The 60,948-nt window shown below is 37.1% G+C and overlaps 3 protein-coding genes across 8 annotated transcripts in view; 1 reads left to right on the forward strand and 2 right to left on the reverse strand.

Moving 5' to 3' along the window:
- cstf3 (cleavage stimulation factor, 3' pre-RNA, subunit 3) overlaps window positions 1-3,118 on the forward strand; it is a 22,954-nt gene extending 19,836 nt beyond the window's left edge. Inside the window, exons 20-21 of the mRNA XM_083552968.1 lie at window positions 961-1,021; window positions 2,402-3,118. Coding sequence (XP_083409094.1) covers window positions 961-1,021; window positions 2,402-2,604 — 264 coding nt within the window. The 3' untranslated portion in view covers window positions 2,605-3,118. The remainder of the gene's footprint in view (window positions 1-960; window positions 1,022-2,401) is intronic.
- A 5,088-nt stretch (window positions 3,119-8,206) lies between these two features.
- On the reverse strand, window positions 8,207-28,865 carry depdc7a (DEP domain containing 7, paralog a). 6 transcript variants are annotated; one of them, XM_083553039.1, is made up of 9 exons: window positions 28,228-28,865; window positions 19,540-19,943; window positions 18,599-18,729; window positions 18,282-18,474; window positions 16,380-16,600; window positions 14,746-14,888; window positions 13,131-13,256; window positions 11,972-12,050; window positions 8,207-8,758 (listed from the first exon to the last, which is right to left on the reverse strand). In XM_083553039.1, the coding sequence occupies exons 2-9, from the start codon at window positions 19,941-19,943 to the stop codon at window positions 8,544-8,546; spliced, it is 1,512 nt and encodes a 503-aa protein (XP_083409165.1). In that variant the 5' UTR covers window positions 28,228-28,865; the 3' UTR covers window positions 8,207-8,543. The 6 variants fall into 6 exon arrangements, with proteins under 6 accessions (XP_083409165.1, XP_083409164.1, XP_083409166.1 ...); XM_083553038.1 differs by lacking the exon at window positions 28,228-28,865 and adding an exon at window positions 23,741-23,803; XM_083553040.1 differs by lacking the exon at window positions 28,228-28,865 and adding an exon at window positions 23,645-23,737.
- A 6,851-nt stretch (window positions 28,866-35,716) lies between these two features.
- On the reverse strand, window positions 35,717-60,305 carry qser1 (glutamine and serine rich 1). Its single transcript, XM_083551525.1, has 13 exons — window positions 59,929-60,305; window positions 50,821-50,924; window positions 50,567-50,719; window positions 46,987-50,457; window positions 46,608-46,897; window positions 45,706-45,822; window positions 42,870-43,003; window positions 42,243-42,460; window positions 40,332-40,469; window positions 39,837-39,934; window positions 38,460-38,606; window positions 36,434-36,529; window positions 35,717-36,338 (listed from the first exon to the last, which is right to left on the reverse strand). Exons 1-13 carry the CDS (start codon window positions 60,015-60,017, stop codon window positions 36,198-36,200), a joined length of 5,196 nt encoding a protein of 1,731 aa, XP_083407651.1. The 5' UTR covers window positions 60,018-60,305; the 3' UTR covers window positions 35,717-36,197.
- Between the last annotated feature and the right edge of the window lie 643 nt (window positions 60,306-60,948).

A 60,948-nucleotide genomic window follows, 5' to 3' on the forward strand; every position in this document is an offset into this window, starting at 1 on the left:
TGAGTTTTTGTGGAACTCTTGAACAACACTGGAAAATTACTGATCAACCATCAGCGCATAGTCCATCAATGGCTCCATCCAACATTCTGGCTTTGCGACGAGTTGCTCAGTAGCTCCTGATTTCATAATCTCAAATAACTTTATATTAGAGCAAAGGACATTACTCATAATCTTACATTCCAGTGCTCACGTTAGTTCTCACTGTCCAGTGTTTTGTATTGTTTAAAGATTTATAATCACACTCTTGATATCACCCAAATGAGAATGGGTTCCTCTTTCGAGTCTGGTTCCTCTCAAGGTTGCTTCCTCATACCATCTAAGGGAGTTTTTCCTAGTCACAGTCGCCATGTTGTGTGTCGGTTGTGAAAAGCTCTATAGAAATAAACTTGACTTGAGAAGTTAATATGGACCATGACGTGCTTTTCAAAGCGACAAGAGAGTGGCAAAAAATGGGAGTCTGATACATGTCCTTTTGTTACAGTGTTAAGTCTTCAAACATTCATTAAAGAACAACTGCATTCTCTGAATCTCTGCACCCAAAGGCTTTCTATACAATTGTGTAGCTCTAAATTCGAGGGTAAAGAACCAAGTATGGCTAGAAATGCTGCATTCAAGTTCATCTGAGCAGACATACAGTTCAATACACCAATTTGCATAAGAATCAAATTGAGCATTCAGGAAATTGGTGGAATTATACTTTAACATCATACTTTAATATCAAATACAACTGTACACATGATGCATAAATTAACACCATTGTCTTTATTAAGGCCTTTACTTTAGTTTTCATGTTGTGTTACAAAGTCCACATGGCCTTTTTAAAGTATATGTGAACGGATCAGTGAAATATTAACTGGAATTATTTGTGTTAAATTTGTGTTGTTTGTGTTGGAGTATAATCTGCTTTTTTTCACTTTATCAAGTAAATTATTTCACTGAAAAGCATCTCTTTCCTCACAGGGTCCATTTGTCCAAGTGGATGAGCTCATGGAGACGTTCAGAAGATGCACACTGCCAGAGAGTACGTTTATCAAACTGTTATCGTTTTTCAAGAAATTATATGTTAGTCAAATGTTTATTTTATTCAGGTTAATTTTTACTGCTTGGTTCGTTCATGGGACACGAAGGTGCTTTATGATAAATGTACAATAGATTTTTTTTGTGGGGTTTTTGTTTTGGAAAATGTGGTGAGTGTTTATTTCATTGGTGGATATTAGAAGAATTCTGTTTGTAAGTAGTGAAGTGTAGTGTTTATTGTAGGGAGTGAATTCAGTGTCCAATATTGAATGATGATGATGCGTAGTGATTGTGGGATCAGTAGAACGTGGTGTTTGATAGGAATTGCATATGTTAGATTTGATAGGAATTGCATATGTTAGATTGTGGTGTGGTTGGAATTGTGGTGCATTTGTGTGTTGATTAACCTGATCACCTGGTGAATATTGGGTCCTAATATTTTCTTCCATAGATTTCTTATGAGAAATATTGTTTCACTGGTTTATTTAGCTGCTTGGTTTATAGATTTGTTGAATTTCAAATGCACAGTGGAATTGGTCTCGGGATGTTGCGTTCATTCCTTTTTTGTCTTGAAAAAAAAAATTATAAACACATTAAATATTTCAACAACGCCTCATTTGTGTTAGTTAGTTTTGTGGTGCTCTTGAACAACATTGGAAAAATAACTGATCAACTATCAATGGCTTCATCCAACATTCTGGCTTTGCTCTTGTCCTTTTCTTACAGTGTTAAACTGTGCACTAAGTCTTTAAACACTCATTGAAGAACAACCCTGCATTCTCTGAATCTGTTTTTTCAGCTTGTATCATATTGCGCAAATGACTCCAGAATGGACATTTCGTCCTGAGAAAAGGCTGCTAATGAAATGTTTTTACTTCCAGGTCAGGATTGTTAGATTGGAAATATTGTGCACTTTAGGACATTGATCATATTTGGCATTGTGAGCTGTTTTCTCACTTGCCTGCGAGTCATAAAAGTATTGACGCCAGTATTGACGTAATTCATGGGTTTTTTTTTTTATTGTGACTCAAAAAGTGAATGAACACAACTACATGGACCCAGTAGATGATTGAAGGTTAGAAGAGTGCTGTTTGTAGTTGAATTTGGGTAGTGAATTTGACACTCACCATAAACTGATCACCATTGTACTGCTACAAACGAGTGAAATATCTGCTTAGATGAAACTTGCTCTGCTTAATTCTTTGCTGCGCTTCTCTTTTTTTTCTCTCTCTCTCTCTCTCTCTCTCTCTCTGTGTGTGTGTGTGTGTGTGTGTGTGTGTGTGTGTGTGTGTGTGTGTGTGTGTGTGTGTGTGTGTGTGTGTGTGTGTGTGTGTGTGTGTGTGTGTGTGTGTGTGTGTGTGTGTGTGTGTGTGTGTGTGTGTAGCTGTAGAAGCTGCGGTGGAGTTGATCACAGGCAGCCGTGGTGATGTTCCCGGAGAAGGAAACGGACCCATCGAGAACCATGCGCTAAGCAACAAATCACTGAAGAGGTCCAACCCTGATTCGGATGAGGAAGAGGAAAAAGGTGCTATCGCTCCACCGGTCAACGACATCTACCGTGCCAGGCAGCAGAAACGTATCCGATGAGTCCCAAACAAAAAATGGTGCTTATTATGGACTAACTGTTCCTCCAGTGGGGGTTTGGGGGGATGTCTTAGCTTTCCCCTTTATGGATGTTTTTTATTGTTGTGAACACAAACAACCACATGCACACCCACACACACACAGTGTGTTGTGAACTGGAAAGTTTCACCTACAGTTGACCTCTCCCCCCCAAAAAAACCGGAGGCGTGTGACTCATTGTGTTTGACTCGACTTTTCAGCTCATTCGAGTTTCATCTTAATTTTTTTTTGGTCTGGTTTTTTTTCTGAAGGGTTTTTTTTTTCTTAGTGTGTTTTTTTTTTTTTTTTTTTTTTTTTTTTTTTTTAAAACAGTTTTATTTTTAAAACTGAGTGGCTCCTATTGTACAAAGTTTTATTCTGGATGTTTATTGATACATAGTACAGAGCTTGCCATGTGTAGTCCAGTGAAAACACCACAAACATCATTTTGTAGTTGAATGGAAATTTCACTTCACTTCCAATAAAACAAACTAAAGAAGTTTGTCCACTTTCTTTTACATTAAGATCATATGGATCCAGGTGCATTATATTTTGCATAACTTTAAGAGGGCAACATTTAAGATGGCTTAAAACTGAACTATTTGCCTTAAGTAGGCTTACATTTAATAACATTTGTAATGAATGCCAAAAAAGGGTCTTTTGTTTTGCTTTAGTTATATGAATGTTGAGATTTAAAATCCCCGTTTGGCCTGAAAGTCACTATTGGTGCATAATTTTTCCTTTTTTTAACATGGGGTCAGGTCGGTCTGTAACAGGAAAATTACATGAGTCAGAGTGACTACCAGTAGTATTGTGGAGATTTTATGATTTTTAAAAGTTTTTTTTTTTATGCCTCCTAAACTGCTAGAGCAGTTTATTATTGCGTTATGCACCATACAGGCAAATAAACATTACTTTTCAAGTGATACCTATTGAAAGAGCATTATTACTATCATAATGACATTTTTTTTCATATTCATTGCTATTGAAATCTGAACATGTCCTTACTTATGCATATGCATATGGTTGGTGGGTGAATCTAACAAATAATTCGGCTTTGTTAATAAACAGAAGTTGACCGATAGTGGATTTTACTGATACTGATCTCTAAATTGGATCATATTTGCTGATGACCGATTAATCAAACGATTTTTCAAATAGATACTGGATAAATAACAGACTCTCCATGTAAAATAGGACTGAACTAAATACAAAAATAACAATAAAAAAAGTTTCTGAATCATGACGATGTGCTAAAGGAAATAAATATGATTGTCAATAAATACAATTGTATAATTAATACATTATAAATATAATATAGCGCTCTCTGTGCAGCATGCATCTAACGTAAAAAAAAAACAGCACCGGTGATTCGCCTCTAGAGGCCGCTCTTGTCATGACAGTAGACTGGAAGCCGGAAAAACTATTGGTGTATATTTTTCAGATAGCTGATAGTTTCAGCAATCAACTACCAATGCCTGACCGCTATTAATAACTAATGGAAATTTTAGTTAGAAGGCGTATATTTATTATCGACTACAGATATATGAGTAAAAGATATTTTAACATTAAAATTTCTAAATGTCTCTGGCATCGTTCAGAGGGCCGTACCAAATGTGGGGACAGGCAGTAGTTTTTGTACCCCTGCTCTAGAACTTGACCCTTAATCTTTAGATGCAAGCTTTTATTGGACTCTACTTTTCTGGGGTGAAGAAAACCCATGTAAACATGAGATAAATGTGTGTAACTGCACATAGACAGCAACCTGGGATTGACCCTGCAGCTGTGGGGTAGCAATAGTACTTTCATACGCTTTCATACCATTGCTTGGATAAATTGTTGATATGCTAAATGTTTTAAATAGTTTTATAAGCAAATTTAATAATGTTTAAAAATGTTTGCATATTTTGGTGTAGTTGTCACAATGTACAGATGTTTTTCACCAAAATGGTGACCAAATTGTTTCACCAAAACGTCACTGCAAAGCAACAGTCTCATAACTCAGCCTGATATTTCACATTATGCCCGTGTCTAATTTGTAAATATGACCACAAGGCAGTTTTCGAAGTCTAATGCTCACATTCCGAACCTCATCCCCATTACGCATTAACAAAGAATACATTCTTCCCCAGCAGGACATGGAGAACCCGGACAAGATCAACACTGACCTTTTCTTAACTGGCCCTTTACAGATGGCTTTTTCTCATGTTAGAACACCAAGTGCATTTTGGAGATGTTCACGTTTTTTTTTTTTTTTTATTCTGGAGCCAGACCTATTTGGTGGCGTTTCAATAGAGGAGATCTGTGATGGAACGGCTATATCTCCTATGGTTGTGTTGTCATTCTCTGGATTGTGTATGTTAGAGACACTTTGTTTACCAGTTTTGTTAATCACAACATTTGAATCAGAAATCCACTCGATGCCTGATATCCTGCTCCTATGGATTACAGCAACTGAAGATTGAAAATCTTCATTTAATAGTTCTGCCATGAAGATATATTTAGCTGATATTTGTATGTACATGTATTTAAGTAGGAGTCCTATACAGTGGGTACGGAAAGTATTCAGACCCCCTTAAATTTTTCACTCTTTGTTATATTGCAGCCATTTGCTAAAATCATTTAAGTTCATTCTTCTTCCTCATGAATGTACACACAGATCCCCATATTGACAGAAAAACACAGAATTGTTGACATTGTTGCAGATTTATTAAAAAAGAAAAACTGAAATATCACATGGTCCTAAGTATTCAGACCCTTTGCTGTGACACTCATATATTTAACTCAGGTGCTTCCCATTTCTTCTGATCATCCTTGAGATGGTTCTACACCTTCATTTGAGTCCAGTTGTGTTTTATTATACTGATTGGACTTGATTAGGAAAGCCACACACCTGTCTATATAAGACCTTCCAGATTACAATGCATTTTAGAGCAAATGAGAATCATGAGGTCAAAGGAACTGCCTGAAGAGCTCAGAGACACAATTGTGGCAAGGCACAGATCTGGCCAAGGTTACAAAAGAGGTTCCTAAGAGCACAGTGGCCTCCATAATCCTCAAATGGAAGACGTTTGGGACGACCAGAACCCTTCCTAGAGCTGGCCATCCAGCCAAACTAAGCTATCGGGGGAGAAGAGCCTTGGTGAGAGAGGTAAAGAAGAACCCAAAGATCACTGTGGCTGAGCTCCAGAGATGCAGTCAGGAGATGGGAGAAAGTTGTAGAAAGTCAACCATCACTGCAGCCCTCCACCAGTCGGGGCTTTATGGCAGAGTGGCCCGACGGAAGCCTCTCCTCAGTGTAAGACACATGAAAGCCCGCATGGAGTTTGCTAAAAAACACCTGAAGGACTCCAAGATGGTGAGAAATAAGATTCTCTGGTCTGATGAGACCAAAATAGAACTTTTTGGCCTTAATTCTAAGCGGTATGTGTGGAGAAAACCAGGCAATACAGTCCCAACAGTGAAGCATGGTGGTGGCAGCATCATGCTGTGGGGGTGTTTTTCAGCTGCAGGGACAGGACGACTGGTTGCAATCGAGGGAAAGATGAATGCGGCCAAGCACAGGGATATCCTGGACAAAAACCTTCTCCAGAGTGCTCTGGACCTCAGACTGGTCCGAAGGTTTACCTTCCAACAAGACAATGACTCTAAGCACACAGCTAAAATAACGAAGGAGTGGCTTTACAACAACTCCGTGACTGTTCTTGAATGGCCCAGCCAGAGCCCTGACTTAAACTCAATTGAGCATCTCTGGAGAGACCTAAAAATGGCTGTCCACCAACGTTTACCATCCAACCTGACAGAACTGGAGAGGATCTGCAAGGAGGAATGGCAGAGGATCCCCAAATCCAGGTGTGAAAGACTTGTTGCATCTTTCCCAAAAAGACTCATGGCTGTATTAGATCAAAAGGGGGCTTCTACTAAATACTGAGCAAAGGGTCTGAATATTTAGGACCATGTGATATTTCAGTTTTTCTTTTTTAATAAATCTGCAACAATGTCAACAATTCTGTGTTTTTCTGTCAGTATGGGGTGCTATGTGTACATTCATGAGGAAGAACAATGAACCTAAATGATTTTAGCAAATGGCTGCAATATAACAAAGAGTGAAAAATTTAAGGGGGTCTGAATACTTTCCGTACCCACTGTATACACCGATCAGGCATAACATTATGACTGGTGAAGTGAATATCACTGCTTATCGCTTCAGCATGGCACCTGTTAGTGGGTGGGATTTATTAGGCAGCAAGTGAACATTTTCTCCTCAAGATTAATGTGTTAGAAGCAGGAAAAATGGGCAAGTGTAAGGATTTGAGCAAGTTTAACAAGGGCCAAATTGTGATTTCTAGACGACTGGGTCAGAGCATTTCCAAAACTGTAGCTCTTGTGGGCTGTTTCTGGTCTGCAGTGGTCAGTATCTATCAAAAGTGGTCCAAGGAAAGGACAGTGGTAAACCAGTGACAGGATCATGTGTGGCCAAGGCTCATTGATGCATGTGAGGAGCGAAGGCTGGTCCGTGCTGGTCATCCAACAGATGAGCTTCTATAGCTCAAATTGCTAAAGAAGTTGTTAATGCTTTACAGGTCAGGACTGTTTTGGCAGCAAAAGGGGGACCAACACAAGATTAGGCAGGTGCCCATAATGTTATGGCTGATCTGTATTATATATAATTGCTTCCTGTTTATGACACAAATTTAAAAGCACTACCAAGCTGCCACTTTTGGGCTTTTGACCAAGGCACACACTTAGGTGCTTTAACCCCAGCTTCCTGACAAGCTGGGCAGTGGTAGATCAGTAGCTAAGCCTTCGGTGTACTGTTCAGAATATAGGGGGTTCAGGACACGATTTAAGCTGCCACTCTTGGGTCCCTTGAGCAAGGCCCTTAAACCGTCTGTAACATGTACTCTAAACTTTCTTACATCGCTGGAATATGCAGAAAAAGAATTTCACTGTGCTGTTACATAAATGTGACAAGTATAAAGCTTTCTTTCTTTTTCTTTCTTTACATTTTTTCCTTTCTGAAATGATTCCACCATTACGTATAAAGCCACAAAATTGCTAATGGTGTAATTGTTTGATTCTATTGTTTGAAATGTAGCCTTTATATGTTTGATGCCTAATAATGTTTATTACTCACTAATAGTGATTTGGAGAGTCAGAAATCTAGCTTATAACTAGTTAGTCTAGTTTTAACAAACCATGAATTCTAGACTTACAGTTTACTAAAACATTACTAACTACTCATTAGTTCTACTGCTTAAGTCTTAGAATGATTGGCAAATTAGACAATGTTTCTGATGAAGCCACAATGACATGAAAAAACCCTAACGGTTTTTGGACACAACCAAATAACTAGATTTCCAGCAAGTACACTTATAAGTTCTACTGTTTGGGACAGAGCTATTGATATGACAAATATATTAATAAGAACTGGTCATAAATTCTTCTATATCACATTTCTTCTACTTTTGAATACAAACTGAGACACAATGAGGAACAACAAAGGCTAGTAATTTGGAGTAGAGTCTACAGCACTGGTACTAAACATTCAGGTGGGAGAGGATAATCACAAGGCTGCGATCATAGATCAGTATGAAAGCCTATTTATTAAAAAAAAAAAAAAAAAAAAAAGACTCTACAAATGCCTATGAGAGTCACATAATCTGAGAACAGTTACATCAGGACACAACCGTTTATCATTACAGGCATTACAAAGCCTGATTAATATAACTGACCATTTTAATACAGGCATTATGTATGCATGATGTCACACTCTGACCTTAGTTTACTCATGCATTAAAAAAGTAAATAACATTTACATATATACATATATATATATATACTTTTTTACAATATTCACAACACATTGTACAGAATTTACATATCCGTTTATACAATCCTGTGCATTCCAGTAAAGCGATGTGTTACAGATTAGCACTGGAAAGCTGGTTGCCGAAGTATTGCAGAAATATCTCGGGATGTCCTCTGTAGAACTGTCCGAGCAGTCGCCGCTTTTCTTTTACAGAAAGTTTGGGGTTCTCATGAATGGTTCGAAGTAAAGAGTAAAGCTCCTCTTTAGTGGTTTTCTGTACTGTTTGCGTGTAACTGACCCTTGAAAGACGTCTACAGTAAGATGGACCTGAAAGAAACAGAAAAAAACAGAACTGCTGTTAATTTTTAGTACAGTATATGAACAAACGTTTTGTGGACACCTGACCATAAGATTAGATTAGGAAACCATATCTTATTGGGGCGTGTATTTATGCACAGGGGCATTGTCACGCTGGAAAACGTTCAATTCAATTTAATTTATTTTTATTTGTATAGCGCTTTTAACAATGAACATTGTCTCAAAGCAGCTTTACACAGATAATGTGGTGATAAATTTATATGTTCTTCTTAAGTGTAAGTTTGACCCTGATGAGCGAGCAGGTGGCGACTGTGGCAAGGAAAAACTCCCCGAGATGGCATAAGAAAGAAACCTTGAGAGGAACCAGACTCAATAGGGAAACCCGTCCTCATCTGGGTTGCACCAAATGTTCATTTATTACAGATATACGATGTTGCGGGGTACAGTGATAGTGATTAGAACCAAACTGTAGTCCTGAGTCAGTTTGGGCCTCCTAGTTCAAGTGAAGAAAAGATTTCATGCTACCACATCCTATACAATTGGTGTGCCTCCAATTTTGTGGTAAAAATTTGAGGAAAAAAACACATGGCTGGAAAAATTTGGTGTCCAACTGCACATCTATGCATGAATGACATAATGGCTAATAATCATTAGGAAGATAGTGTGATGTATTTATACAACAGCAATTTACCAAAGCTATGCATTTGTTTTTGATTTGACATTTCATCCACTTACAGTTAAAGGTAATGTTGCATGTTTGCATTATGTCCCACATTATAGCACCTAAAATCATTGTTCGCAGATATATAACTTTGTAAGCAGTTCTCAATCACCAAGCTTTATGTTTAAAAAAAAAAAATCAGGTTACTGCAAACTATCAAGCTCTATAAATGGTGGGAAAATGTACCATATTCATTACACCGGCAGACTGGATATTGACTTTATCATGACATTTTCATTCACTGTAAACAAATAAATTATTACCGCAAGTCTGTTATAAGATTAGAAAAGAACACTGTGGAGTTCCTGTCTGTAGAGTATTTGTGACTCTGTGTTTCAGGGAAAGGTGAAAGTACCCTGCTGGGCAAATAATTCACAGCTTTCCACAATAATGTTGGTGCAGAAATAAAATATATGGTACACAACTAAAGCTTTTTTGATTGTAGAACATAGTAAACACCTGCCAAATAATTGTACAATATTTAAACCTAGTAGGCTGAATAAAAAAATAAGCCCTGAGTGTCTACATTCATATGAGCCATTAACTAGTAAAAAAAAAAGCAGAAAGTGCAATGTTCGAAAAAACAAAACAAAGAAAAATTGAAAAAATTCAACCATGGAATAACTGCTAGGAAATTTATTTTAACCCATTCAAAATGTATTTTTTAGCTTGTATGTTTAATTTTTCTGCCATCTGCTTAAACGGCAGTCATCTTTAAAATCCCTTAATTGAATGTTAAAACTCAACAATAGATTAAAAAGACGAAATCATGCCAAAATAGTATGTCTGAATCTACATACGATGCCACGTACTACATTAATGTGACATTATGCAGGGGCCGGAAAACACTCTTTCCTCTGACACACTGTAGTAAGACTTTGCTTCACATTTCCAGCTGACTTGTGTTTTCCTCACACTTTCGAACAAAGTATCCTAAATTATTAACCATTAATTATTAACAAAAACATATAGAAGTGACCGGAAAAATCTAGCATCATGTAAACCTGTCCAAAATGCACTTGTATTAACCGGTTAATGACTCTCCATTTTCACATGACTGCTCTCAACCACAGAAGGTGAAGACTAACTTGTGACACATGAAGCAGGATACCATATATTTTCAAACTGCTGCTTATACAGCATTATGAGCTCTAAGGGGAAAAAAAAATGCAACCCTTTTTCCTCAGAGAGCACAGCCATGTTTACTCTCATTTTCAGGGTATGGGTTTGTAAGGCGAATACTTTTAATGGCTAGGAAATTGTATATTCCCAGTCCATCTTTTAATTCCTGTCTTATTAAAAACTTCCTATGAGCAAAAACTACACGTCTAAGCAGACAGACATCTTTCTATCCCAAGACTTATGTACTCTACTTCAAATGTCATGTCAAATGATTATCTCAGAGCTTTGCTATACATTGGGGTGATTTATTGTTGTTTTTTTATTACTGAAACCTGCATTGGGAATATTTAATTATTTTCATCTGCCCTAAAGTTGACCCCCCTTTTGCTGCCAAAACAGTCCTGACCTGTCGAGCATCAACAGCATTAACTTCTTCACCAATTTGAAATACAGAAGCTCGTCTGTTGGATCGGAGCACGTGGACCAGCCTTCGCTCTCCACGTGCATCAACGAGCATCGGCCGCCCATGATCCTGTCGCCGGTTCACCACTGTTCCTTCCTTGGACCACTTTTGTTCGATACTGACCACTGACCACACCCCACAAAAGCTGCAGTTTTGGAGATGCTCTGACTCAATGGTCTAGACATCACAATTTGGCCCCCGTCAAATCCTTGCCTATTTTTCATTCTTTGAACACATCCTCTTTGAGGACAAAAATGTTCACTTGCTGCCTGATAAATCCCACCCACTAAATATCAGTGTAATTCATTTCACAAGGTTATAATATTATGGCTGATCGGTGTATGATTGAGAAGGCACACATGAACTACAATAGCAGTTGTAATGAACATGAACAACGAACACCACCCTTACAATCAGTGTTTTTCAAAAACCTTTGGATGAGTAACTGAGTAGGAAGACAAATGAAGCATACAATCAAATCAAAGTACAAATGAAAAAAAATGGGAGAAACTACAGAACTGTAAGATGTGTGTCGTCTTTGACCTGAAAAGCTATATATTGAAGATTGAAATGATCTGACCTGTTAATCTTTTAAGGGCGGCGTGTGTGTGTGTGTGTGTGTGTGTGTGTGTGTGTGTGTGTGTGTGTGAAAGTAATAGCAAGTTACTGTTTTTTAATAGCCCTCCCATTTTATATACCGCTCAGATTAGATGCAGAATCGTTCATTTTAACATTATTGGTTATTTGTAGCAGCCCTGATAAGCGTTACAATAATCTCTTCACCACCTGGGTGTGAGCAGAGGTTCACTTTCTAGTGTGGAACTCTAAAAAAGCACTCTGATTTATCTTTTATTTGTCATTGTTGTGACATCGGCACATATACCTAGAAAAACGATGCAAGTTATCATGCACTTACCTGTAACAACATCAGGATCTTTGCCCCTGATGATGCTTGCTAGTTTATCACTAACAAGCTTGTGTAACGATACAGGAATCTGGGGAAACATTAATAGAGATATGCCGTCAATATTCTTGCATTCATTCATGAAAATGCAAAAGTCTAAAGTAAATTTAAATAAAGAGCAGACGTTCAGAATTTATTTCTTTTTTTGCCATTTTTGTGCACAATCAAAGGGCGATAAACTGATCCGGCTCAATTCCATCTATTACAGTATGTAGCGGTACAGTATAATAATAAATAAAAGGGCTAAGCATAGATAATCTTAATGCATCATAATGTTCTCAATGTACAACTTACTCATATCTAGTACAACACGAGTGTACAGTTAGACTATTCAACTGCATGAACTCTTATTTTATACACAGATTTTTTCAAAACATTTTCTAAATAAAAATATAACATTTTAACACTGCTGCATACTGTGTACTTTTTTAAATTCTTATACTTTCTCTAGTTTTCTTATCATGAGTCAGATTATCTTTTACACGAGTCATAAAAGTGGCGTGTATCATATCGTCTATCTGCAATCTTTTCTTTTTCTTTTTTTAAGTATTTCTTGTAAGAACACTGTGCATGTTCTACTACCACTCCTGCACCTTTATCAACATTTTTTAGATGTAGATCATAGTAGGTCTCACTGCTATTACACGTGTCACTGTATATTTGGAATTAATCATTACATAAACCTATGCTATTATCCAAATATTTTCATTATAGGCAAAACAAATGTATAGTATTATTATATTTTCCCTTCACTTGAACTAGAAGACCCAAACCTGCTCAGCATGACAATGGTCATGTGCACAAAGCCAGCTCCATGAACATATGGTTTACTTGGGTCTTGAGTGAGTTGCTACAGAGCTACCCTACTGAACACCTTTAGGATGAATTAGAATGCTTACCGCACCCCAGGCCTCCTCACCGTACATCAGTACCTGCCTTTACTAACACTCTTGTGTCTAAATGAGCACAGATCCCTCACCAAAATCTAGTGAAACATCCTCCCTGCTGACATTGGACTTTTTTGTCCATATAGTGAATTCATGTGTCCCAAATAAAATAACATCTTGGGTTTTAATAAGAAAAATGTAATCTATAAGTTTTAATGCATCACCTTGAAAAGATCCAAGTGATTGTCTATCATAAAAAGCACCAGAAGATCCACTTTTCCTTTGGCAAGCCTGGTGCTGTAAACAATAGCAGTGGAGAAAGCTCTCTTCACGGCCATCCTGTTCTCTATCTGAGGAACAAACAACAACCATGGCATGCAGTCAAGATTTATACCTTGATTAACATTATCACTTCCACTTTAGTGTATTTGTATAGTATGCACATGCAAGCTTGCATGTTTTCTCAGTTTATAATAGTGTGGGCCACTTCCTATGTTGTGGTGTAGTAACAAGCTGAATAAACTCTTTACTATGCTGAGTCATTGTGACTGGCTTTGGAGCCCAATCGTTTGAATGAAAAGATGGCTTGACTAAATCAATTTCAGTAGGCCTTTGGATAAGGGGTAGCTCAAAATTTAAGATGTTACACTTCTGATCAGAAGGTCTTGAGCTCAAATCCCAGCACCACTAAGCTGCCACTGCTGGGCCCTTGAACAAGGCCCTTAACCTTAAATCCTCAACCCTGAAATCTTTTGCACCTTCAAATGTAAAGCATATACAATATACAGTAGTACAAAACCAAACTGAGTAGGTGTTGATTCCAAATTGTAATGCATACATTATTAATTTATGTAAATACAGACAAAGTTCAATGGGAAACTGACATCAATCCTTTTCAACCTGTGCGTCTGAATTTTGGCAATATCAATGGATTTGTGGCTAATGAGCAACAGATGGTCATTGAATGCAGTGTACTATGGAAGGTAAAGCCCTTGATTCTGCGTAACACATGCTTCTGTTGGATTCATCAAATGCCCCCGTTTTGTTTTCTCATATTTTTTACATAGCAGTCACAAAGCAGCTTTCCAGAAATAAACAGATTCTCAACAGCAGCTGAGGGTCCAACAGTGGCAGCTTGGTGGTGTGGGATTTGAACTCATGACCTTCTGATCAGTAGTTCAATGTCCTAACCACTGCTTTTCACTGATTCCATTCAGGAGCAGTGGTGCGTCTGACTCCTTTCTAAAGTGTCTTTTGGTTGTTATGTATGTTTTTTCCCATGCCTACTCATAATACTCCTTTTGTTGATGTGTCACAGCTCACATCCTGCTTTACAACTACTTTTACCAAATGGCAAAAGAAGCCATTTTACTATTTAGAGCCTGATTTAGATTATGAATAATGAGAGCACTTTTCTATTTGACAGGCGTTGCTTAGCAGCGGGTATAAACGTCTGTCTCAGTCACAACTGTCTCGTACATTAAAGTTCACGTTAATGCAATAAAACAAGTAAAAAATGACTGCATGACAGCAACATACAGTAACTAATATCAATACAGAGTGATGACTTTATATATTATCATCATTGCCTAATATTTTATTCTCTTGATCTATATTCCATGAATAGGCATATAATATACATGTACAAATGTAATGCCACACGAAACCTTTATGACCTTTCACCTACTTCACTGATATCTTTGAGGACTTATTGTTTGACAAGTGTGTCGCAGATTTATTGGTACATAAACACACCTGTTTTATATATAATAGTGGTCCATAGCGCACTGTTTTCATGATATTACACTCATTAAAACACCAAGAAGTGCTCTGTCTAACCTCTTTGTGTAATTTGATGTCGTTTGGTTGTGCTGCAAAAGCCATGAAGCGGAGAAGTCTGCGGAGTTCCTCTCTACTCCGGGAGTCCTGGAGTTTTAGACAGAGCTGCAGGGCCTCCAGAGCTTGCTCCTGCTTTCCATTAACTACAAACACGCATACGCAGATACACAAATACACACATGTTAAGGAAAGAACGCACTGTGGATACAGTAGCTCTAGATAACACAAACAGACTAAATGGGTTCTTTAAATCACCCAACAATCTCACTTACAACGTACAAGCGTTTTAGCAATTAAACACAAGCTTTTAGCTTTGGTAAATAGAATGAAAAAAAAAGAAACTGGCCATTATATGATTAGCTAAAGGGGGTGTTCTGGACTGGACTCTGGACATATGTGGCTAGGTTGAAAATCTGTATAAACGGTCTTGTCTATTTAACTTCCTGAGGAAAATAAATATACTTTTATTGTTATTTACAATATTTAGATTTAGGTTACTGGTAAATAAATATAGAAAAAGCCGCAGCAAAGAAAAAGAAATGTGCAAAAATATATAAAAAAGTAGAGACATAATACAAGTATATAAATATACAAAATATATACAAAAAAGTTGTCTGTTTTATGAGAGATGTGCAATACGTTTAGACTGGCAAGAATAAGTGTGTGTAAGCATATCTAATGAAGTGCTGGAGAACGAGAATTTATATAAAGATAAATGCTAATGAGTGATTAAGACAAGGGGCTGATGGAAAGTGTAATTTATTGTCAATCTGGCACTGCCATGTTGATGATGATAATGATGACGATGATATAAGCGAGAATTGTATCATGCTGACCAAAGCCTTCCCACTTGAAAGGGTCATTTTACTGGTCATGATTTTTGTATTTGGAGTTAAGTAGAGTTTTGTGAAGTCTCTTTTTTTCTCTTTTCATTCCTGCTGTCTACCCTGCTTTCTCTTTCTCGGGTATAACGGTACACGTATTCATACCGAAAGTATTCGGTACAGGGCTTTTGGTTCGGTGCACATGTGTACCGATTGGAATCCTTTCAGCATGCGGAACATGGATAAAAAATAGAGTTTCCTCAGGAACTTATAAAGTGGCGGACCGCAGGTTTGTTTAATCTCCCTAAAAAAATTTTTATTTGTCAAAAACAGTCACATGCAGGATACAACTTGCAGTGAAATGAAAAGTTAAAAAAAAATCTCATTTATTTTAAATTGTTTTAAAAATGTAAACAGTACAAATGTTGATCACAAATAATAATAATAATAAACTGCGTTAATAAAAAAATTCTTCCCTCTAACCGTGCCTAAAATTAAACTCAACCATGACTTAAAAACCGAGGTACATACCAAACCATAAATTATGTGTATTGTTACGCCGCTACTCTCTATATATCTTTCCCTTTCTACTACATTTATTCACTTTCCTTTTACAAACCACTTTATCTCATTCAGGAACACTGGGCATGAATGAGGAATACACCTTGTATAAAACCCTTGTTTATCACAGAGCACTGTGAACTCAGATATTAATGCAGAGGGGTCATTTATCTTATCTTAGCGAATGGTTTTGAGGGGTTGGACGAACCCAGAAAGCTCCCAACCAAAGCTTTCTTCCATCTGTCTCACCTAAAAGCTCAGAGATGCCGCTGTGTATGTCGAACATGTGGTTGCTAAACAGCGGAGGATAGTCCGTCTGGCCATAGTGTTGGATCAGAACGCTATACAGTAGACGTTTGTATTGTGCCGTATCCTCCGGACACTTTGCAAGTCCTCGGCTCACCTCGACTACCAGCTGATCAGGAAGAAACTCCAGACAGTCCACAGCTGCTGAAAGCCATGCGTCGGCACTGCAGAATGGAAAAAAAGAGCAACGAGGGTTAAAGAAGAGGACAAAAGAAAAGAAGATTCAGTTAACACTTGACCATCAGACTGTCAGCCATGTGGCAGTAGAAATCGCAGCCTCGGGGCTCGAGGATTTTAAACAGAGCTCTTTATTTAATGGCCAGGCTCTATTTGTCTGGACACAATATCTGAGCGGTTCACACGCGACGAGTGGTGTGTTTTGCATTCTGCGTTTGATGCGAGCCCAGATATCCCTGATTCATCGTGGAAAAAAAACATTCAGTCCGTAACCTCCAAGTTTTAAGTAGGCCTGGGTTGTTACATGTAAAGAAAGTGGCTAAAACGTTTAGCTTTTATCATTCCTCATAATATTATATTAATATATGTTTATCAGTAATATTAAAATCTATGTAAACAATAAAACCCAACAGAATGTGTTGTTATAACAAATGAATCAACCATGGTGTGATGTGAGACGGCCCGTGTGAAATAAAGTTATAGTTACTGCTGCAAAGATGATTTCTCATTTTCTATTACAATACATCCTGAAGTATTTTACTCCCTGTATACAGTATCAGCATTTTGCTGACACTGAAATCGGTTTTTGCAGCATCTGTTATCACTTACTAGCCTCCCTTTTTCCTCTCTGAATGTTAACAAGACCAAAAAAACAGACAAACCGGAAAGCACTCTGTCCTGAAGATTTTTTTTTTCATTCCAGAAAACCTTTTTTGATTGTTACATAGCACTGTTAACACTCTCTCCACTGGCAATCCAGTAACAGAAAACTTCACCACATCAACAGTTCCTCATGTTGTAATATGTTTATGTGCAGGTGAACCAATATCATTTGAGAAAGTAGCACTTAACTATAATCAGTGCACTGTGACCAGTCGGATTTGAGAATTTCACAGTATTGTGATTTTAATGAATAAAAAATTTGCAATAAAATATTCTAACCAATATTTAATTGTAGTTGCTCAATAGTAATAACAAATGTAATACATGTAGTCCCCAAATTACGATGGATATGCGTTCCGATGACCTCATCATAACTTGAAAATATTGTTTATTCAAATATTGAAAATTTAAGTTGAGACATGGAGTCTTAAAGAATGCTAATGTGTGGGGTTGTATACTGTTATTTGTAAGTAATTTAACAAATTCCAGTACATACTTTAGCTAAACAGAGCAGTACTGTAATGTATAAACTATAGAGTATATTTGTATGGTGCGGGTGAGTGAGTGGGGGTGGAGCCAATAAAAAAGAGATCGTCAAGATCTAAACTAGGGCTTCAAAACACCAAAAACAGAAAAACAGAAAGAATTGCGCTCTAACACTAGACACTAGAGTAAGGCATCATATAATATGTGTGTGTGTGTGTGTGTGTGTGTGTGTGTGTGTGTGTGTGTGTGTGTGTGTGTGTGTGTGTGTGTGTATTTAAATATATATATATATATATATATATATATATATATATATATATATATATATATATATATATATATATATATATATATCACGTTTTTTTTTTTTATTAATAAATGTTTTGGTTACTTTTATTTCCGTACATAAAAACAAAAGAAGTGCAAAATGAGGAAGGAGAAGAAGGAGGTGAAAATGGTGGCATGAAGATGAAGAAAAACTTGTTTAGATTAGATTAGGAGATGAAGAAGTACACATACTGAGCTTCACTGAAGGCTTTGAGGATTTCTCGGTCCACATAGTTGCTGGTGTAGAGAAGGTCTGGGTCGCTGTCCATACCGTGCAGAGGAGGGCGGGGACTTTCCTTTCCTTCCAAAAGGCTCTCCAGTAAAGGCAACTCGATCAGCTGTAGTAATCTAAGTGTTGCCTGCTGCTGCCAAACCTCATCCACCACTGTACGGGAGAAAACGTGGGTTTCAAAAAACATATACATCATTTTAGGATTTTTTTTTAACCACTGGAAAAGAATAAACATCACAATGAAGATAAATGTGTAGTTCGTTTTGAAGTGACTTACGCTCCTGTGACAGACCCAGATTCATCAGCTGGGGCGTGATGGTTGTGTTTGAGTTCAGGTTCCCTAAAACGTCCTCCAGAGATTTATCTGTTTTGACTGGTGAGGTGTTTGAATACTCATGTTCCTCGTCCCTGAGTGGAAAGGTTGAATTAGATTAGAATTTGGACAGAATGTTGCCTAAGAGATCCTGAATCGAGTTTAATACACACTACATAAAATGACACACTATACATGTGTGCTGTATTCTGGGATTAGTGGGTATGGTTCAAAATTAATCAAAACTATATTGGATGTATTCGATTCTGGATAATGTCCTTTTATCTCTAAAAGTGTTCTCCAGTCACTTGGTCGGGGTCACACTAGGCATGAGGATGGAATAAACCTTGAATGAGATGCCAGTGCATCATATCACACTCACAATCAAACTTCTAAAGGTATTTAACAGTCATTACATAGAATAATATAGATTAGAAGAAAAGAATTCAATTCATTCAGTTCTACTCTTCCAAATCTCACTTAATAATTCTTTTTCCATTAATCGATGTCTAAACTCGGATTCTGTATTGCATACAAGTTAATAGCTGCCATTTTCTCCAAAAGGCAGGTCTATCTGATTGTTGGCAAAGATGTTTCTTCCAGCGTCGAAAGCTTCGTAACACTTTGTTTGCAGTGTGTCTTTTCTTACTTTTCAGTATACTTTATTGAGCCCACAGAGAAATTGTTATTTCTTCAAATATCCCAGCAATGTAAGAAGCTGGGGTCAGAGGGCAGGGTTACAGCACCCTGGAGCATAAAGAGTTGAGGGCCTTGTTTAAGGTCCCCAAGATTGGCAGCTTGGCAATACCAGGGCTTAAACACCCAACTTTTCCAGATCAGCGACCCAGAGCCTTAACCACTAAGCTACCACTTCCCCCTCCTCATTCCACTGAAAAAACAAGTACCTTTTCTGTGGCACAGTCGTTTTAATGCAGGCAGATTCATAGGTGTGTTCAATTATATCCTTGCTAGCACTTGTATTCAGGAACCTGTACAAACTGCAGCTGCTGTCCTCAAATTTGGCCGCCCTTTTCTCTTTACTGAACACCTTGGTGTCCACTGCTTCGAACACCCGCGAGTCCATGAGCGCCTGACAGAGACGCACTGCCTTGAAACGTGGCACATCATCGTCACCACAGAACTTGTTCTGGATGATGTGAGCCAACACCACATCCACGGCCTCAGATCCCAGGAAGCAGTCGTGGTAAGACTTCAGGTTATGGCGTCGTCTCTTGACCTCCACCTGCTTCTGCAGGTTGTTAATGATGCTGCTCCAGATGAAGGTGGCACGGAACGGCTTCCCGGCCATCTGACGTAAAAGGAATAGAAACAACAACATGGCAAATTATTCATTTGTATGACTAATGACTCCCTTTCTTAGAAGATTTTAGAAGTTCATTTGAAAATTAGTGTAGAAATAGTAGTAGTAATAATAATATAAAATCAAAATGATCTAACATTTGCTAACACTGGACCTATCGAGCTAGCTAACTGTAATACTTATTACTAGGCAAGTGTTCATCACATCAGAATTAGCTCATTAAGATCCATGTCCTAGCACAATTTGTGTATTTGTCAGATAAATTAAAGCCCAATAGGGACCAATAGGTTTCTGTTGTTGCAGACGTTTTACCCAGCAACTTTGTCAAAGACTAATTTGTCATAACTTGACTGCAAGAGATGAAGCAGGAAAATTTTTCCCATGATTTACATCCAATAGTGCAGCCCTGGAGTACTTAAGAATTTAAGTTCCAATATAAAGACCATTTGCAGCCAAAGTCAATATTGAGAAAGCCATACAAATCATAGCAGAGCAGCTAATCATTTCTCACAAGCTACATTTCCTCTCTGGATTCGAAACATGGAGCCTGGAAGGTGTGTACAGTCCCTCAGAGATCTCCTGCCCCATCTAAGTGGAGAACCCAGAGTCTCACAATCTCTTTACACATGCAGATTTGATTCTCTTTCAGCGTCCCTCCCTCCTAACACCCACTCATTAAAAGAAGCTTCAGACAAACTGGGCTACAAGACAAAGAAGGTTCTAAAGATCAATACCACATGTGGGGGGAAAAAAGTTAAACCGTGTTGCTGAAGCAAAGAGATTGAACATTCTGCCATTGTTTAAGCATAAATTACTAATATGAAGACATTGGTTTATTTCAGTTGGATTCTGATTGTGAAGTGAACTATAATGTCAAACCCTGTAATGTTTAGAAAAGGGAGGTCACACATGGATAAAAATCAAGTTGTCCAGTACTGAGGTCTAAACGGACAGTGATAGTTGGGAGATTACTTTCTTTCCTTCCTTCTAAATTGCTTCCTGCTCTGTAAAGTAAAATGCTGAGACTGTCCGCATATCGCTGAAAGTTCACTTGCGCAACAGTGACAGGTTTTAAAAAAACAGAAATCTAAAGCTGCAGAGTGAACGTTTGGATTTATTTAACTTCCGGCTTTCATACAATATGATTTCAACGTATATGCATTCGGAATTTCGGAAAGGGGTTAACTGTTAATATTGCAAATTATAATGATGTACAGAAAGCCTATTTCAAAAGTATTATAGAGAATTAAAGTAATTAAAATATTAATAAAAACAATATTATTACTATTTATAATATTATTCTATTTCTTTTTTCTTTTTTCAAACCAGTTTAAAGAAATTCCAATTAGAGCTCATCAGAAACATCCCAAACATTTCCGCTACTACACTGGCTCCAGAGACCAAAGATAACCGAGAGCCACCCAACCGGAGATAGGTCAGCTTCACTTTTTTACTTTCCTTTTCTTTTCTTTTCTTTTCTTTTCTTTTCTTTTCTTTTCTTTTCTTTTCTTTACTTTTCTTTTCTTTTCTTTTCCTATCTTTTCTTTTCTTTTATTTACTTTTCCTTTTTTCTTTTCTTTTTAAACCATCAGTATTAACCCACATCTATAATCCATGTGATATTTGTATCTGAAAGAAATGATCATTTGATTTAAATTTTTTTATCTGAAACATGTAAACACTACCTGTAAAAAAGTACCTTTTTTTGAAACATTCCAAGAAATTGTTGCTTTCAAACAAAAATGATCCACAATGCAAATACAATCCAGTTTTCTCCTACTAAGAAATACAGAATAATTTTGTCAAAATGTATGTAGTCATTTAAAGTTCCAAAAATATCCTTCCGATTGGATTGGATGCAAGATCTCCGACATCCGAACTCCGAAAGATACCAGTCCAACTAACAGCATCTGTATTAACAACACCTTATATAAGGTGTCTGGAGGGTTACCCCCGGGTCACCTTCAGGTGGGAATGCTACTCCTCATTCGCAGGCAGCATACACTGCTGTGTTTGTCCAACACAAGACTAAATAATCGCTGAGGGGTTTGCTCCCATGATGACTCTGTCAAGACAGTGCAACGGGACAACAAAACTTTTCCACAACAAAACCCCTAACAGCAATACCCAAGCGGCGATGACAAGGAGAGAGATGTAGCCATGATGAAATACAGAATATCTGGCATCAATTCAAGCAGAGACAGGTCTTGCTGATATATCCTTAGGGGGGGATGCTAAATAAGAGTCTGTTTGAATTTACACGTCACATGCATGCACAAATACACACACACAAACCCTCTCACGCTATCCTTGTAAGGACCGTTGACACAATCATCAATGCAGCTAATTAATGCAATGCTTCCTCCTAACTCTAACTTCAGTAAACAAACATGAAACCTTTCAACTCTTTTACTTCCTTCAGTTTTTTATTTAAAAGAAAAAATACTAATGCAGGATCCACATGGTAACCAGCCACATGTTCTTGCAAATTCTGTTTGGTATTTTGGAGAAATTTGGTTCCTTCCAAGATATAAAAACATGCTCACACACACACACACACACACACACACACACACACACACACACACACACACACACTTGAGTGCATGTTGTAAATCTTACAAACCTGTCACCAGTTACAGCAACCGATTTCAATTTCCATACAGCATTGTACTAATAAAGAGTGAAACATCTCAAATTACAATATTTTGCAACACATCAATATACAGGTGTTTACACACTCAAATACACACACTTACTTTCCTTAAGCCATACTACTACATCTACTTAGCCGTATAACACTCATTCTTGCAAACTCAAGCACATATAAAACGAATATAGATAAATGTAGCAATGTGCTTTCTTGTATATTTATTTCTTCACACTCTTGCTTTCCTTAAGCCATTTTACATCTACATAATCATATAATACTAATTCTTATAGATTTAGGCAAATATTAAAGTAATATAAATACATGTAGCACTGCAGGTGTATATCTATATATACACACACACACACACACACACACACACACGCATGCACACATACATACACAAACACGTTCCTTTCTTTAGGCTATATCACATCTATATAATATAATACTAATTCTTCAAAATGAATGCAAATATAAAATGAATATATAAGTGTAGGACGTATAGGTATATCTATATCTTCACACACACACACACACACTTGCATTCTATAAGACTTTTCTTTTTCTAAACACTTTAACACTCATTCTTTGTAAACTCAAGCAAGTATTAAATGTATATAGAACAAACTGTAGCACTTGTATATCTCTAACTTCACACACACACACACACACACACACACACACACACACACACACACACACACACTTGCTTTCCTTAAGCCATTACATATGCATAACCATATAATATATATATATTTTTTAATCCATGCAAATAAAACGATTATAGAAAACATTTCAAAAGCACTTGTATATCTATATCTTCACACACATACATACACACACACACACACACACACACACACACACACACACACACACACACACACACACACACATATCCTTTCCTAAAATCACATTACATCTACTTAACCACATAGAAAAAAATTGTACGGCTTGCATATTTATATCTTCACACACACACACACACACACACACACACACACACACACACACACACACACACACACACACATACCTGCAAAGCCTCGAAATTCTAAAATAACACACTGAAGTCCTAAACAATAACTGTTTGATGTGTATAATCAGGTTATTATGGTTGAGGTTGTGTTACCTGAAGCTCAGTGCATGACACTCGCCTGTAAACGCGATCTGATTCCCTCCCAGAAAGCAGCGTGCGCTCACACACACAGACCCCTCCCACTTTCACTGTGGACACGCCCACACGCCACGATTGGTCAGCTAATTTGTATAATAATAGAACAGTCGAAACTTTCTGTCTATGATGTGGTCAAACAAAAAGTTTCACTTCATTTCAGTTAGTTGATTGAAAAAAAAAGTTTCAGTCAATTTTTAACAAAAGTAAGATATAAATATCAAAGGATAAAAAGGGGCCTGGGGTTTGAGGAAAATATAATTTGTGTGTTCCATAGTTTCTATATGCAATAAAAGTACAATCTAAAATACAGAAAAGAGAAGAGAAAAAAAAAAACCCTTCCAACCTCAGCTACTAAACTTATAATGAACAAATCTGATTACGGTATTGTACAAATCCCATATTAGAAACTTTTATATCCCACATTCTCTACACATACAGTGGGTACGGAAAGTATTCAGACCCTCTTAAATTTTTCACTCTTTGTTATATCGCAGCCATTTGCTAAAATCATTTGGTCATTTTTCTTTCTCATTAATGTACACACAGCTCCCCATATTGACAGAAAAACACAGAATTGTTGACATTGTTGCAGATTTATTAAAAAAGAAAACCACATGGTCCTAAGTTTTCAGACCCTTTTCTGTGACACTCATATACTTAACTCAGGTGCGATCCATTTCTTCTGATCATCCTTGAGATGGTTCTACACCTTCATTTGAGTCCAGCTGTGTTTGATTATACTGACTGGACTTGATTAGGAAAGCCCAACCTGCCTATATAAGACCTTCCAGATCACAATGCATGTCAGAGCAAATTTATTGAAGGGGGTCGGAATACTTTCCGTACCCACTGTATATATTCTTATTGTACTTGCCATTAAGATTTATTTGCTGTACATTTAATGGCATCATTAACTGCACTTGTCAATTTGCACAAATGCAACTAACTGCACTTCTGGTAGATGCTAAACTGCATTTCGTTGCTGTGTACCTGTGCAATTTTTATAGGATTAAATCTGCAATAAATTGGGTTCAAAAAGCCCATTGTGTGATTAGTCAGGTGTCCAAATAACTTTGCCATATTGTATATTATTGTAGACTTTTTAAATAATGTGTAGTGTATTAAATAACTGTATGCTTATAGATGTTCGAACCCTTTTCTTATTGTCTCTAAAGTGTCAGCTCCTGTTCAGAAAAGGTTCTTTCCCAAACTTCTCAGCTGGAAGCACCCAAGTGTAACGAAATGTCTTTGCATTAGCTGTGGCATTACATTTTCTCTTCCCAGGAACCAAAAGGCCTTGTCCTAACAAGTTTAAATATGACACTGCCCCTGTGCACAAAGCAAGATCCATGAAGACATGCTACACCAAGGTAACTAGAATGACCTGCAAAGAGCCCTGATCTTAACTCTAAATACCAGGCCTCTTTACTCAACATCAGCACCTGACCTTACTAATGTTTTTAGGGGTGGATGAACAAATAGCACTACAGCTGTAACCTTGAATCCTTGAAAAAAGAGTGGTGTTTGTTTTATAGATATAAATTTGCAAGGGAATGTTCAAAATGCTGTGTGATGGGGTGATTTGTCTGGTGTCCACACACGTATTTGGCCATTTTGTTTATTATTGTAGACTTTTTTAAATAATGTGTAATATATGAAATATGTATATTTTTACATGTTTCACTCCCTCTTCTGAAATAGAATTCCTCTTCTAAAACACAATGAATTTCCACAGGCATGCTGAGCAAAAGGAAAGCACTTGGAGAAGATTATAAATTAATAATGACCATGCTATGGAGTATTTGCATAGGTAGAACTGCTGAGTTTTTTTTCATTGATAATAGTATTTAAGTCATTAAATGCATGTTATGTTGTTTAAAAGAAAATGATAGATAGAAGTATCACTTCTAGTCCTCTCATAGCAGCACTGAAAGGTTATGCTTGCAATCCATCATTGTCCTGGAGTCATATAAGGGTGGTTTTTATAATAAGGCTATTGGTTGTAAGTCTGTGAAGGCATTCAACAGTATTCCATTAAGCATTTGGAGGATTGTTGTGTCAATATCAAACCATTTGCTACTTGGTGAGTCAGTACCTCATGTTTAACAAATGAAGCACTGCCTCAATATATTGACCTGATTTTAAAAAGCCATTGTATAACATTTGCAGATATTACAGAAATGTCACTATGTGAATATTACAAATGAGAAGATCCTGAATCAGATCTTTTGATATAAAAGGCTTAATAGCAGTTTTAAAGGCAACACAGCACACATGCAAAGCTTTCTATTACGTCTACAAATGTATATTTTGTACACTGTAGATGTTAATTTACATACATTTCGAAAGCTCAACATTTTTAATCTTTTACTTCCTTTATCCTGAATGCTTTCGCATGTTTCTTTGGAATGCCCTTGATGATGGTTTTTAATGACTTAGGGTTAGGGTTTATTTTCCCTGATTTTCAGGCAAATAAAAAGATGCCATGTTATTCCAATTCTCATTCACTTCCAGCCTTTTCTAGTGAGCCCCTTAGACCGCAGAAACAACATGTTGTGCTATTACCACTTCTACAGGAAGCACTGTAGCTGTAAGATTTACAAGAGCATTCACACCTCTTGAGTGCATAAAACAAAAAACACAAGTAAGAGTGCTAACAAGCCTCAACGTACCATCTCAACACTGCTGGCACAATTTCCTTTGAAAATACCCAGGTTGTGTATTAGAGCACTGTAAGAACTCTCTTGATTGTCCACAGACATACTTTTAGCAGTAAACTAAATATCACCTGTTTAGCTCTACTTTGTTTTCAATGCTAGTCTATTTCCCTAAAACCTGTTCTTTTTTCTTTTTTCTGTTTTCACTGGAATGGAATGTCGTTTCTTCTGAAACACAGGATGACATAACATGTATATACAGGACAATGTCAAGTGCAAAACACATACAGACTCTATATTTGTATATATAAATACTGGATGTTGTGTGCTAACTAGGTACAACAATAGATCAGTACAGAATAGATTAAATAATAGACTATATAATGTATCATTTATTGCAATTTGGGTAACGAAATGTAGATGGAAAGAAGTACAGTGGCAAGCATAGCAGAACATGTCCCATAGTGGTAGTAATAATAATAATATAGATGATTTACAAATTTAAATTAATGGTAACTTCCAATTTTCCAATGAGGGGTATGGGAGGTGAATTTGCACACAAAAATCCAAAAGTCTGATTTTTCAAGATGGCTGCCGCTCTAACATTGTAACATACATAAGGAAATTAAATATTGTTTATATCCCACCCATATTAATTTCAGTATGCAAATGTTCCTCCTTTTAGTAAACAGAAATTCTGCACTCATGTAACAGAGTGATAACATACAGCAGGAATATTTAGTTTTGTTTTGTTGTAAATAAAGTGGGTAATCACGAATAAAAGACTTGCAATAAGAAAACGTTGCCCAAAAAAAACACAAACGCATTTTCCCATTTACAGTAAGTTCCCTGAAGATGACATGCAGTCTATGAAGACAGATGTGTCAAACAAGATCCCATACAACATTGTAAACAGTGTGAAAGCGTGTGTGTTCTGGACAATAGAGCAAAGTTGTAGAGAAACAAACTAGACGGGGGAGGGACGTGATGATTTTTCACTTCTTTCTTCTAAACAAGGTGCTTTGTTGAGGTTTTCGAGGAAAGAAGACAGAGCAAATTTGCCTTTCAATGCAGCTGGGTTGTTTCCCATCAAGGGTTTCCATTTATCAGCACACCGCTGAGCTTAAAGCTCTTCCCTATATCCAGCATAGAGAGAGATTAAGCATTTAACTGCACACCACTGTGCTTAATAGGATCATTTTTAGAAACGTTTTAGAACATAAATCACTTCAGATCCTAAGATTTTACAGTCCTTAAAAACGAATTGTCCCTCAGCATTCTTATGCACATGTATACTGCATACACAACACAGCAAACCTGTTATGCCGGCAGATAAAAGGCTAAAAGACAGTAAAGTGTAAATAGGTGTAAAGTATAAATAAGTAGTGTGGTTAGTAAGTGCCTAATACAACTGAGCATTTCATATAATATAAGATCTATATGATTTTAATAAAATGTAAATGCTTGCATTTCTTAATCCTTTAAACATATAATAATAGACATTTCTTGACATATTTCTTAAATGTTTATCATTTCAATATATATATTGTCAATATTCTAAAGAATTCTAAAGAATTTAAACAAAACTGTTTAAAAAGTATTTAAAGGTCTACATGTAGAATAATATACAGTACACTGCAAATGTCTATTACAGCTTTAATTCATTATCATTACTTTTCATTGACATACTAGATCATGAAGAGTTAGAAAGACAGGTTTGGCTGTATATTTAACATTAGAATGCTACAAAGCTCTACATGTGTTATTTGGGTTATTAAGACTTACCTTTATGTTCAGATTAAAGCAGCATTTGGTGAGTGGAGGATTAATCCTTCCTTAAACGTAATGTAATTCACAGAAAGTAAAAAGAAAAACAAGAACAGGAAAAAAAGCCCTTCTATTAGGACAACCTGCCCATGTGACTAAGAACTGGTTCTACAGCTCTCCTTCTTTTCTCTGAAGGAATGAGTGCAATGGCATTGTAATGCAAAGCAGCTTTCTGTGTTTAGAATTTAAGTCATATCACTCATCAGTGGCACTTATCAAAGTTTCAGCTGAAACGTCATCAAAATAGCTGCCAGTTTGTTCCCTACAGACCTGAAATCAGTATCAGAACTGGTTTGACATCATTATTTTGGATTTCTTATCAGAAATGCTAGCACACGTACGTCCTTTAACCTTTACACTCCTTTTCCTGAGACGTTTATCAGCTCAAAAGTAGGAGGTCTAGTTAAGTAATGTGAGATGTGATATGGCATTACAAGGAGAAGAGTGACAGGGGTGATGATAATAAAGAATAAATGTTTTTTAGTTGTTACAGTAAAATTAACCTCTTTTAATTGGGTACAATATTGATTGAATTGAAACATTAAATCAAATGTGTCTGCCATGTAGAGCATCACCTGATGAATTCAGCACAAAAAATTATCCCAACTGTTGGATTTTATAGGCAGCCTCAGAACAGGCCCAGTGCTGACAGTACAGAGCTGAGGCCAGGGAGCAGACAAGCAGGCTAATTGACCATCAGCTAGATCCACAAAGTGATCAATTGGGTTTCCAAATATTACAACTGTCTGTTCCACTAGCTAAAGAATGTAGAAATATTCATTCTTGGTTTCCTTATATACTGAACATAATACCCCTGATTTACTATTAAAGAGGACATTGGTTCTAAAACTAGGACTACTATCACTTATTGTGAATAGAACTATTACTGATCATAGATTTAATCTTAATATGAATTCAATCCATTTGATATTTAATATTCTGACATAAGCATCAACATTGGTTTACTTATTTGCAGGTGTCCAGCCCGTAATCTGTTTGTGAATTTGCAGGTTAATTTTGAACCTGGTTGTTTCTGTAGCAGTAATTGATAGAGATTTTAATATTTATCCTGGTAATTCACAAGAACCTCAGAGAACAGGTTATTATGATTATTGTGTCTATTTTATATTCCTCAGTAGGATCTAATAATATAATGTTTAACACACCCTTCATTTAATGCTGACATTTAAATCAACTCAAATTATTAATTGGTCTTCTGTAGTCATAATATACAAATTTCATCATGCCAATGCAACAAGTGCAACAAGAAAAAATAAAGCCTGACCTGACCTGGCCTTGATTAGTTCATATCAGTTGTGACAAAAATCAATCAGGTGACTTAATGCTTAGATCGAATATTCTGTGCTACGTGCTATATAATGTAGCACCAATCTGGCACAACCTAGCACTTGTATAGCAATCAAACATGCAGCTTACAACAGACCACATGGAAGTTAGAATGTAAATGTTTCAAAACTAAATTGATGTTAACATAAATCATAATTAGGAATTAAGAACCAGAATAACATAAAAGCACGTATGTAGTATTTATGGCTTTATCAGTTTTCCAAATAACTAAATTAAAAAAAGGACAGCTATTGGACAACTAACTAACTATGTATGAAACAATACAACTAAATCCTTAGAGTTATTAGAAATGTTTACCATTCCTCCCATGCCATGAGGCGCTTTGTGTGACATGATGGCTTACTTGCTGTTTCCATAGCAGTTTTGTTACGGAGTCAGGTTGCTAGCCCAATGCCCACCCTCCTCCTTTTGTGCCTGGGTTGGTACAATCCATGGTTTAGTACTTTATCCCAATTCCCTCAACTGCGCACCCATGAATGGTTAAGGGCCTTGCTCAAGGGCCCAAGAGTGGCAGCCTGGTATGGCAGGGACTCTAACCCACTTTTTTCTCTGCTTAAACAAAATAAAACTAATTTAAATTATTTCTTGTTTTAAAATCATCAACTTGTATAATTCCCTTCATATTAAGTCATAGAGACACTTTAAGAAGCAGTAGATTTAGTATTTAGAATGATAATTTCCTTCTTTGTCATCTACACAACTTTATTTTCTAGTTGAAAATCCTTATCAGTTACATTTATAGCATTTAGCAAATGCCCTTATCCAGAGCGACTTTATCTAATTTATCTCATTTATACAACTGAGCTGTTGAGGATTACAGTCCTTGCCAAAAAGTTCAATTGTAATTTAAAATGCATGACCTTTTCCAATCAGAAATCTAATGTCATGATCATTAATATAGTGTGTCCTTCTGGAAAGGCTTTCTGCTAGATTTTGGAATCTGGCAATTCAGCCAAAAGGGCATTAGTGATGGTCGAGAAGGCCTGGTAAACAACCCATAGGTGTTAATTAGGGTTAAGTTCAGGGTTCTGTGCAGGCCACTATGTTTTCTCCACTCCACCCTTGGCAAACCATATCTTCATGTGCTCGAGAACATTGTCTGGAACAGGCCTCTTAGTTCTAGTGATGCGGAATCTTAAATCTCAGCATACAAAGACATCCTGTACAATCACACAGACACATCTGGTATCAGCCAGAAAAGGATGGGTTCAATTTTGAGTCTGGTTCTTCTCAGGGCTTTGACTCAAGTAGTTATTCGTTTCCACTGTCACCACTGGCTTGCCTATTAGGGATAACTCTAAAACCATATTTGATTTCTATAAGATGTGCTGTGACAATTCCCACTGTTAAAAACTTTTTATACATAAATAAAATTAAGATGTTTTTTTTTTACATTTTGTGGAATGTAGGGAGTGAGCCAATAATTTAAGGCAAAAATTTACATTATTTGGTTCAGTAATACCATTTAACAGTTTCATATAATACCAAAAATACCATGTAAATATATATGTATACAAATCAGATTGCAACTACAGTTTATTGCCACCTGGATCACAAATGCACAATGTGTGGAGGAGGAAAGCATTTCTTGCTCTCTGGTGTCTTTGATACAGGTATATCTATCAGACATGTATTGTCAAATTTTGAGAACCTCCTTCCCTCAGCCAGGGCATTAAAAAACAGGCCGTGAATGGGTATTCCAGCATGACAATGACCAAAAACACACGTCAAGGCAACAAAGGAGTGGCTAAAGAAGAAACACATTAAGGTCCTGGAGTGGCCTAGCCAGTCTCCAGACCATAATCCCATAGAAAATCTTTGGAGAGAGCTAAAGGTTTGAGTTGCCAAAGCTCAGCCTTGATCCTTAATGACTTGGAGAGGATCTGCAAAAAGAAATGGGACAAAATCCCTCCTGAGATGTGTGCAAACCTGGTGGACAACTGCAAGAAACGTCTAACCTCTGTGAAGGGTTTCGTCACCAAGTACTAAATCATGTTTTGCAAAGGGGTCAAATATATATTTTACTCATTAAAATGCAAATCAATTTATAACTTTTTTCAAATGCGTTTTTCTGGATTTTCTGTTGTTATTCTGACTCTCGCTGTTCGAATAAACCTACCATTAAAATTATAGACTGCTATTGCAAAATTTACAAAATCAGTAGGGGATTAAATAATTTTTCCCTCACGGTAAATGTTAATAGGATTAGCCTTTTTGCTTCAGAAACTAATTGTTGTTGGTGCAAACTCGTGCAAAGATTTTTGGACCAATTATTCTTTAAACAAATGCATTCAAAAAGTGTCAGAGTGTTAACTGATGCATGTGATAATACAATATGTAAGTCGTGTCAATATGGCATATTCAAACCACTGATGTCACACTCAAACTTTCTGTGGGTTCAAGCTGTTCCACTCAAAACCACCAGCTTTGCACTGACAATAGGAGCGACTGTATCGACTGTCAGCACAAACAAAATTCCTCCCTGGGTGAAAAAAGAACACAGCGCTAACGATCCTCAAAGCAGCCTCTCAGCTTCGTTCCCACAGATGAGCATGCACTTATCAATATTCATACATTTCTAAGCTCTAGGGCAGACGTTGGTGCGTGGTGAAACAAACATCGGCTTCTTCCAGACATGTGCTCTATGGAATCCCATACGCCCCTCATCGAAACTTGCCGGACACTGGGCTTCTTTACCAGGCATCGGCGCTGGACATTGCCGCCTTTGTTTTAACGCTTACAGAGCCTTTCTGACAATCATATTTTGTTCAACAGAGGATATTGTCAGACACTGAACAGTTTTTCCATGAGATTGGAAAGTACCCGCGTAGGACACAATACTGTAAGGTCATGGCCAAGACTTGTCAAATTATATTAGAATGCAAATGTAATGTTACAGTATGCATGTTAATATAAGGATTTCCTAATACCATAAAATGTTTTTGCCCAAGTTTGGCTTAGACAATAAGTATGAATTTTAAAGGTCAAGGACGTAGGCCAGTTACTGGTTATGTCTGTACAATTCGCATTAACTTGAAGATAAACACATCGTTGGCTCCCCCCTCACACATATACACACACACACACCGTGATTTAATTTAGCACAATGTATAATTTGTGTACACAAGATGTTAAGCATTAACCAGCCACTCCCAGTAGTGGCATGAGTGAAAGTACAAGGTGACCCATAATTCCTCAGAATCACCATACTGTACCTGCTCACAGGTAAACATGAGAAAATGTGGAAAGAAATGACCCAAAACTGCACTTCCTGTCCAAGTTTTTCCCCCAGTGCACACTAAGAATAAGAACTGGGGTTCTAGATAGTGACCAAAGCAGTGCCACATTTATTTATTCAGCAGAATCCAAACCAATCAGGGTTTTGCTCAAGGATTTCATAGTGGCTTTCTGTCAGGACTGGGATCTGAAATCATTGTGTCCCAGTCAATAGAAAAAGATGAACAAGATACAAGGACTGATGTATTTGACTGAAAAAAAAAGCATAATGTGCCATCATTTGACACAAGTGTGGCTGCATTTTACTTACATCTTTTGTATTTTATTTTTAATTATCATTGCTGGAAATATTATAGGTTTTTAACTTTGAATATGTATTATAATATTGATTTAAAATACTTGATATAAATCATTAATTGTACACATATGATTATGCCAAATTTGTATATACTGAATATATTTTTTTACTGATGAATACATGAATGTTGAAATATACTTGAAATATGAAGTCACTTTTAAAGTAGTTAAATAATTTTTTTTAATATATATATATATATATAGTCATGAACTAGATTTGCTACACCTGCAAATGCGGCAGAGAAATTGAATATTAATCGACTATAAATTCTTTAGTAATAATTAAGCAAATTAACGTAGGAGTTTATAGGATGACAAAACGTATTTTCACATATCAGATTATAGTGGAAATCATATAGTGAATATAGTAAAACATTTTAATTTCAAATAAGCAAATACAATGCTGGATACATAAAAAAAAAAAAAATAATAATATATATATATATATAATTTTTTTTTTCTTGACCTTACACTATATGATAACACTATAAAAGTTTTAGCATAAGATCTGTATGTGCTTTTTTAACATCCCATCCCACAGTTAGTCACCATTTGCTGTTATAATAACCTCCACTATTCTAGGTAGATGTTCCACCAGAATTTGGAGTGTGCTTGTTGAGATTTGGTTCTCACAGGACAAGGAAGCCTGGGGGTGCAGCCAGCGTTCCATCCCAGAGGTGTTCAGTTATCCTGAGCTCAGAGCTCTATAACAGACGACTCAAGATCTTCCACTGCAAACCATATAAATCGTATCTTCATGGAGGTTGTTTTCTGTACAGGAGCATTTTCATACTGGAACAGATTTGGGTCTCCTAGGTCGAGTAAAGGGAATCTTTAATGTAACTGAATCCAAAAACATCCTATACAATTGTGTGCTTTCAAGTTTGTGCTAAAAAGTTAGGGAAGAAACACATGTCTGGAAAAGTCAGGTATCCAAAAGTTTTGTCTTTGACAGCCTGAATATATAAAATGTACTACAAAAATATAATTACTATTATTATGTCATTTATTTATAAATGTCTAGCAACAAGAACACAGTTATATATAAGGAGATAATACTTCAATAACACAAAAACAAAACGAAAAGAATACGGTTTAGTATTCGCTGCTAATGTAGGTACATTCTTATAAATCTAAATCGTTATAAGATTTGTTGAAACAATGATCTTAAGCAATGTTGCTGCAGTTTTGAATTAATAACTTTGTAAAAAAGCCAGAAAATTCATTAAAAATGAAACTATATTCCTTGAAACATTATTAGAAACTGCTATGCAAAAGTTATGGCCTGTAAATGCAGTCCATGCTAATAGATTACAGAGTACTGCAGTCTGAATATGGCTAATAATGATTTCCCAATGAGAAGATGTGTATGGGGAACAATTTATAAAACAGATTGTTAGTTGTTTTGCAGTAAACCATGTGGCTGAATAATACAGCATGTATGTGGCATGAATGGAATTGCATATTGAAGCTTTCACTGCCTTTTTTTCATTAAAGTTCAGACTCAGTGGGTTCAATGGTAGGAAATTTATTTTTCGTATATCAAAAAACAAAACAAAAAACCCCCCCAACATACTCGCAGGTTGTATCACAGCTACAGTCAAAAAAAGCAAAAGCATCATAATCTGTGCAAAACTGCAGCAAATTTGTAATACTCTACAGTAAAGAAGTGATCTCAAGACACGCTGTCAGAGATACAAAATTTGTCATAGAAACACACTGGGCATCTCTTTTGTAAAAACAGAGTGTACCACAAAGATGATCAGGAAACAAGAATATTTCCTTATGTGAAAAAATACATTTTCAATAAGATAAAAGTTATTTTTTCGCGAGACTATAAAATATAGTTTCCTGCAAGAAAATAGTTCCGATGCTGTTTATTACAACATAATCACAAAAAGAATGTGTTAGAATTGCAACAATTTTAGAATCTCTGTATCTCATATAAAAAGCACATTAAAGAGTCCAATCCATACAAAGAGCTCTCTTTACACAATGTACACTATCATATAGAAAGTTTCTTTTCTTTTTTTTAACATATAAATCTATGTATTTATATATTTATACAATCATTAGCACCCAGCTTTTTTTTCCCCAATCTCTAATGTTGCTCTTTTTTTATTTATTTTTTTATTAGTGTTCCAAATACTCAAGGTAAAATCACCCTGTAACCAGACATTCATTAACCATCAACGAATGATCATCAGCCAATATATAACAATATATAACAATTTTATATATATATATATATATATATATATATATATATATATATATATATATAAAATTGTTATACTTAAAACTAATAAAAATAAAGAAAATGAGTCAAATCTATTTTTTCTCTGTGGTTCTGTTCCAAGAACAGACACTCAGGTTCTGCTGATGTTCTTTGTGTAAATTCTTTATAAAATAAAGAACACCTGCTTTTGTTCTTCTGATCTTCCCATCTATTAAAATGTTTTTTTTTTTTTATTTCCATTTAATGTGTTTCTCCAGCTTCTTATCTTCAGTTCATGTTCTTACAGTCTTCTGATAATATATATTTTTCATTTTCACATTTTTTTTCATATTCTAATGGCATGAAATCTTCTTGCTTAATGCTTTTCCATTTAATGAATCGTCACTTCTTTTTATGGCTCTCCATCATCTTGTGATTCTCCACCTTCTCCATCATCTATTAGCTTTCATCGTGGTTCCTGATCCTCTCAGGCTTTTTCATGGTTCTTCTGAAAAAATCTTGATTAATCTAATCTAATTTAATCTAATCATCTAATATCTGGGCATAACCTTGAATGCTTCATGTCCAGACACTTCTCCAGTTTCATCTTTCCTCATGATGGATCTTTTTCTCTGTGTTTTCAGATGATTCTCAGGTTTCTGGTTCTTCTCCATAACCATCTGGTTAGTTAGTGCTTTGGAAAGGGCCCATGAACTGCACCCATTTGTTCTCCTGGGCTACCGTCTGATTAAAGGCAGACCTGTTGCACCTGTGTCAGAAGATCTCCGAAGCGATCAAACAGGCTCTCCACCCACACTTGGTTCCCCAAACACGTCTGCACAGTCTGCTCCTGTCCCAGATCCACGCCGCGGGAGCGCAACAGTGAAATCTAAACCACAAAAACACACACACACATCAGAGAAACTAAACGGAAACATTCATTAAAGGAGTTTAATGGAGGAAACAAGACGCAGAACCTCTAACCTCTTCCATACACATCACATATGTGTGATATTTGTAGTGCTGCAGTGAATGATAAAGAGAAAACCAATGAGTCTTCTGCTGCTCCACTGTGTACTCCTAAAAGAGAGAGAGGAAAATACACATCAATAAAAACAAGGCCATCTAGTGGCTACAAAAAAGTACTACAAGCCATTCGTACTGCAGCTTGTATAGCAGTACAGATTTACTGTCTGAAAATTGTAGCTGCGATCCTCTTCCACTCCTCTATAATAACATCATGAAGCTGCTAGATGTTAGACACGGTGCTTCTTCACGTTCAGCTTGAGGAGCCCCACAGGTGCTCAATAGGATTCAGGGCTGGAGACATCACCTTCAGCCTTCTCAGCAAGGCAGCCATTATTTAGACAATTTAATTGCTGTATGTTGAGTAATTTTCAGAGGACAGTAAATCTATACTGCTATAAAAGCTGCACACTGACGACTCCAAAACATATCCAAGTTTTTATAGTATTGTCCCTTGAGATGATACTTAAGTGGTTGCTGAATTGTGAGGGGTGTACTCACTTTTGTCAGATACTGTATATAGAATAAGTGGTGTAACGGTACACGTATTTGTGCAGAAATGTTTTCAATGCTTTCAATACGGTGCACATGTATACCGCATGCGTGCGGAACGTAGTTCAAATAGGAGTTCCCTCACGAACATATTAAGTGGCAGATCACAAGATTGTTTAGTCTCTGCCTCGGACTTTAAGCACAGCGTCAATGTTTGTGTAGGGGTTCAAGCATGTAGTGGGGCCTACAGACTTCAAATTTGGCCAGATGTTAGAGCTCAATTTGGGGAGAGGTTAACCAAGTATCAACCAAATTTGGCCAAAGGGGGGCGCTACAGTCTGAAAAAAAAAATGTATAATTTCACACATTTTTGGCCATAGCTCATACACCGTTGGTCGTTGATTTAAAGGGTCGCCAAAAGGAAGAAAAAAACATTAAAATGGCTATAACTATGCAACCGCTAGTCCAATCAACCTGAACATTGCCCTGCAGTGTCTATGTCCAATATGCCACAATGGTTTATGAGGACATTTGAGTATCATAAAAAAAAACATGGCCACCATTTTTAAGCACATATTACTCAAGGTCAACGGAGGCCAATTGGAACGAAACTCGGTGGGCATGTTCCTAGTTTTATTTTCTTATGAGCTAACGTGCTTGAACCTAATTGCTGCTGTCCTCTTTTTTTCTTTTTTTAATTTTAATTAAACTTGAAAAGATACCAAAAAATGGCAGGGGTATGAGAAAAACCCTGTACAGGAAAAACTATTTGTAATGCACTGTAAAACTAGGATTTTGTTATGCGCATGCGATATGGATTCTTTAGTGTTTTATGTCCAGCATCAAGAATTTTTCTTGAAAGGAGAAAATCCTGACAATTCCACATATCGAGAGAGCGAATGAATGAAGGATGGAGGGAATGAAGACATTTGTTAAAGAGATAAGTAGAACTGTTCAATATATTAATAGAAAATTAAATATTACATATAAACCCAACCCCCCCCACACACACACACACTTATATACACATCTGTATTACCTTAATGGAGTCTAACAATTTTATAATGTAACTATTTGGTTTTATTTTATTTAATCAATAATTTGTGCCAATTTAATTGATTAATCAATTATATATATCATAATCAATATATAATAAAAAGGTGAAATGTATTAATTTGATTTATTTTATTTTTCATATAGTTTATTTGTATAAAACAAGCAGTCATTTAATTTAAAATAGTTTTAAAATTGTAAACTAATAATAATTGCTGCATTAATAACAAAAAACGACAAGAATTTCACTATACCAGAATTCAACTGAACTGTGACTTAAAAAATGAGTTATATCAAATCATGAATTTTGTGTACCGTTACATCCATTTAATATATATATATATATATATATATATATATATATATATATATATATATATATATATATATATATATTCTTTTATTATACAAAATTAGCCTTATTTATTGCCCAACTCACCAAGGGAAGTTTAACAGCAGATTTAGAAGGTTTCATGGTCTTCCTGTTGTATGTCTTCCCACTCAATCTGACTTTAAAAGTGGGAGTTTCCCCATCCGTTTTCAGCTCTGTCACCACTGACAACTCAGGAAAGCTGTCTAAAGCGTTCTAGAGTGGATGAAGAAAAATAGTCAAACCAATCAAGCATAGCAGAGAAATGAGTCCAATTAATAAATACATTTTATTGTAAATGTAGCTTATGGCCATTACTGAAAGAAAACAGGCATTGATATAAAATTCTCTGATCACGAGAATAACCAGCCACAGCGGTATGCTTTGTTTATTTTTCAGTTTTAATATCCTGTAAACTATATTATGTGATGGATTTCTCTATGTCTTATGCTGCATTTGAAATGGGCACAAATATAGTGAAAATGGATTTAATGATAAACAAAATTGAAATTGGGCACAATATGATTGTGGAGTTTCGATATTACAGCCTTTATCACAAACACAGTAATACAGCACTCCCAGCATTCCTGGCACTTCTGGAATATGTCCTGGAAGTCTTCTATTTAAAGCATGTCAAGCACCTTTCGTGAATTTTCGGTCGTAGAGATGATGGGCTGTTCCACAGTGAAGACTTTCGATTCATTTCAGGGTTGTACCCCTACACCCAAGTTTCGTCACAGGTAATAATCCTTTGTTCTAACTTGCTATCCATGATAAAATAGCAGACGTGGTGGTGCATGTAGTCAGAGTAGCACCTGTGCACAGCTCCCGATGTACACAGGACGATGTCTTTTGGCACACTGACGATCAGTGCTTCCTGTGACTGTGCGTGCAGTCTTGTGCTGCCATCTGTTGGTGTGTAACAAAACTAGTCTTTTTGATACCACCTCGTATAGGCACACAGGAATGGTTCAATCCACCATTACAGTGCTGTTACTTACCAGGAAGCCAAAATGTTCCCTTGCATCAGACCTTAAATATTTGCAGACGTTTTCTTTATTTGATGAGTTTCTGATTCATTATTGTTTTCCCCCAAAGAAATAGACTAATACAAAACAGAGTGTAGGTTTGAGTAAGATGAATGTTTATTACACCTCATGTAATATAATTTGTATTTTATAATGAAATATATTTCTGAATGAATGCAGAATATATTGTTTGGCACCTCATAGAGGGCGACTCGATATCGTTACATCTTTACGTCTGAAGCGTGTGCTAAATATCGCAGTAAAATTGTTAAACTGATTACGGGCACAGGACCACAAGGCACCTGACGGATACATGAAGGAGTTTAGAGCCTTGACAAATGCATTTACAGTGGAATGTATATTGACAGGAACATATGGTCTATGTACATTAACAAGACGTTTGCAGAAGTTTGCTCACTTTGAACACCTGACCCACTCGGAGTTTGGGCAGCAGCCTCCTCCTGTTGTCCGTAATCATGCCATCCACTCTCTTCATATGAGGCAGCAGAAGTTCATCTGAATAGATCAAACCACCAAGGTCAAACACCTGACGTACTATACGGAGACATGAAACCTCTCATTATGTGCAAACACATCCATAAGTTAGATTTCAGAATTTCCTAATATTGCGATAAATAATCATTAAAACAAACAAATTTAGTATCAGCATTAATATTCATAATGAAACTTGAAATGAAAAATCAAAGTCAGACTGCATCGCTAGATGAAGCATCACATTGCGACATCGCTAAAATATGACACAATCTTCTATTTTTAAACATTCCACTGCTCCTGTCCCATTTTTTGGTGATCTGATGTGCAGAACGGATCTTTTTTACAGAATAATCATCTGAACTGGACAGATCAGAGTCTAGGTCTATAAATCAAACTGCGTGCCCCCTTTTGTCCTTACCGTTCTCTCTCTCCAGTGTGATCATGAGGTCTGCATCTAGAGCAACGCTGATCAGGAGCTCCACAAAACTCTTGAAGGTTTCCTTCATCGTCCTGGTGTTGAGGAAACGGGAGGTAAACGGGACTGGAGGTGTAAACTCTGAGATTAAAAGAGTATAGAGGATACAGAGGGACGCTTAAACACAGATAAGGAATGCTATAAGACGCAATAGGGAACGCTATAAGACAAGTTGAGACAACATTCAAAACAAGGCTACAGCTTGCTAAAGGTTCTGTGAACTTTTTCAAGATAGAGTTACACCATTGGTGGTGTTCTCGACAGTTTCCTGAGCAAAAAGTTGAAAAAACAAAACAAATAACAAATACATTATATGCCCAAAGGTTTGTGTACAACTGACCATGAGGTTTTTTTGGGCATTCAGTATGCATTTAAATTTCATTCCCAAGGTTCAATAGGGTTGAGGTCAGAGCTCTATAGCAGGACACTCAAGATCTTCCACTACAACCCATGTAAAGCATATCATCATAGATGTGGCTTTGTCCATGGGGGGCATTGTCATGCTGGAAGGTTTGGGCTTTTTCCTAGCTCAAGTGAAGGGAAAAATGTAATGCTACCGCATCCACAGACCTCCTGTAGATCCTCTTTGCAGTAACAGTTTGCTAAAGAACCATCAGGTGTCCCAGTTCTGTCGTATTTCTGAAGGCGTTTTAAGGTTACATTTTACATGATCAACTAACACTACTTACTGTTTACTTACTCAACGTTAACATTAATAATGTAAAGTACAGGGAGTTAAACGATGCATTATGTGGTGTTTAAATGTTAATAAAACATACTTACATCAACTAATCTGTATTTTGTGACTAAAAATAAATCCACTTAAATCAGCAGAAATAATAATAAAAAAAACACTGTTGTAAACAACAATGCTGATTATTGTCCTGTGTTTTATTCCCTTTATAACACAGCAATTTGCCAATTTTTTGCCAATTTTTAGGTATTAAACTTCAAAAACCATGAAGTTCCTTACGTTTCTGTAACCACTTATTTTATAACAACAAACAGTTGTTTACTCACTCATTTACTTAATAAGACAAAAAGAGCTTTTTGGTACCCTAACCCTACCCCAAAGCAAACATTTCAGTCAGGAATCATGCAAACTTTCCTGTGGCAAAAAAATTTCACTCTAACAAACAAAGTTCTGGCAATGGAGACTTCTTCTGTAAACGTTATTAACTTTATGCTTTTTTTTAAATCGCTTCACCATATCAATGATTGTATGTTTTTCATTGTTAAATCTGACATACAAAACCAACTTCCAAATTAGCCTTAGATTATGTAGTCCACCATACAAGTCATTGTAAATAATATAGAAATAATAAATAAGAACAAGCAACCCAGCCATTAGGGTTGCACAAGCCAGTGCACTCTTAGTGCCGGTCCCAAGTCCGGATAAATGGGGAGGGTTGCGTTAGGAAGGGTATCCAGCGTAAAAACGTGTGCCAAATCAAATATGCGGATCACGAAAGAAAAGGATGATCCGCTGTGGCGACCCCTAGTGGGAGAAGTCGAAAGAAGAAGAACTAATAGGAACAAGCGCATTAATATAAACTGACTGTTAAAGCTGCTAATATATCAAATAAATCAATTGTTTCTGAACAATCAGAATCGAGAATTTAACAGTGCTGTGGTATAAGGTATAGTAATGCAGAAGATCATGGAGTGTTGTTAATTAACGTGTTCAAATATCAGCTTGTCAGTATAAATTGTTAGAATAAAATCCATTCTCAAAGCCTTGACATCCTCATGTGGATTAATAAAGCACCGGTTTCTTGCAACCGAATGGTTCGATGGCTGATAAAAGTGGACTAATGCAGGTTCTTAGGTTCTTTCTTCAGCAAAATTACTCACCGTCATCTTCACCTACAGCTTCTGGAGAAGCCAACTGTGTTGAGTCTGTGAACTCTTCCTTCCATTTCTTCCTCTTTTTCGGTGGAGGTTCGGCCTTGGCTTTTGGCTGCTTTGGCCTGGGTTTGGACAAGCTTTGCTTTGTGCTGGATTTCAGAGCGGAGGAGTCGGACGCGACTGGCACAGCAGCTCTCTGGGCCAGCAGAGCCTTCTGAGAGCCTCTACGCAAACACGAACAAAATGCAAATAAAGTGAGAACCCTTATGTAACATTTTAAACTTTAAATTATTAGCTATAAGACAGGTCCATACAGACTGACAAATCTTTAAGTACAGTTCAGCCATGACTTAATACTTCCTAATATTCAATGTGAGCTGCATGACAAAAAGCCTTCATAGATAATCTGCTGAGTTGCTCTTTGTGAAGTCTGATGAGTGGGCTCGACTTGCTCATGTAGAGTTCAAATCTGACAGCTGACTGAGAAAGAAATGTGCTGCCATGAGAACTTGTATGAATGTGTGGGGGATTCAAGTGTATGCAACGTAACTTAATTTTGCTTTTCACATGAGATTTTGGCTTTGTTTCTGAAAGAACATGCATCTAAATACACAGAAAGTAGGGAATTGGTACCTCATGGAATGCATGGGCTTACACCTTGGTTTTCTGTTGCACACTCGCACATACTCCCGCTTGTTCACAGTGTCTAGGAACTTGACGTATACTCTCCGGTACATGGTCTTAGCGTCTCCAAAGTAACCCAGATACTGTACAAGAGAGGACATAATAAAACCCAAACTTAACTCGTTAAAGCAAGTGCCCGCATGTTATCACAATATCACTGCATGTTCACCTGTAAATGTTAGAATGACTAGTAAAATTGGACCAAACTAATTAACCAGATGAACATACATATACATACATACACATACATACATACAAACACACACACACACAGAGTAACAGTATGTTACAAAAGTGAGTACACCCCTCACATTTCAGCAACCATTTTAGTATCTTCTAAAGGGAAAATACTATAGAAATGAAACTTAGATATTTATTTTTGAGTCAATGTGCAGCTTGTATAGCAGTACAGATTTACTGCCCTCTGAAAATAACTCAACATACAGCCATTACTGTCTTAATAACTGGCAACAAAAGTGAGTACACCCTAAGTGAACATGTCAAAACTGTCTAAATTGTCAGTATTTAGTGAGCACCATTGTTATCCTGCACTGACTTAATATTCCTAGGCATGAAATTCACCAGAGCTGCACAGGTTGTTGTTAGGATCCTCTTCCTCTCCTCCATAATTACATGACAGAGCTGCTGGATGTTAGACACATAGCGCTTCTCCACCTTCCGCTTGAGGATGCCCCACAGGCGCTCAATAGGGTTCAGGTCTGGATACATACACCTTCACCTTTAGCTTCCTCAGCAAGACAGTTGTCAACTTGGCAGTGTGTTTGTGGTCGTTATTATGTTTGAAAATTGTCATTTGATCCAGTTTCTGAAAGGAGGCATCATGTTCTGCTTCAGAATGTCACGTACATGTTGGAATCAATGTTTCCCTCAATGAACCGCAGCTCCACAGTATTTAAAAAATATTGACACTTTGGACACAGTTCTGACATGTTCACTTATTAGACAATAATGGCTGTATGTTGAGTCCTTTTTAGAGGACAGTAAATCTGTACTGCTATACAAGCTGCACAGTGACTACTCTAAAAGTATATCCACTTTTTAATTCTATAGTATTGTCCCTTGAGAACAAATAATGAAATGGTTGCTGAAATGTGAGGGGTGTACTCACTCTTGTGAGACACTGTGTATATATATGATGGTCAGTGTAATACCAAATAAAAAAATCTTTTTTGAAAATTACGTTTTGTAAAAGTGAAGTTTTTTGTGTTTGTATAATATTAATGAAAGATGTCTTTTGCATTAGTTTGTTTTTTAATAAGGAAAAGATTTTAATATGCCTCAATGTATATACACAATCTAAAATCAGGACAAGCATTGATACATATTGAAATCTTTCCCTTATTAAAAAACTAACTGTTACAAAGCACTGATGCCAAAGACTTCTTCCATTAATATTACTGTAATGTCTGGACTATAAAGCGCCCCCATATATAAGCCGCACCCACTGAGTTTTACAAATACAGTGGTACCCCGCTTATGGACCTTAATCCGTTCCTTAATACTGGTCGAAATGCGAAAAGGTCGAAGAGCGAATGTACACGCAATATACAAAATACACGCACTAAATTGTTACATTGACCGCTAAATAACGCTTTATTGTTAACAAACCGAAGTTTAATTTACAATAGATGCTCTCTCCACGAAGGCTGAGGCGAGACTTGGAAGATCCTTTCCCTCGAAAAGGTCGATGTCCGAGCCGGTCAATAAGCGGGGTACCACTGTATTTTTATTTTTAACATAAATAAGCCGCACCTGTCTATAAGCCGCAGGTGTCTACACACTGTACTTTACACAGGCTTTAACGAAACACACATTACACACGGAGTAACGGGTGAAATACATTGCGCTTCCTTTAGGAACATAACGGTATTTTGGGAAAAAACCGGCACAGCATTTTTCCGGTATTACTGCATGTGTGTGAGACTGAGGAATATGTCCTTATTATTTTCTGCTGCTCATTTCTAAGTTTCTTTGACTAACCCTTAACGCTGTTGCCAAGAAAAATAAAAAAGCACAAGTTTTGGAAACCTGTCTGTGCTTATATGATTTGTGTTGCAAATGGAGTTAGCGAGCTCTCCCTTCACCCAGACTCAACGCGCTACAACGGCTTGTATCTAAACAGTAGCCGACCAAGAAAGTCATTGTTCACTGTCTTCCTCCTTCCTTTCACATCTATTTCTCTCTGGAGTTTATCTTTTGGCATCGGCGTGCGTAAAAAAAAAATAAGTTTTTTCTCCTGATGCCCTGCAGCTCAGAACACAGGTGAGGTGCGTTTTTTTGTTTCCGTTCGGAAATTTAATTGGTCTAATGTTATGTCGCTCATTTTTTTGGCTTGAAGTTTGTGAAACCGGGAAAAAAATTCATAAATTCATATATTAGCCGCTTCTTTGTTTAAGCCGCAGGGTTCAGAACGTAGGAAAAAAGTAGCGGCTTATAGTCCGGAAAATACGGTAAATAAACACAAAAAACTTCACCATTAACAAACATACATACATTTTTACATTTGGTATAACACTGACCATCACAGTCCTTGTTAATAAGCTGTTACTATATAAACCTGTGATATGCCTGGCCCTTTTAACATATTAGATTCAGGAATTTATAGGCACTTGTGGTATAAATAACAGTATATATCTGTCCACTGTGATTTTTTAAGTCATAAATCTCTACTCCAAACATTAGGGGAATCATTTTAGACCAGAAAGGATACCAAAATGCAACATAATAAAGAACTACTCATGCCAGGAATGACTGATTCACTTACGCTATTAGTCGCCGAAAACACACGTTTCCCATCTCTCAGCTCAGGTATGAATTTCTGCAGCAAAGCCTTTTGCACTTTCCAAATGGCTGGAGGTTCTATTCCTGCCTTCAGTGTGACCTACATTCAATATAATGCAAACAGACCACAGTGCACAAATGAAAATGAATGAAAATCAAAAGGGCTTCATGCTGTGTCATAACAGGAATTCTAACCATACTTCGAAGACCAAAAAATGCTACCGTAACTCAATACTAAGGATTATAATGACTTCGAGTATCAGAGTGTAGTCTAAGGTTAAAAACATTTTGGTCCATGTGGTTCTTTCCCAAAATGTTTCCTCAAAGATGGAAGCACATGTTTGTAAATGATGTCTATGTATGCTGTAGTATTACAATTTCCCTTCAGTGGGTACTTTACCATGACGATGCCTCCTGTGCACAATGCAATGCTTTTTCATGGTTGGATTGGAGGAAATCGTGTGGCCTGTATGAGGCTCTGGGCACAACCCCACTGAACCTCTTTCCACGGAATGGACCCACTTCAGACTTCATCTGAATCAGTGCCTGACCTTACTAACGCTCTTGTGGCTTAATGAGCAAAAAGTCCTACAGCTACATTATAAATCTGGAATTGGATGTTCAGCAATATTGGGGTGACGGTTAAATGTTCAAAACATTTGGAAACATCATTCCAATAGATTTATTTGTGCAATTTATTTTGATTGTCTTCTTGACTGTTACATTTTCCAAGAATCTACATGAATATCACAGGAACATCGCTATGAGAAATTTAATCCAAAAATGCACAATTGTTTAAGATAAGCTTTGTGCTATATATCTATTGTCCTGCGACATGCTACAACACACTTCTCTGACAAACTAAAACATTAACCAGTCACATACCTGAAGAGATTCTATGTCCTCATTTTTCACCACAAACTCATCACGTTCTCGGTACATGCCCTCCTCCCCACTGTCGGACAGTTCCTCATCAGTGAGGCCTTCGATAGCTACCGTGGCCAGGCACACCGCAAGTTTGTTGGGAGGTATGTTCTTCACCAGTTCCTCCACTGGCACTTCATTTAGCCCAGGCTTTTGCTGCTGCTTCAGCTTTGTATCTGAAGACTGTGTGTTGACTAGCTCAGCATCAGCAGACTGCTCTTGACTTGTGCTGTCATGTGAACCTTTGCTTTCTAGAGACATGACACCATTTTATATAATCATGGATCAGTTGTTGTATAAACAGAAAAATAACTAATGTAAAAGCATTTAAAGTGAATACCTGACTGTTGCTTGTCTGAGGGCTCGTCTAGCGAGGAAAGTGCAGAACTAATGCTCTTTTGAAGGTCTTGGTTTTTACCAACCGATTCGTCCTCGTCTGAAGAGAAAGATGGAAGCGTCTCCAAGTTCTTCTGAAGCTCCTCATCCAGTCTCTTAGTAGAGTTCACAGTATTGATATCTGGTGAAACCATTGGAGTTGTTGGGGCTAAAGGTTTAGGAGGCACCGACTGATTGAAAGGTCTTTTGGGAACTGAAGGCTTTCGTGTGCGGTTGGGTGACCGTATAGGTGAAGAGGAGAATTGCTGTTTGGGTCCAGATTTAAGAAAGTCCAGGAAAGATCCTATGAAGCCAGTTTTAACTTCTGGCTGTTTCTCTTCCACCTCTCTTATTTTTTGCCGAATTCTTTCCTGTTGTTGGTAGCTATCAAGACATCCTTCAGATGTAGAAGACGAACTTGTCTCACTTCCTTTGGAATTCTGACGCTTTACTTGGCCGCTTCTTTTTTGAGCTTTAGGTTGACCATTTTCTTCGTTTGTAGTTTGCTTGGAAGAACCTTTTGACCGGCCTCGCTTTTTAGAAAGACCATCAGAGGAGCATTCTGCAAACTTTTCCTCTATCTTAACACTCTTTACCACTTTGGGTTGATCCTTATTTTTGTCTGTTTCCCCAAACCCAGTGGAGTTATATTCCTGAGAGGTTAGGTGAAAGTCTGTGTGGTTGTTTGCGAATGTGTTTATAGTACCTTCGTTAGAATTCAGAGAAAAATCGTTGTTAGTATGTTCCTTGAGTGATACCTCATTTTTCCCCCGGTGATTTGTGACTTTCTGAGATATTTCATGCTTGGAGTTATTTTGCTGTGTGTGAGAGTTCGGTGATGTAAATGCCTGGTGTTCATCAACTTCTTTGTGAATGTCTGTAATCAGCTGACCACCATTTATAGATAAAGTAATTGTCTGTGTGTTTGAGATCATGTGCTGTAAAGAGAAGCTATTAGCTTCATGCTTGTTATTAACTAGCTCATAGTGGCACTTGGTTTCTGACGGGCTGGATATCGATGCTAATTCCACTTCAGAGGATGAGGTTTTGAAGTCCTGTGGTGTAACTCCACAGGCGGCTGCTGTGGCAGCTAGGATGTCATCTACATTGGATAAAATGTTCCTTTCATCTGCCATCAGCATGGAATCAGGAAAGCAGACAGAGCTTAAGGTAAAGTGCTGCTTGGCATCATGCTGATTTGTTGTAGTGATGAAAGTGTCTTTCTGGTGTTGCTTCGTGGCATCCACAACTTGGTGGGTTATTTGTGGATTCTCAATTGCACTGACTGCAGAATTCAGGAGTTCGTTATTCATTTGCAAGAACTGAACAGAAACTGGCTGCATTTGAACATGCTTAGACTGATTTAGTCCTGCATGGAGCAAAGGCTGTTGAAGAAGGATCATCTGTGAGGGCTCCAGCAGGACTTGGGCACTGGGTAGATGAACAAACTGGGCTTGTTCTTGTAACAACTGCCTCTGATCTCCTCTGTTACTTTGAGTTTGGTGGTCTTCTTGATGAGCAGTGGGAATTTTGAGAAGCACAGGGTGTTCTTTCAACTGGTCAGTGTTCAAGGACACGTGGGAGGACTGTAATAATGTAGAGTTGTTTTTTGTGCAAGAGGTTACATGAGGAGTGGCATTGCTTACCAACTGCCCAATTGAAGTACTCATTCTCTCATCCTTTACAGAGGATATTGGTGTAAAACCTATTAACTGTTCCTCAGACCGAGAGTTGCTTCGGATCACGCTATAGGCGTGTCTGTCATCCATTTTTGAAACGACATAAACAACATTGCTCTGTACATCAATGTTTGTAAGAGTCTGGGTAGAACTGCTACTTATTGAAGTCTGTTGTAATGCTTGCATATTTGCATTGGTGAGCTCGACACAGTTTTCTTTGGTAGTGAGAAACAGACCCTCGTTTTCCTTCCTTTTACTATTGGCCGGGGATTGTTCCATTGAGGACTGGTTGTTCTGGGTAGCTTGTGTATAAGTAGCAGGGGAGGATGTTGACTGGTCAGACAGCAAGTATTTCTGGGTCTGCTGCAACAGCATACCATCGGTCTTGCTTGGAGAAGGCTGCATTAGGGTGTAATCCTGGGTGGAATTGCTCGATGGTAAGCTGTGGGCATAGGAAGAAGAGAAAGGAGGACTTGGTGTGACAGACTGACCCGATGCATAGCTCTGAGAGGGACTAACAGATTCGGCTCCCTGGGCATAATAACTGACAGTAGACAAACTCTGACTGGAAGAATAATTGTTAGAGGCATTGGCCATACAAAGTCTTTGTGCCGGTTCATCATACTCTTCTCTGTTTGATGCTTGAGACATTATGGACTTCTGGCCGGAAGAGTAAAGAAGTGAGTGGCTAACAGGTGTCTCATTTTCTGACTGAGCTGCCAGCGATGGCAACGTTTTATATATGGAAGGTAGCTTCTCGGACTGGTTTGAAGAAAAGGCATGGGATTCGTTGAGGTTGCTCATGAGGCTCTGCGACGTAATGTAGGTCTGGGAAGGACTGATGGACATCAAACTGGAAAGCTGTGGTGATGTGTATGTTTGTGACTGGCTGGCAATCACAGAGCTGTGTTTCTGAGCTGTGGAAGAATACCTATGCTGCTGCATGGGTGATGAGACTGCCTGATCGTGCAACTCTGAGCCTTCACCAAGATGCTCTGTTGATTTGTTAGAATCATCCTTGGCTTTTACTCCACATGTGGAGGAAAATCTTGAAGAGGGCACAGATGCGGAATGTGTCTGTGTTTGCTGCAACTGCACTGTGGCTGTTTTCTGCTGAGTGGCGCTATTAATGGCCTGTCTGGGAATTCCACTGGGGCTGTTTAAAACAGGTGAATGTCGAGAAGGATCCTGGTAGGAGACATCTGCACCATCAGGTAGGTAATCTGGCAAAGAATGTTGCGCACTGACAGACAGCTGCTGCTGTACTGGCTGGGTGCTTGAAGGCCGCTGGTGGTGCTTGATGACACTACATTCACGCTGAAGTGCTCGTTCGATGGAGCTGGAGAAAACTGGGGCACCATAAGGTGGGATTGTCTGCTGAGAGTTACTCAAAGAAGAGGGTAAAAGGCTGAACTGTGGTTGTAGAAGATGCGGTGCAGATTCCTGGGCTGAACGATATGTGGATGACTGGACTGGAAGGCTAGTACCCAGAGAAGCACCAGCCAGGCGTTCAAATGCAAATGCTGTTGGCACAGTGGTTTGGGAGGGTTTGATCTGAAGTAAAGGGTCATTAGATGAAAGCAAGCCATTTGATGGGGTAAATGTAGTGTGTTGAACAGTTAATGCAGACGTGGTGGCAAAACTGCGAGTAGGAAAAGGGCTGGGGTGCTGGTAGGAAGAAAGAGCTGACAGGGTAGGAAATGTTCCAGAAGAGGGTAATGCTCCAGTAAGAAAGAGCTCTGTTGAAGAATTTGTGCCTATCATAGAGAAAAGAAACCATCAAACCATCATATTTGTCACTATTTACCAGCCGATTCATTTAGTAGATACATCACTTTCAAAGAGATATAAGAAGTTGTTCATTACCAGTCTGCCATGGCGAAGTTCTGAACTGGGGAAGTAGAGATGTGGCTACAGGTCCAGCCTGAAGGCCTCTGGATTCGATGGAAGAGAGGAAATTCATGACTGATGATTCAGTAGTGCTGATTCCGGTGGTGTGCAGACTGGAATCAAAGACACCTAACAAGCAGAAGGACACCAAAGAATGGGAATAAAATAAGGATTCACAGACAAAATTAAGTTTGTGCTTCGTAATTGTTGTTTCATGACTGAAACCTCACCTGTGGGGTGATGAGAGGTGGTGTAGGTGGTGAGTGTTTGACTTGAGGCGTAGGATTGCTGTTGGGGATGCTCTGTCTCTATGTGAGTCACACCATAGCTGGAGCTAAGAGCAACACCATTGCAGAACAAAAAATTACCAAGGAAATTCAAAGACTGGTGTATCAACAATGACATGATTCTGCAAGTGAATATTATGTTAGTGTATTAGCATTATAGGTCGACCGATTCATTGGTTTTGCCGATTAATCAGCACCGATAGTTGTCTGTTGGAGCTATCAGCAGAAATCCATACAGATAGTTTTTCCAGGTTGCTTGAGCAGCTGAGAAGGTCCACTGTCATTATACAGTACGAGTGCAGCCTCTAGTGGTGAATCACTGATGCCACATGATGTTTGTTGAAGTGTCTTTTTTATTAATTTTAGATGTAACTGTTTTTATTTGTTAAATATCCCTTTTAATTGCCCGTAATCACAACCATTATGGACTTACAAGGTGTCCAATTCAAAACAAAAGCGTTTAGTAACACATCTAACAACATACCATTAAAAAAGTTGCCATTTTGTTCCTACAACCAAGATGACTTATTGGTGAGACACATCATCTGGCCTCTATGGATAACATTTTAGGTAACGCTAGTCTGATTCCTAAAAACAAACTGATATATTCATCAGAAGGATTAAACAAATCTTTGCGCAGTTATTTTTAATCAGAATTAGAATACTTTATTGATCCCACAGACAAATTGTTGAAACACCTAAATGCATATGTCCAAATTTAGATTTGTGTGCAAAGATTAAAACTAATGACCAATTTCTTCAGTCAGGTCTTTATGTCATTTAAGGAAACTGTAGCATTTAACTCAGAGGTATACTGTAGTATATGTATATTATGAGCATTTACACAAACCAGCATGTTCTAACAAGCTATAATGTACATCATGCTAGGGATCTCTAAGTATTTCTTGCATGACATCATTCTTTACCTTAAGATTAAAGTTGGGTTTGAAGATATTACTTCAGTCTTAACTTTTTAGATCTTTTAAATACTCAGCAAAGTTATTTGAATTTTTCAGCATTTGAAAAATGAGTCTCCCCAAAAAAAACATGCTGTGTCATATTATAATATTGTTAATTAATATGGACCATAATATGTAAAATTTATATCTTACTTTTGCATATTTGTCTGCACTTCTCCCATTGAGGTTATCATTAAAACTGGTTCACTGAGCTGAAGATTTTGCATTCAAAGAGACATTTTTGCAAGTCAATACAAGTTATAATAGCATATCTAAAATGCTGGAATTGCCTGTTTTAAGGCAATATGAATAAACTGCTGACTTGGTTGAAAATAATATATTACTACATACTGTATAAAGGTTTGTTATTTGGCTTTATAGCACAACACTACTGAATTATTAAATCTGACTGGTCAGAAGATACGGCAGACCATGCAGTTATAAAGAATCACTTCATACCAGGGTGGTGTGATATGGCCTGACACGGACCCCTGAATAATTGGCTCCAAATAGTATTATTTTTATTAAACAGTACAATTTGGAGTATATTAATCCACTTATACCAATGCACAGTTTCTGGTCATATTTAATGTATAAAAAAAATTTGCAAGACAATATTTTGTTATTACTTGTAGCAGTTATAAAGAGTAATTTCCTCGAGTCTCTGTTTATTCTCTCCTGAAATTAAAAGGACAAAAAAAAGAGGATAGACACTTAAAAAAAAAAAATTCACAAAAATACTCCTGCCACTAAAACTCCTATGTCAGGGAAACATTTGTACGATTATAAAGTGCTAACACTTGAGACTCCTTCCATTAACGTCTATTAACAGGAAGCTTTCACCAAATCAACCATTAAATGTTTTGAAATGTTTTTATATTTATTATGTATTTATCAATTTTTTTGCTATACAATTAAATATGAATGGAATTGAATTATATCCACATAATCTACACCTAATAAAAGTATCGAAGATGATAGTAAGTTAAAGAATCACTAGCATTACATGATAAAGGAGTAAGGAGTGTCCAGTACAAGCGCTTCTCAGTAAGAGTGTGAGTAATAACCAGTGGTGGACAAAGTACACAAATCAGGTACTTAAGTAAAAGTAGAGATACACTATGTAATATATGACTCCAGTAAAAAAAAAAACCTCACTTTAAACATTCACTTGAGTAAAAGTACAAAAGTATTTGCCTTCAAATGTACTTAAGTATCCAAAGTACTATGATTTATTATGGCTATAATGTTCCTATTAGCATTTTTTCTCAAAAGACTCATGTTTAATTAACTCAGTTTATGTGAGAAGACTTAAATCTTACTTTTAGCACACCGAGCTATTAATAGAATGATATTAAATAGACAATATCTATTAAAATTAGCATGAGCTCAAAAACTTTTCAACTACTAAAAACAAAAAAAAATAAGGCCATGGGTGTTGTGGCGGGTCAGAAGTTTCTTTCATCATTTATTCCTCACAGAATGTTCTGCTTGCTGTTGAACGGTATGTTGGTTTAGATACCACCAAGCGTCAATCAAAACTATGGCTGCACGATTTGGCGGGAAAAATGTCATGTTGCGATTATTGTGGTGGATATAATAAATGGTATCGTGAGTCCACTATGTTGGTCATCAAGAAAAATCCACACATTAGTAATAACGCTGAAATGTGTATTTGTAAAACTTTTGAAAAGGTGAAATTTTTACAACATTTGCATTCATATAAAAAAAATTCTCCAAGGTACAGCCAAATTAAATAAAACAATAAATAAAAACATATGCATTTTCACAAAAATAAATGATTTACCTGTTTTACCTGAATTTTACGATACAGTATATGTTTACACATTTGAATTTGGCATTTATGGCAATTATTATTATAAAATTTTTGAGAGAGAGAGAGAGAGAGAGAGAGAGAGAGATAGCGGGGAGAGCTGACAGTGTGTATGGGGATATGTATGTGTGGGAAAGAGGTGGTTGCCAGGTAAAGGTGCGCCAATCCACGAGTGTGCGTGGGCTAAACGTAGTAAAGTGAATGAAAAATAAAAGAAAGCTCTGTCTGTTGAACCATCGCCTGTGTCTCTCTTCCAACCGGGAACCAGTGAGATCTGTTACAGATTTGTCATATTGCCACATCATGTGGCAACTTTCATTTGGCGAATCTTGCACAGTTCCTCTCTCTGCTCAGTGATGGTGATCTTAAAGCTAAAATATCGCCATATAACAGAGGTAGTGTGTTTTTTGCTACCAATTCAGTGTCGGTCTGCTGGGCATCCACCTTCACCTGGTCTCCGCGCTGCACACCGGAAAGTCATGTGACCACACACGCCACACGTGCACTGCCTAAACTAAGACTATCTGGTCTTTTTTTGTTTAGTTAGCGGCGCGGAAAATCTGCAAACTGTTCTCAGAAAGTGTGTCCACACATGCACTTATTTATTTCATTAAATCATAACATTTGCCGTCCTGTAATCGCACAAGCCGACATCATGATTGCGATAACGAAACAATTAATCATGCAAAACAAATGCAAAACAGAGCACGTGCTCTACCCTGATTGGTGGCTTGCTGTGTGTTTGACCAGTTAAGTTTTCATCCACTCAGAAATAAAAAAGGAACAACTGATTTCACAAAAAGTAAAAAGTTAAGATATTTGACTTTGAAATGTGGTGAAGTTAAAATAAATGACTCCCCAAATGGAAATACTTCAATAAAGTACAGATATGTGAAAAATCTACTTAAGTACTGTAAAGAATTAAATTTACTTCATCACTGTCCACCACTGGTAAGTCACATTTTTCTGTCCTGTTTACCTTCACCTATTTGACCTAACATTTATAGCAATTAGTATGTAAGTAATAACAGGAACCTGCTTTATAACATTGGATGTAACTAGAAATCAATATAGAAAATGCATCCTTCTTAGATACATGCTAAATTGTAACTATTGACAAGTACAAGGGGAAATTTACTTTTATATGCAAAATATTCAATTCCGCTGTGGTGACAATAACTTTTTGAGGTTTATGAAGTGCATCACACCACGCAGTACACACCACAAACTTACCCTATATGTTTCCATTTTATGATGAGAAACAATAGACAGAAATGCATGCAGTAAATTAAAATGGACCCGGTAATTGTATCTCATGCACTCATGAGTACTAGCCCCAGAAATGTGAAGGTCATAAGAGGGTGAATTTAATTGAGCTTGAGAAAGAATGTTTAAAAGGTTCAGATTTAGCCCTGCTGTGGGTGTGTGGTCTGGACATGACCCAGAATAGTCATATTCAAAACCAAAAATGGGACTTTGTGGATTCAGGCAACACTCATATCAAACCACAGAAAGGGTTCCGAAAAGAAGTTCTGTTTCTCTACTTCACAGGTCAGCTTCCAATGTACCCTGTGGTTTCGTTTTTCATTTCGCACAATCAAATAAAAAAAAAAAAAAAAAAACAGGTTGACTGGACCTTGGTACGGAGGGGCCGAACCACAGAATAGCATGAATTTCATTCATAACATTGTAATCACTACACTAAACCAATGAGAGACTGAATAGTATTTTGTTTTACCTGACATTAGGCAATAGGGTGGTGATGATCAGTCGTTGCTCCAAAAAAGGTCATATTTAGAACAAATACTAGTGGTGGATCGGTTCAGTTGGTGTGACCAGTACAGAGCAAAAAGTTTAGAAATACTCCCTATCTGTTCCTGCTGATGAGCTCACCACAGTTAAGCTGGATTTAGACTGGGAAATTACAGCAACCATTTAAAATGATTAGTCATTGACTGTAAATGATGGTCCGCATTCAAATCTGGGCCAAACTTGATAAGAGACTGTGCAGAAATGTTTCGCTATGCCAGTTTGTATAATAAAAGTTCCTCTAACAATATAATAAGTACATCCTGTTTACATCATAAATGGACATGATATGAGCTCGTGCAGCGTGATCTTGATATGTATGGATATGTAAGGCCAAACATCTAACCAAACCAAACAGTTTCACATCATCCTATTGCATCCTGCTATTAAAACAAAGCAGAAACTGATCTATGTGACCACCTGATTCCCCCAAAAGAATATATACAGTACAGACCAAAAGTTGATATATATTATATATACAGTACAGACCAAAAGTTTGGACACACCTTCTCATTCAAAGAGTTTTCTTTATTTTCATGACTATGAAAATTGTAGAGTCACACTGAATGCATCAAAACTATGAATTAACACGTGGAATTATATACATAACAAAAAAGTGTGAAACAACTGAAAATATGTCATATTGTAGGTTCTTCAAAGTAGCCACCTTTTGCTTAGATTACTGCTTTGCACACTCTTGGCATTCTCTTGATGCCTACTTTGAAGAACCTACAATATAACATATTTTCAGTTGTTTCACACTTTTTTGTTATGTATATAATTCATAGTTTTGATGCCTTCAGTGTGACTCTACAATTTTCATAGTCATGAAAATAAAGAAAACTCTTTGAATGAGAAGGTGTGTCCAAACTTTTGGTCTGTACTATATATATATATATATATATATATATATATATATATATATATATATATATATATATATATATATATATATATATATATATATATATATATATATATACAGTGGGTACGGAAAGTATTCAGACCCCGTTAAATTTTTCACTTTTTGTTATATTGCAGCCATTTGCTAAAATCATTTAAGTTCATTTCTTTTCCTCATGAATGTACACATAGCACCCCATACTGACAGAAAAACACAGAATTGTTGACCTTTTTGCAGATTTATTAAAAAAGAAAAACTGAAATATCACATGGTCCTAAGTATTCAGACCCTTTGCTGTGACACTCATATATTTAACTCAGGTGCTCTCCATTTCTTCTGATCATCCTTGAGATGGTTCTACACCTTCATTTGAGTCCAGAAATTTTTGATTATACTGATTGGACTTGATTAGGAAAGCCACACACCTGTTTATATAAGACCTTACAGATCACAATGCATGTCAGAGCAAATGAGAATCATTAAGGTCAAAGGAACTGCCTGAAGAGCTCAGAGACAGAATTGTGGCAAGGCACAGATCTGGCCAAGGTTCCAAAAATTTTTTTGCTGCACTTAAGGTTCCTAAGAGCACAGTGGCCTCCATAATCCTCAAATGGAAGACGTTTGGGACGACCAGAACCCTTCCTAGAGCTGGCCGACCGGCCAAACTGAGCTATCGGGGGAGAAGAGCCTTGGTGAGAGAGGTAAAGTAAAACCCAAAGATCACTGTGGCTGAGCTCCAGAGATGCAGTCGGGAGATGGGAGAAAGTTGTAGAAAGTCAACCATCACTGCAGCCCTTCACCAGTGGGGCTTTATAGCAGAGTGGCCCGACGGAAGCCTCTCCTCAGTGCAGGACACATGAAAACCTGCATGGAGTTCTCCAAGATGGTGAGAAATAAGATTCTCTGGTCTGATGAGACCAAGATAGAACTTTTTGGCCTTAATTCTAAGCGGTATGTGTGGAGAAAACCAGGCACTGCTCATCACCTGTACAGTACAGTCTCAACAATGAAGCATGGTGGTGGCAGCATCATGCTGTGGGGGTGTTTTTCAGCTGCAGGGACAGGACGACTGGTTGCAATCAAGGGAAAGATGAATGCGGCCAAGCACAGGGATATCCTGGACGAAAACCTTCTCCAGAGTGCTTTGGACCTCAGACTGGGCTGAAGGTTTACCTTCCAACAAGACAATGACCCTAAGCACACAGCTAAAATAACGATGGAGTGGCTTCACAACAACTCCGTGACTGTTCTTGAATGGCCCAGCCAGAGCAATGACTTAAACCCAATTGAGCATCTCTGGAGAGACCTAAAAATAGCTGTCCACCAACGTTTACCGTCCAACCTGACAGAACTGGAGAGGATCTGCAAGGAGGAATGGCAGAGGATCCCTGAATCCAGGTGTGAAAAACTTGTGGCAGCCTTCCCAAAAAGACTCCTGGCTGTATTAGATCAAAAGGGTGCTTCTACTAAATACTGAGCAAAGGGTCTGAATACTTAGGACCATGTGATATTTTAGTTTTTCTTTTTTAATAAATCTGCAACAGTGTCAACAATTCTGTGTTTTTCTGTCAATATAGGGTGCTTTGTGTACATTAATGAGGAAAAGAAATGAACTTAAATGATTTTAGCAAGTGGCTGCAAAATAAAAAAGAGTGAAAAATGTAAGGGGGTCTGAATACTTTCCGTACCCACTGTATATATATATATATAAGTACACTCTACCATAATGTTCTGTCTAGAAGTTATGTTGTTTAGGTGGGATCTGTGAAAAACTGGTCTCTAAATAAAATTTTATTAATTGAGACTACCCAACCGGCACCGAAATGAAAAGTGGTTCAGCTACAGTTATGCTGCGTTCAAGAAAATGTAATTCCCTGCCTATAAGCTTAATACTTAGAACTTTAATTTTAACTCACCAACTTGGCGTATTGTTCTTTTAAATAGCTGTTCCTTAAACATGCCCATGAACAATGCAAAGTTCTCTTTTTAAAAGTATTCAGATCGGTCAATATACACATGCAGTACTTGGTGGATCTACAACCATGCTAACTGCGGTTTTGAGGAGGTAACGATCAAGAGTAATCTGTAATAAAAGCAAGACAACTTCAACCGTTTTATATTGTCCATCGTTGCAAAAGTACTCCCTATTGACCGTTGTTTTTCCTGTCGAACCGAAATGTACGTGTTTTACTGTTGTTTACTTGTAAGTCCAAGTCGACGTATGAAAATTCGAAGTTCATTAGAGTAAATCACAACCTGTTTAATGAGTAGGTCCAAAAAAGCTTAACATACTAATGCAAAACAAAAGACACTTTTTCATCGTGGCGTCTATGTGTGTTCTGTAAACATGGGGTCGCCAACCACCAGGCCGTGGACCGGTACCAGGCCGTGGATCATTTGGTACTGGGCCACAAAGAATTAATAAAAAAAAATGTAATTGTATTTTCTTTCCATTTTATTGAATTTCGTGGCCCGGAAGGTGTTTAAATTGTAAAAAAGATAATTTTCGCCCAATTTCCTGCAATTGTTTCAGTCAGTTCTATGCATCAATACATTTATCTTGCACTGATTCTGCATTATGGTGAGTCAAGTTACATTAGAATATAATATCAGATAATATGCATACTAGTAATATATATCAATATGTGCATTATAGCCAGTTGAGTTAAGCACATATTAGCCGGTCCGTAGAAATAATCATCTTCTGTGAAATGGGTCTGTGGTGCAAACTGCGCTGCTGTAAACGGCATTATTACACTATTATTACACTATTATAATATCAGCTAAGTGTCTAATGTGTTTATTTCCAAATGCACTGACATTCAGCTTCTTGAACCGCTGAGTTTCGACGTCACAATGTGATATGAAAATGTAAATGTTAGAGGCGTGTCTATAAAATGACTGACAAGAGCCCAAACGAAATACAAACACACATTCAAACTGGGATTTTAAAGCTATGAAATAAGCAAAATATCTCAAACTAAAGATTTTAGACACAACTTTAGGCATTCTTCATAGTAGTGAGAAATGAAGAATGTTGCTTATTGCTCCTTGAAAGCATTGCACACTTATTACATGTGTAAGAACATGGTTTGTGCACATGATGGAATAGATGTTGGAAAGCAGTAAACATTAATAAGAGAGTCAAAGTTGCAGACACGTGGCTCATCATTGATTATTTACATTGCAGTTAACAACTGCATGAGACAAACGTCTGATTAATGAGCGAAGAGTTGCAATGTGGATTTTAGAGATCATTTCTATACAATGGTGGTCTCTTTAAAATCTTCCACATACAAAAGAAATCCCACTGCATTGTCTCATATAAAGGTAATCAACGTCCAAAATAATTTCCCAACAAACGACTATCCAGTTTGCAAACATAAAGTTGCTTACTCACTTTTGCGTACACATTTAATCTAAGTGTGCACAACTTTAAAATAAGACAATTGTGTGTATATTCTAATCCAAGGCCTTCTTCTACACCGGCCTTTCCTCAGTGATTTCCCCCGTCCCGGTACTCCCCTCTCCCTGCACTATCCTACCTGACTGGGTTGGTGTAGGCCCAATCCACGGTCTCGCCTGATGTGGCCCGCCGCTCTGCGAAGCCCGAACCCATGTAGCGTCCGTCCATGCTCCCGCGAGGGGCTCGGGACTCACGCTGCTATCGGACTGAGTTTTGTGGAACATTCACACATCAAGCACAACGCGATCACATGTTAATAGGGGAAATTTTGCGCCGGGGTCGCTGGAGATCCGCGGTGGAGGATGTGCATGGGAGAAGCTGTGCGATGATCACTGGCTGGAACAAACTCTCCAAAATATACAACACAAACACATTCAGATGTGCGCGGCGGCGGCGGCGGCAGTGGTGGTGGTGGTGGTGCTCCCCATTTTGGCTCTTTTCCCAACAACCACTTCCGACTCGAGCTGGAAGTTTTGCAGTTATCTATTTTTCTTTTTCAGTAGGTCTATAATAATATAAAAATAATATCCATATATAATAAATACATACACAAATATTATATATACACATATATTACATAAAACTATTTATTAAAATTACATTAAAACATTAAAATTATATCCATAACATATGACAAAAATACAAAATAATTATATATATATATATATAAATGAAATTTCATTATATTATCTATTCATTATTAAATAGAGCCATATAAAAAAAAATCTATAATATTCTTTGATTAAAAATAATTATATAATAAAAGTATATGTAAATATTGTTTTATCAAATTATGTATTTGCTATTATATATTACCATAATTATATAACAAATATGTCAATGTTTAATTACATTATGTATGAATTATTAAATACAACCATATAATTAAAATTATATATATATATATATATATATATATATATATAATATATACTGAGTAACATTAGAAAAAAATATTTAAAAAGTAAATGTATAACTTATTTAATTGAATCAAAGTAAATATGATTAAAAATAGAAATAATCATATAATAAATGTTATAGTTTATTACTTTATATTATGTATTACATCAAATAAGACTGTATAATACAAATTTAACTT

The sequence above is a fragment of the Silurus aristotelis genome (genome assembly GCF_946808225.1).
Source record: "Silurus aristotelis genome assembly, chromosome: 10".
NCBI lineage: Eukaryota > Metazoa > Chordata > Actinopteri > Siluriformes > Siluridae > Silurus > Silurus aristotelis.

Excerpts from the sequence above, each read along its gene's own strand:
- qser1 (XM_083551525.1), bottom strand. The coding sequence starts at position 60,017 with ATGGACGGACGCTACATGGGTTCGGGCTTCGCAGAGCGGCGGGCCACA. Across the intron at positions 50,720-50,820 it reads CACCTCTCATCACCCCACAG|GTGTCTTTGATTCCAGTCTG; the intron begins GTGAGGTTTCAG and ends TCTGCTTGTTAG. Across the intron at positions 36,339-36,433 it reads ATGTGATGTGTATGGAAGAG|ATTTCACTGTTGCGCTCCCG; the intron begins GTTAGAGGTTCT and ends TTTGTGGTTTAG.
- depdc7a (XM_083553037.1), bottom strand. The coding sequence starts at position 19,973 with ATGTTGTTGTTTCTATTCCTTTTACGTCAGATGGCCGGGAAGCCGTTC. Across the intron at positions 18,730-19,539 it reads ACGACTGTGCCACAGAAAAG|GGACGAGGAACATGAGTATT; the intron begins GTACTTGTTTTT and ends CTTTCCACTCAG. Across the intron at positions 12,051-13,130 it reads ATCACTTGGATCTTTTCAAG|ATTCCTGTATCGTTACACAA; the intron begins GTGATGCATTAA and ends ATGTTTCCCCAG.